The 72,089-nt window shown below is 37.3% G+C and overlaps 1 protein-coding gene across 13 annotated transcripts; it reads right to left on the bottom strand.

The window, feature by feature from the left end:
* Positions 1-14,635: 14,635 nt before the first annotated feature.
* Positions 14,636-63,746, bottom strand: LOC131072035 (uncharacterized). 13 transcript variants are annotated; one of them, XM_058008053.2, is made up of 8 exons: positions 63,507-63,741; positions 63,213-63,359; positions 59,164-59,361; positions 58,928-58,994; positions 57,872-58,723; positions 57,194-57,638; positions 56,777-56,858; positions 14,636-15,028 (listed from the first exon to the last, which is right to left on the bottom strand). In XM_058008053.2, exons 3-8 carry the CDS (start codon positions 59,191-59,193, stop codon positions 14,825-14,827), a joined length of 1,680 nt encoding a protein of 559 aa, XP_057864036.1. In that variant the 5' UTR covers positions 59,194-59,361; positions 63,213-63,359; positions 63,507-63,741; the 3' UTR covers positions 14,636-14,824. The 13 variants fall into 13 exon arrangements, with proteins under 13 accessions (XP_057864036.1, XP_057864046.1, XP_057864037.1 ...); XM_058008063.2 differs by having other exon boundaries at positions 58,928-58,982; XM_058008054.2 differs by having other exon boundaries at positions 63,263-63,359.
* Positions 63,747-72,089: the final 8,343 nt, after the last annotated feature.

Genomic DNA, 72,089 nt, shown 5'->3' with positions numbered 1-72,089 from the left:
GCATCCTTAAAGCACTGTGCAAACAAGGGGTAAACACTATTGTCCCTAAGAGCAACCAAACCTAGGGGTGTTAAAATCATTTAAAACCATGATCAAGACCTTCAAGCCATCAACTAGGCCTCCAACACCAGAGTTTGTAGGAAGGCAACCCCGACTAGTAGGTAGAGTTGTCGCCAAAAACATATTTGTGCAAACTAGAGCAACACAAGGGCAACCAACCTTTGAATCTCCTTACAAACCTCCAAAAGGTAGGATGCTAGTAGGTGCAAAAATGTCTTTCATAATCATGTTGACATTCAAGACCATGGACGGGATAACAAGAATAGAGGGTGAGAGCAACAAATAGAACCACATGTTGTAACAAACGGGAGAGAAAGGATAGAAAAATCAATAAATTCAAATATCATTTTGCTAACAAATGTTGATATAGATCCATATTCTTCTAAAGAATATATCTAAAGTTGGGGCTAATTGTGACAATTTGAATTTATGATTATACAATTATCTCCGCTCAAAAAAGTAAATGGATGATGCTTAAAAATTAAAACACTAAATCTAAAAAGAATGTACAATTAAAAATGGTGTTAAGATTGCATTTCAAACAAAAACTCTAGTTATTAGTGAAGTGTGGATTAGTAGCTAGTTAGAAGTTTTATTTGGTAGATGATGTTTATATTAGATTTATGGGACAAAAGGATGTGTTTATCTAATAATATTATTGTTGTGCATTGGTGTGTTGGTTGTAAAGTTTTCCTGTACTTATTATTTATTGTTCTAAGAACGAGTTTTTCGTAGGCAAGGATCAATAGATCCACTACTACTTAAACTGAATTTTTTTTTTATAGCTGAACATAAAATTGTTGCAAATACAAAGTACAAAAACTTGATAAAAATATCGAAGCAAAGGAAAAAATACATGATATTTTTTGTATGCATGTGTCACTAATTGAAGTTTTTTTGTTGATCCTTCTATGTAGATGGATTTAACTTTCTCTTAGTAATGCTTTTGGATTTGATTTTTGTTTATTTTTAATGCTAAAAATAAACACACAATCAAATCCAAAATGAATACTAAGAGATAACTTTTGGATTGTGAAAATCTGATAAAATGTATTTAATCTGTTGCCATTGATTTTTGTAGTTCCATTTGATTAGCTAATATTATGAAGTCAAGATCAATGTACTTATGATTGACAATCAATGAGTGATTTTGAATACATGAAATCTTACGTGCCTAAAATCTTCTTAAAATTGGGATAATTTCTACAATATGTGTTAAGTTGTGAAACTTACAATATATTTACATTATAAATGTTGGAACGCATTGTTCTTTTTATATGGTGACTAGGGTTCAAGAGAAGATACTTCAACAAAGTTACTTATAGAAACAAGAGTTGTGTTCCAAGTTATGATTTTTAGAAACTATAAAGAAGTTATAAAAGGAGTCCCTAGTTTCATGAAATGATTTGGAGACAACACCATATGACATATAGTTTGCAATAGACAATTTCAATGAAAAATTTTCCTTCTACATTGCTTTGAAATTGTGTTCTACCTAGTTTATTTTAAATAGTTAGTTTGTTATTTAAACACAATTCATCACAATACAAACACTAGTCTACCTAGGTGCAATCTTTAGAGGAATTTAATGAATAGAATTGCCATGCATGAGTGTGTCATCAAACACATAGATTCAAGTATCTAAATAGACATGGGCGAATATAATGCATGATAGGATCACTCAATTCATTTGATAGTAAAATTACTTACATGCAACACCTACAAGTAGATTGTACTAAGTGATGTAGAGACCAATTCAACCAACTTTGCAAGCAAAAGATACAAATTTGCATATTCAAGGCCCTATTGCCACAATTCTACAACATTGGGCTTCACCCAAGCATGCACCTCACAAGGGCTTTTTTGGGCTCCTCTCTTTACAAATATACTTTACTTCTCTACTACTCAATTTTTCTTTGAATGAAAATTGCAGGCTCATTAAATCAATAACCCCCCTCTATTAGTTTATCCTAAAATTCATACAAATTCTCTATACTTTTCCTCTCTACATTGTATTGGCATATTAACCCCTGGGAATATTCATTCTATATTTTCCCTTGCCAATGAAATTATTTCATTCCTTTATCCATCTAAGTCATGTGAACCCTATCATCACCTAATTGGCCTATCATTCAATAGTAAGATTAGGTAGATAACTTCACCATTTTGCACTCAAGTGTAAATCTTCTCCACACTAGGCTTATTTACCCCAAGCATATTATCCTCAAACACTATCTTGTTATTTCTTGAAACTAGATTATACATGCTCTCTTTGACTCATGACACCTAGCCACTTTGTTTTCCCTATATTGACGTACACGAACAACACCACCAAACACCAATGAACTCTTGTGAAGTTGACAATAATAATCCAATCTATTTCCATGCCAAATATCATTATGGAGATTGGTCATGCCCAAATTAAAACTATCTTGTCAAGCAATGTGTCAACTATATAGTCTTCTTATGCACTGAAATAGTCTTGATCTCTTCTAACAATTGCAAAGCCAAATGGAGGCCCAATTATAGCACAAAAAAATGATTTTCTAAAAATTTTACCATAAAAGCATGCAACTCAACCCCTAAACCAATTTTTACAACAATTCATGGCTCTCGTAGCGTCCCTCCTGCAATGTCCATTTCGAAGAATATTCCTACTCCCCCAACAATCTCTAGCCTAGGTTCTAAGCCTGTTAAGTCTCTACCCGAGGTGCCTCTTTCGGTTGGGTTTGGATCTAGGCCTAAGTCCTCTACGTCTCTTGTGATTTTGGTGGATGGTGATTCTTTTGCACTAGCTACTACAAATGGTAGTCATGCCAAGGCTTCTAATGATGGTGATCATGCTAGGGCTATTGTAGGAGTTGGGGTCCCTCCTGGACATTTTTCTACTATTGGTGGGCAGAGCTTTGCTCGTGTTGCCAGATTTGTTGCTACTCATCCTCCCATGGGGAAATCTTGCCCTCTTTTTTGAGCCAAGACCTCCCCTATTGTGGTTTGTGGCCAAGATGTGGTCAAAAATGTTCCTTTCTACCAACGTTGTAGGTTGGTGTGTAGATTTGCTAGGTTCTAGCCTTCTCTCCCTGATCTACATCATTGGATGAGTGATTCTCGGAAGCCTTTGGTTGCTGGTAACATTGAGTTTTTCCCGTGTGCTAAGGGCTTTTTCATTGCCTCATTTGCTTCTTCTAATCATTGTGACTTGGTGTTGGGCAAGCTATGGGCTTGGGGAGTTAACTCTCTCTCGGTGAAACCCTGGACAACTTCTTTTAACCCTCTTATTGAACCACTCAATTTGTGTCCAATGTGGGTTCACCTTCCCAATCTCTCTCTTCATTTTTGGGAGCATTCTTGTTACGAGGCCATTGGCAACTCTATCGACCGATTCTTGAAGGTCGATGATGCCACATCCTTCATGGGTCATTCTACCTTTGCTCGCATTTTAATCAGTATTGACATCTCTATGCCTCTCCCCGGGATGTGGTTCTTATGGTTGGGGATAAATCATGGACTCAATCGTTGGATTATGAGGATCTACCCTTTCACTATCATAAATGTTTCTCAACTAGTCACTTAGCTTCATATTGTTCTCTCTCGCATCGTAAAGGTGTTGCTACTTGGTGGAAAGGCGCTAGTGGTGATCATTTGACTATTGAGGCTCTCAATTCTAATGACTCTTCACATGCTAATATTGACTCCTCTCGAGATGAGGTTGTGCCTCCTGTTGTTGTTGTGGTCTATGTTGCCCCCCTTTGGATCCTACTGGTGTGGCCACCTCAGGCCTTGAGGTTTTGACTCATGTTGCTCCTATTCTGCAGCAACAATCTACTCTTGGTGGGTTTGTAAAGGCATCGTTTTGCAGCAACAACCTGCTCCAGGTGTTGACTAGCACTCCAAGGATATTTCCCCGCTTGATCCCAGTTGCAATGATGTTCCTAGTGATAGCATTGCTTGGACTATTGGTTGTCATAGGTGTAAAGGTAAGTCTTCCCCCCCCCTCCCAAACTCTTCTGTGTCCAGTTGTTGGTGTTTCTCCCCACTCAAGGTGGGTTCCCAACTTTCTTCTATTGTGTTGTTGTTGCTTTGGTAGGCCTTTTAATAGTGGTCTTCTGACCTCCTGTTAATGGTCTATTTGACCTAAGCTTGTATAGGGTCAGCACTTGTGTTTTATTGCCTTTTGTGCCACCTATGGGTTGTTTGTATACAAGGTCAGCACCCTTGTTTTGCTACTTTTAATAAAATAAAAAACATTACAATAGAAACAACTAAAACCAATCACAAAATCTATGGGCCAAAAATCCTATCAGTCAACATTTAAAAAAACGTTATAATATGCCCAATTGAAAACTAAAAAATAAATTAAAAATTAATGATATGGTTTAGTTTCTTGACAACATCAAAACATGAGACAATGACACTTTACATAATAAATAGTTTCATTTACAAAATAACCAATTGTCGTGTATTTGTTAGAATACAAATTGTTCATCAATGTCTTTTGACAAACATCTCTATGCATAGTTATATGATGAGTTTTTAATGTACTATATAAAATTAAACAATAAAGATGTAGTGTTGCTCTACTCAGGCTCGTTACTCTTGCAACTCATTATCTGAGTTTAGAGCTTCAATATATTGTAAAACAAATTTCTCATAACATTAAAAAATTATCATAATTTAGTAACCAACTCAACAAAAATATATATTTAGTGATTATAGCATGCCCATTGATACTAAGATACTCTCTAAAAAAGAAGGAAACACAATAAAATGTTAATTCAATTGACAAAAGTAAAAAAAAAAAAAAAAATTGATTATTGAAAATATTTTCAAGTACACGTGATAAACTTTGAGAGGGTTAATTAATTTTTAGTTTTAGCACATATTGACTTGTTTCTAAAAAAAATTACTAAAGAATAGAGTACTTCAAATAAAAATCCAAAAAAGCTTTTAGGAGCATCACAAAGATAGCAACCAAAAGTTTCTTTGCTTGTTGAAACCATCTTGCACTTTTCGTTTCTTTCAGACTGAAAATATGTGGTAAAAGAAAATTGAATTGGACAATGTTAAATAAATTTTGCATGTGAACATCTATGACAAAAAATAAGTATATACCAAAATAAAAATAACTAGCACTTCCATCAAATGAGGTGCAATGGTTACACCGATAATAAAATATACTTTGAATAATATATTGGTGGGTACAAAATCACATAATGTAACTACTACATTTATTAAACATTTTTTTCTAACTATATAATGACAGACAAAGTACTATAATTGATATATTCATTTTCAATCTAATTTAACCACAATCGGTCCTAATGATTACTTGATTAATTTATCTTGATCTTAGAATTTCCATTGAGTTTTTAAAGAATATATGGATCAATGATGTTTAGCATGGCTTATTGCACCAAACTCTCAAGAAATTTTGGTTTTTCAAAAGTCATGTTTTTTGCTACAATAAAACTTAATTTTTTTCTGTTTTCCCATAGTTTCAGTTGAGACTATTTTTTCTCTATTTTTGCTCTCTTTAGAACAAAATAACAATCATGTTATCTTCAACTGTAAATTTAGGATCATTATGCACCTGTAATTCCATTAGATTTAAACTACATTTGAATTGTGGCCTATTTTATTGATCAATCCTACTCTGCCATCCATGGATATACATTGCCAACAATAGATCAATTATATGTTAAACAAAACTTACGTAATTTCTAATGTGTTGGAACCAATTTGGACTGCAAAATGGTCACATAATCTGAATGTAAATTACGTCAATTGAATTGCTTTGTACAAATTGAACCAATGAAATAAGTCTGAGTTTCTTTGAATGGTTAAATTTGGAATAGGTCTAGTGTAATTTACTTAAAATAAGTGATTTTTTTTGTGGATCTTGAAAATCTAAACTGCTTATTTGAAATTGTTTCATTTGGACGTGATAGAAAAAATAGGATTAAATCATTGACTGTCATTTAGATATAGGAAAACAGCAATTTCTCAAAAGAATTCCTTTTACATTTGTTAATGTGCTTTTGATCCTTTACTATTGAGCTTTTATGTTTTTAATATTATATTGGAAACGTCTCTGTATCATTTCATATGGGAGCGAAAAGAGAGTTAGCTATTTTTTAGATAAAATCAAGCATTCATGTAACCTTGTTGTAGGGGATTGATTTTTCAGTTTCTATGGGTATTTGAGATTGATTATCTATATTTGTTCTTCTTGTAGTATTTTCACAAGATGAAATTTTTCTTGCCTACTTGGAAGCACACTGTGTCTTTCTTGGTGATGTATTTACAGGAAAAGTTTCATACAAATAGCCATTTTGCAGAGTGTTTCGAAGACTTGGAAATCAAACTTTATATTCTTCTTTCTCCTTTTTTAGAACAGGATTCTTCCTAACTCTTTCAAAAGATATGATTATATGGGAATGCAACAAATCTTGCAAGTCCAAAATCAATGTTCCAAAAGAAGCTGGTTTACTGAAAAATGATTTTGGGTTTCTATTTTTCTGGTATTGGTTTATGCTGGGGCCACTTTGGGTCTTTTATATTTTTGTTTCTTGGTCCTATGGAGAATTTTAGCACCAAATCTCAAGCCTGTACTTATCAGAGGGAAAAAATATTAAAGCCTGCTTTGGCAAATACTATATTCAGTGCTATAGCTTTTTAGCTTGGTGCTTTGACATCAATGCTATCTGGTTTTTTTGGATTGAAGGTTGCAACGTATGCAAATGCAAGAACTGCATTAGAGGCTAGGAAGAGTGTTGGAAAGGCTTTCATTACTGCATTTAGGTCTGGTGTTGTGATGGGGTTTTTGCTTGTGCAAATGGACTTCTTGTGATTTACATCAATAATATTATGGAGACGATTGGGAGGGTCTCTTTGAAGCTATCACTGGCTATTTGTCTTGGTGGGTCTGCAATGGCGCTTTTTGGATGAGTTGGTGGAATTCAAACCAAGGCTACTAATGTTGGTGCCAATCTTGTTGGTGAAGTTGAGCAGAACATTCGTTAGGATGGTAGTGGAAGTTGGTGGGGGAAAAAGACACAAAAATCATTCAACAGCCCAAAAAAAATCAGAAAAAAACAGCGAGAAGAAAAAAATGGCAATCAGAAAATGGGCATGAGATTTTCCAGCGTGAGACAATTTTTGGGTGCGGGCCCTCCCCATCTAAAATAGCCTATCGGTTGAAAATAATCTTAGATAATGTCATTAACTCATCGCCAAATATAAAATATAAACTTGATGACAATATAGAAACAAAGGAATCAAAACGTTAGGTTTTAGTTGGCATATGTAACTAGGAGATGTTTTAGTTGATCCTTTTGATGTATTGATTGGCTGACTTTGATTTTATAGTTCCATTTGATTGGGTTATATTATGCATTCAAGATCAACATACTCGTTATTGGAAATCAATGGATGATTTTGTGTACATACAACCTTCCATGCCTAGATTCTAGAATCTTCTTACATTAATGCTCTCATTGTCATTTCCATTGGGATAATTTATACAATCCAAAAGTTGAAGGTTGTAAACCTTACAAAGGTGTTTGTTGGAGATGCAGGTATTTACCACTAAACCAACCAGCATTGTGCATGCCAATATTAGAAATTGCTGCAACAATATCTCCCTTTCGACGGGGAGTTTAGGTTACAACTTTGTCATGCAATGTTTATGTTTTTAAAGGTTGTTATACGGAACACATTTTTTTCCCCATAAATATGGAGGACCATTTGTCATATCCTGTATGAACTGCATATCTATATATGGAACGTCCTTCTATACACCTCGAGTGGGCAGCTGTCATTTCAAACTTGTTTGCTAGATAAAAAACTCTTCATTTTGTTGTACATAGTTAGAAATATGTCTCCCTTTAACGTCATTTTTTGTTTGGGACCAATTGAACTCTCTTTACTCAAATTTCTAGAATGAACGTTATTTAAACTTATTTGCCAAGTCTAGGACAGAAATGTTGATGATATAAAAGTTGTGATAAATCTTCAGATATAGCTGTACAGAACATTACCATATCACTAAGTTCCAATATGCACACTAACTCTGTGGCTCTAATTTTAAAAATAGGTAGTACAATTTTTAAACAATTTTAAACTGAACGATGGTATATTTTACTTTAATAAAATGCAAGTACCATGCAACTCCATTTATCAGAGATACAAACTCAAATGCAGACAATTTAGCTAGGTTCAAGTTGTATAAACTATTAAGATCTAATGGTGAATGGTGAATACATTATAATATTTGTCTTAATGTCATTTGGAATCAAGCACCATCTTTCCTTCCTCAAAAATTTCCACTTCTGGAAAATTATTCAAATAACTGTCCATTACTCCTTACATAGACAAACAAGTCTTGTGAGAAAGGCCTACTATTTCTCATTCTTCATGCAGGCATGGACAAATCTCCGGCTGACCCCCTAGGTTTCCTGTGAGACATCACGAAGAGGACCATTCTTCTTGGACATGAGTTCAACTTCATATAAACTTACACTAAATTTATAATCCACTAGCACAAATTCTATCCACTGCCTTCTAGTTTATCAATGACAAGCTGAGGGAAAAGGTGAACAGTGAAAAGCATTCTGGAACAGATTACAATCACAGCCTGAATTATTAATGGATGCCTCTCCTCTCAGGGTACTCTTACTCAAAGAAAAAAGAAAGATGAAAGGCATTAGGCAGGAGGCCAGCAAAGGTGCAAACAAACTTGTGGCATTTGGGACAGATGGAATGCAAATGTTAATGATATCAACGCATAAATTTGGGACTCATGTGATTAGTCACGAAGAAATGCAGGGAAACCAACACATTTCCTTGGTGGAGAATGCTATTTTTGGTAGTGATTTCTTTTTCTGCATAATTTCTAGGTCCGCAGTTGCTATGATTTACATCATCAAAGACAATAGCTATTCTCAAGCCTGATGTTGTCTGTGCTACGCTGGCTTTGGCTATTTGGAGGTCTTTAGGTTGTAGCAGCAGTGACTGTCTACAAGAAATTCGTTTTAAGGAATGTGATTTTTGAAACTTGATAACAATCTCAACCCTGACATCCATTTTCAAAGAAAAATTGCAAAGATATAGTTTGAGTGTGAATGCATGGAATGCACGGGAGTGGGTAATTAATCATGCATTAGAAAGGGAACCAATTCTGCAATAGTTGTATATAATGTAAGGCAGCCTCTTCAAATTGCTTCCCAATATGCCATAGTTATTTTGTAAGGTAGATAGCCTATGACATGAGCACTGGCTTTTGAGCCTTGCAGACATAAAATTGGAAGAATAAGCAACAAGTTATTGACATGTTCTTTGAAATTTGTATGAAACGGTCTTTATATACTACATGTTTCAATTAGGGTGACTGCTGCCCTAGTATCTTTATGTTACAAAGAATTTCCCCATTCATAATATTGCTTAGCTTGACTACAAGAAGCTTAACGTACAATTTGCAGGATTTTTGTGATTTTACTGAACACAAGTAACCAAGATTTCAGACAATGCTGATAGGAGAGAAAATGTTTGACCAAAATTTCTGACTTGCATGATGAGATAAAGATAAAAACATGGCATGCACTTCAAGTTTATCCATTTGTTTTCAAAAAACAATAGAACCTTTTAATTATAAGCTCATTATGCCCTATCGCTTCCCTTTTCTGCTGCTTGTGTGCTGCTAGCATAATGAAGTCTCTTTAAAATGCGGATATATGAAACCTTAGCTGCAGCCACAAAGGATATTTGACATTTTATCTGGCATTCTGATGGTAAAAGTAGTCTTGGAATGTTTCTCTTTTATGAATTATCTGGGTGTTAGTTGCTTGAGAATGACATCATTGTGCCAGTCCTTTCAAGTAATAACAAAAATCTTCACCTAACAATGAGGCAACCAAACCAAATACAACTGAAATCAAGAAGGTACCACCAGAGGAGAATTTGTCAAACCAAACATGGACATAACCAACAAAAACCAATCAGGTCAAGATGATGCTCAATGCATTTGTCATGGCACCAATGGCACCCTATTTTCAGTTTCTATTGGAGGTTAGGATTGCCTTATAATATGAAGTAACCTTAGTTATATGGAGAAGAGTCACTATTGTGGCCACCATCAGCTTGTGAGAATCACCATCATAACTGACTCGAGTTTTGATTTCAACTCTCTTTTGAGGCCAACATCAAAAGGCGGCAACTAAAGCAAGGTTCTAGGTAACACTTGTTATCTCCTATCACAGTTAGAAAACTTTCAGGCCTGTACTATTCGAAGAGATGCCTACAAAGTTGCTGACTTCTTGACCATGCAAATCTCTTTTCTTCCTCTCACAAGAACATCTTTTCATCATAGTCAGGTTCTCCCAATCCTAGCTCAAATAAAGCCTTGTGACCATAATCAACAATGAAATGACTCTTGGTTTAATTGTGGTCATCTGAATGAGATCACCAATCCACACCTCCATGCATATCCCTATATGGTTTGTTAAAGGTCGATGAACCCATACAATTATCAAGCCTTTCTCATTTTGGCAGTGCACCTTTTCTCCATTTCATCCAATGCATTCATGATGACCTTTCATGTGAATGGTGCATGCCATTGTATTTATTGCAACATGGTTGTGCAAGGCAGATGTCTTTGAAGCTTTAATAAAGGCAGAGTTTGGATTCTCTTTTGTCTCATCATCATTCTTTCTCCTCTAGATTGTTCTGCATTCCCTTTGCTTGATTTGCTTGAGGCATCAAAGACACCACTTATAAATATCCAGGCCAATCAAACAACCCAGGATTCACTGTATGACAGTTTGATTTGATTTAAGCTTAGTTTATTCTAGTTTCCTGGTTCGTCTCTGTATTCTAATCGCAAATGTACATGCCCTCAGATTCCCTTGGTGTGTGTGGACTCTTGTTTAGCTTTCAATTTTTGGTGGTGGTATAGAGTCGTCACTATAGACCACTGCTTTTCTACAACTCTAGATATGCTTTTCTTAAAACAATATTTATTATTTTGATAGATTATAGAGGCCCATCAGACAGGTAGAATTCTGTCACAAGCTACCAGGTTTTCCCAGAAACTATACTCGTTATTCTCCAGGTACACCTGGAAATCTGTTGGTTTAGACTGCACAGGGCATGTGCATTAATTATAATTTCTTTCTGTTTTCGTTTTACTTGATATAACCCTCACTTTTTCCTGTTAAATAGCTCCCATCAATAGCATATGCTCTCTGAGGTTTGTTTATTTATCAAAAACCAGTTTTTCTTTCTTGTGTGAAAAAAATTGGAGACCACTTTTCTTCTGAAGATGTGCTCTAGTAAATGCAAGCATGCTTCTTTCTTGTTTCCTTGGCAGCTACTCTTGTAATTGCATGTGTACTTGTTTCTTGTTTCCTTGGCAGTTGCTCTAGTAACTGCACGCAAGTTTGTTTCTTGGTTCCTTGGCAGCTGCTCTTGTAATTGCATGTGTACTTGTTTCTTGTTTCTATTTGTGGCACTATACTTGCAATTTTAGCATCATCAGTCCATATAGAAGGTTTAGCTGCTCAAAGCCAATTGGTTTGTCATATGGTTGAGCCAACATATAGGCAAACGATATGAGTGCTTGAAACAACAGTCCCCTTATAAAAGAACAAACAATTTACCTACAAAATAGTCAAGTCCCAGTGTAATGTCCCCTTCAAAGTTCTAGACTGATGGATGGAGTCTTAGCCTATTTTGGAAACCCGTAAGATAACCAGAGACTACATTAGGGTTTGTCTTCAGGAAGGTTTTCGGAGAGGTATTTGCAGGAGTTCTACAGTTTGCTCTCTACATTCTTTATGGGTTTTTTGTGAGCTTCAGGATGGTATGACATGCATTCCAATTAGAGAAGATTTTTGAATTTACTATTTTTAGTAAATTGCGACAGGCCGACGACTGTTGCTTTATAGGGTTTTTCTGGTTTTTTTAAGAGCTCCAGCGTGGTTTGACATGCAAATTCTTCGGAGATGATTTACGGTCTTACTATTTTTAGTAAGTCATGATTGTTGCTCAGAATGTGATGAAAATGACTTTTGACATACTTTCTATTTTTAGTAGTATGCTATTTATAGTAAGTACTATTTTTAGCAGTGCTATTTTTGGCAGTGGTTCTGCAGCTCAGCTCAGTGGCTATGTTTGGCAATGTTATTTTTGGCAGGATCTTGTGTTCGAACTCAGATGACTATCTTTAGCAGTTCAGTTCAAAGCTCCAACTTAGTTCAATTCTGGTGATTTCCAGCACTTTAGTCTCCAGCTCAATTTGGCAATAATCAGTATTTGAGAAGATACTTTTAATGTATTAATACCTTAGGCATAAGGTTTTAATATTTGATTATTTTATGGATGGATGACTTACGAAAAGGAGAGAATAATAATTCTATCCTAAGTCTACTTGGGCGAATTATTTTACCCCCTTGTTGGACGCCAAAATACAATGCATTATTATTATTCTATATACTTTATGTTATCTCCAAAAGTTCGACTTAAGAGGGGTCATGTTTGGACACCATTTGCTAAAGGGGAAAATATGAAATGCAACGCCTAAGGGGTGAAATGAAATGTAATGGAATTTGAGCGCCATTTGAGTGGAATTTGAATTTGAATTTGGCTGGGGAAAAGTTATAAATACAGGCCTTGGTCTCGCATTTGGATATCCAATCTTGTTATGATAACGAAGTGTTGTCGAAATGCTGTCAGATTCTTACTTCGAGGGATGCATACCTCCTAGTGCCTCAGTTTCATGCTTGAAAGATAGTGCCTAGCTGAATGTATGACTGTTTCTCATCCAAAGGAGCAGATTGGGCTCAATGTGGTGAAGATTTGTGTGGATTTCTGAGTGTTCTTGTTGCTGGTTGCAAAGTGTGCTGAAGTGGATTTTTGGTTGCAAGTCTCAGAGTGTCATTCTCCTTGTTTTGCGTATTTCATCTATCTTTCTTTATGGTTTAGGCGATTCATTTTGCAAGTTTATAGAGCTTAAAATGGTGTTTTGGATATTATTTTTGCAAAATAGCTGGTCGTACCATGTGGCTGAGCGCTTTGGAATGCGTGCATAAATTATTGGGGTCGGTTTGCCATGTTTTGTTGTCCTAGGAATGATCGCCTACCTCCTAGTGATCATTTGCTTTCAATTTCGTGTCATTTGGTTAAGAATTGGGTGAGTTGTGAGTGTTTTAGTGGGATTTAGTGTTGCTGGTCTGTGTGTTTTCAGCGTGCTAGGAGTATATCAGAATTAGAGTTTTTGGTGTTTGGAGTTGGTTTTGGGGTGTGTGAGTTCATTGGTGTGAAGAGAAAGGACTTGGTTTCATTTGCAGCTGTTGGTCATGTTATTGCACTTGGTTCATCACTCTTATATGCTATGATTCATATTGTAATGTTGGTAGTAGTACCAACAGCAGTTTCTATTGTTCTTTCTTGTCCCACTGCATAAGTGGAAGAGGTTGGCCTTGCCACCTATCTTTGGAATAATGATTTCCCTTAAATTGTAATCCATATTGTGCATTGTAAAGTTGGTTAGTAGTATTAACAACTATCTAATTGGATTATTGCTCTTAGTTCCACTGCATAAGTGGAAGAAGTTGGCTTTGCTGCCTATTTTGAATATTGTAATATTGTCCTCCTGCTGCATAAGCGGTAGAGTTGATTGTAATTTCATTTCTAGTCCTCCCGCTGGATAAGCAGTTGAGTGATTGCTACTTCAATTTCTTGGTTTGTCCTGGGCTGGTTTACCAAGTGATCTTTCAGTATTCCAATTATCCCGCTGAAAAGTGGAAGGGGCTGGCTTGCCGCCCAAGTATTGTAATCAATTTCAGTTTCTTGCATCTAACGATCCCCTCAACACTATATGCTCTCACCCTCCCAATTGGGCTCTCGGTGATCAAAAGGTGGAAAGGGTTACTTTCAGCAGTATTGGGATTTCATTTTCTAACCCTAACAGGTGTTTGTGTTGATTGTAAACTGAAATAATTGAAAAAAATTATTGTTTCATGTTTCCTTGCAGCTACTCTTGTAATTGCATGTGTACTTGTTTCTTGTTTCCTTGGCAGTTGCTCTAGTAATTGCACACAAGTTTGTTTCTTGGTTACTTGGCAGCTGCTCTTGTAATTGCATGTGTACTTGTTTCTTGTTTCTATTTGTGGCACTATACTTGCAATTTTAGCATCATCAGTCCATATAGAAGGTTTAGCTGCTCAAATCCAGTTGGTTTGTCATGGTTGAGCCAACATATAGGCAAACGAAATGAGTACTTGAAACAACAGTCCCCTTAAAAAAGAACAAACAATTTACCTACAAAATAGTCAAGTCCTAGTAAGTCAGGATAAAGAGCATTACCACCACAAGCTTTATGGATTTCTTTTTAAATTCTTTGTTTTCAACCTAGTTTATGGGCAGCTTTGTAAATGCACAATTTTTTCTTAGTTGGCACGTATAGTTTCTTCTCTTTGAAAAAAGTTGCTGCCTAATACAGACAAACACAGATATCTCCTTTAAGGATCTAGCTTTTCAACTGCTTTGCACGATATACAAACCTGAAGTTTTTAACAAATACAGAAACTGAGATAATATTAATAAGTCATATTAGGCCTCGCAAATATGCATATGCTAGGTGTATATTACAATCAAATTGAAGGCATGAAAACAGGGAGGGAATGCCATTAATGTTTGACAGCAAATCTTGCTTGGATCTATAGGGGTTAAAATGATTTTAAAATAAAAAGATGCAAAAAAATGTCTTCTAGAAACAAAAGGTACAACAAAAGAAAGGGATAGGCATCCGTCCTGTTCTACGGATGTAATCCGCTCGCTCTGTGATTTTAGCTGCCTGCCCATCTTGTCTGGCCTTTGCAGTTGCACGTTTCTGTTCTGCATGTTGTTGTGATGCTGCCAACTTGTATAATAGTTTCTCATGGGCATGAGATTTCATCCTTTCCACTTTTACCTGACCAATGAGAAGCCAAACAAATTTGATCAGCACACTCTTGTTGTTAAAACTTAAACATGATATAACAATTAATTAGAGAATACTGCTGTCAAAAGCTGCCAATGATACAGAAACAATTTCCACACTTTGCATTACCATTAAATTTTGTCAAATTGAACACTAAGTATAGTAGGCAAGAGTTTTTCACAGTCCATGAAGATGAGTGCTTTTGGATTCACCAGTGAATTTTTAGCATCAACATTTTGGATCACACTCAGTGATTCAACATCAAGATGAGTTAAAATTGATGTAAAATATCTCACAGTTGAATCCAAAATAACTCACTCAATACTAAGTATATTTTCTACAAATGGTACACTCAAATATAAAGAAAACATGTTTGCTAATGTATGAAATTCATTTGTCTATGGCATGACCCTCTGATGCATCAAAAGATACTACAGAAGAGACAACAATCAAATGATTTTACGGAGTGGATTAAGGCATATTTCTTATGCATACCCATGACCTTGACTGAGTTCATCAAATCTTAAATTCTTCTCTTGTTCTGTATGTGCAACAGAAAGATTTTAACCTGCATTGTTGACAGGTACCTCTTAACTCAACATTATGAACCCCTGACCAGTAACTTCCAATAATTACTCTTTTGTTATTTACTGTTTGTCAAATCAAATTCATGAAGTCAATTGATCCATCTCTTGACAACCAATGGCCATCAGCAATAAATTTTTTACCAAATACAACTTATTATATTCCCATATACCATGTTCTGCTGCTAATACCATCCGGCCCCAAAATTCTAAGCATTACTATTAGACAGTTGTACTGTGCATTCCATCCTGCTGGATCTGCTCTGATTCAACTAGACAGATTTGGAATCTGGCCCCAACTGACCATTTTGTAAGCGGTTTCCCCTATATTATAGTACCTGCAGTCCAGTGTTCTGGTAACTTCAAGTGAAAACACTCCTGAAAATCCAGCAATTACTTTATGCTCAATAACGAAAAAGCCTGTTTGTAAACTTATTAAATTTTCAAGTCTGTTAAAATAACCTATTGTTTCTTCCTTTTTTGTAAAACAAATGCTTTTCATTTTTCCTAAAGCAAGGAAAATATACAGTGGGAAGTGTAGGATATTTATACTAACAAAATAATTGCATTGATTTCAGCACAGTGGAGAACTGATGAGCAAGATCATAGCAGCCATGTTTGTATAAAAAAAAAGTACTAGGGATTTAATAAACGTGAAATCTGCTCAGGCAAAATACTTTGGGGAAATACAAGGAAAAGACAGATACAAATTTATTTCCAAGCAAATATCCCAAATTATGTAAAACTTGATATGGAAATTTCAATCTAGGTTCAATCAAGGATAAAGAGAGCTGACTTAATGGATATTTGCACTAAGTACTTACAAAATGGTAAAGTATTGATAAATGTTACATAAGAGATAACTGATATATATATATATATCAAAAGGGCAATGCTCATCTCACTTGGATGATTGTCGCTTGTCCAACAACATGCCTAACAATCATAAAATTGTAGTTAAAATGTAATTATCACTCAAGATACAACTTGGAACAAAATAAAATTAGTTAAAACAGAAACGCCCACTCCTTTCTTCAATAGAGAGCATGTGCAAGCAAATGTTCAAAATCATTTGCACTAGAAGATGCCCACCCACTTACTTGTACAAGGATCGAGTTACCATTTTTTGGTTGGTCTCTTCAGCAGCTTGTAAATTTCTTCCATGCATTACTGCAACCATTCTTCTGTGATAACTTTGTTTGCACCATATTCAGTACAGCTCTTGATTTCTTCTGTGTTCCTTTCAATGATCTTCAAATGACAAGAAAGCTCATCAAGAGCTCTTCCCATTCTATCGAACCCACTTCTTAAAGAAGTATCTACATGAAGGTTTGCTGAATCCCCCCTGATCATCTAAATATCTCTCTTGATCTCTACAAGATTAGACTGTTTGCTCCAATGAAAACCAAAAGAGCTTTGCTCCACATTGTGTCCTAATAATTTGTCAAAACTTCCTCCAATAGCTCAAAGCTTGAAAATTTTGTAATGCAAAGTTCTTGTTGAAATCATGCATGCTTAATTTCTCTTTCAAAGGTCCAGATGCATGATAGACTATTAATTTTAAATTTATGAAGACACCTGTCTCACAATGTTTTATCATTCTACAAACATCCTCTCTATATTGTCAAATCAAAACCTTTTGCAAACTCCTCAAACTAACTATACAACAATAGAGGAACTCTTGGAAGCTTGCATAAAAATCCACAATGCTCATGACTTCATTTTTTGATCTTACCCTTGAGTGTCGTCTCTTAAAAGGAGATTTCTGGAAGCTAAATTTTAGATTTGAGTATATACCTTCTTCTAGTTTTGTGCTTCTTGTAGGTGATCCTTAAGTGATCCCAATATGTCATGACTTTGATTTACCAATTACCAAATCAACTGCGAGTACTTTGCGATTTGAAATTAATATATCAGCAAAAGAAAGAGCATCATATCAGTATAACACTTCAAATGATGACATGCCAATAGACATGTGGAAGGAAGTGTTGTAGCAATGCTCTTCCAAATGCAACCACTTATGAAAATCACTAATCTAAAACATAATTTCTCAAGTATCCCTCAATCCACTTGTTCACTCTTTCTATTTGTCCATTTGCTTGTGGATGATAGCTAGTATTTGGAGTAGTTTTTGTCCCTGTCAAACAAAAAAATTCTTACCAAAAAAAGTAAGGAACCTGCTATCGTTGTCACCAACAAAGTTCTTGGGCAAGCCATGCAATCTAAATATTTCTCAGAAAAACAATTCTGCCACTTTTGGTGCCTTAAATTCTGCAGTTGTAGCAAAGAAGTGGGCATACTTAGTCAATCCATCAACAGCAACAAAAATATAACCTTTGTTGTGTACCTTGAGCAATCATGTGATGAAATCAATAGATATACTTTCTCATTTCTAGTTAGAAATTGTTAATGGCTAGAGTAAACCTACTAGATAAATTTGCTCCCTTTGTTCTATTGGCATATCTTGCATTCTCTAATATGCTTATGAACATCCTCTTTAAGCCCTTCCCAAGAAAATATTTCATGGATTTGCTTGTAAGTCTTGTAATATCCTTGATGACCTACTAAAGGAGTGCCATGAAAAGCCTTCAAAATCTTCTCCTAAACTTTTTTATTTAGGTACTTAAAAGACTCTATTTTTGTGAAGGATGAGTCCCTCCACCACTATGTACCTATCATCTGTCACCAGCTCATCAAGAAGATTAGAGGTAAATGTACTTTTTGTATATTAGGACATGATAGAAACTTTCCAAACTTTCCAATTGGCAGAAATAATGGAAAAAGAACATAGAGTAAGTTTCCTTGAAAGGGCATCAACCACAACATTTTTCTTTCCTTTCATATACTTCGTCAAAATCATATGCTTGTAACTTACCCATTTATGTTGGCAATCGTTCAAATCTCTTTGACTCAAAACAACTTTCAAACTATTATGATCAGTTTTTACAACAAATCAGCCACAACCTAAAGATTGTCTAAATTTTTTCAATACATGCATAATGGCCAACATTTCTTTGTCATAAATAGAGTAACCTCTTTAAAAATCATTCAATTTTTTTCTTTCAAATGCTATGGGATGTCCCCCTTTCACTTAGAACAGTCCCAATACCTTGTCTTGATGCATCACATTCTATAACAAATGGTAATGGAAAATCAAGGATTGCAAGTAAAGGACACGAGTTCATTACCTTTCAAAAATTACTTGAGCAGATTCCATCCATTCAAAGGCTCCCTTCTTTGTCAAATCTGTTAAAGGTGCAGCAAGTTGAGAAACCTTTCTCAAACCTCCCATAATAACTACATAACCAAGCAAATCATCTCAACTATGTTGATGCGGTAGGATGTGGTGGTGGTCAATCTAGAATAGCTTGGATCTTTTGTAGATCTGCTTTTACACCTTTGGCATTTATAATATGTCCCAAACACAAAATTTCTATTAATCTACACTCAAGTTTGGACTCTTTGGCTTAAAAATATTATTGTTCTAAAATGCTCAAAACTATATCCAAGTGCTTCAAATGTTCTTCCCATGATTTACTATGAATTAGAATGTCATCAAAGAAAACTAACACAAATTATCTCACATGCTTGCTAAATACTTAATTCATACATGACTAACATATAGTTGGAGCATTTGTAAATATGAAGGACATGACCAAAAACTCAGTGTCCAAAATGACACCTAAAAGTTGTTCTGTGAGCATCTTCATCTCTCACACAAATCTAGTCATAGCTTGAGTTCAAGTCAATGTTTGAAGTTAATTGCTCCATCTAATTCATCTATCAGCTCATCTATCATGGGTATGGGATACTATTCTTGAGGTTCTTCTTATTCGATGCCATCTAATAAATACGCATCTACATAGTACTATCCTTTTTCATAGGAACCATTGAAGATGTAAAAGGAGTTGAACTAAGCCTATTGCAACCATTGAACACCTGATACCATGTCAATTTATGCTAAACCAGCATTAAAGTCATCACCTACTTTATGGTTCCCAAGAGTGAGATTAAGATACCAACTTATACTAGTGCAAGGAATGGTAAATCAATCAGCAGTAGTGACATTAAAACCTTCAAATCTTTTGTTTTCAATCCTCTCTTAACAGCAAGGCCTTCATCAATAAAGTTGTGAGTATCCCCACTATCAATAAGCACTCAAATTCTTTGACCGGTTAATACTCAATGCCCCTAAAGGGATGATATTTGGGTGATCCTGAAAGAGCTACAAATCTGCCTCCACTCGTTTCTTTTCTTCTTAAAGTACAAAGTCTTCTAGGCCCATAAATACTTTAGGCTCATCTAAACCTAAGTCCCTATCTAAATTACCTTAATGTAGTGTACTTTTCCCTTGCCAAGGCACCTGTGACCTAGGGCTCATGCTTCTTTGCAAGAAAACAAAGCTTCTTCCTCCTGAGCTCATTCTTGATTTCCTCATCTATAATGTTTGTAATAACTAGAGGTATGGTCTTCTAAGGGGGTGAATGATATCTCTTCTTATGCAAGACATCCTTTGATATCCTCCAAAATGGTGTCTTCGAAAAAGATTTATATTTCGGTACTATTCATCCTAGTGTTGGATCATGAAGCACGATCCAAAACATTGATGTAAAAATATCAAGCAATTATATCCAAAAATGTTACATTGGCCTCTTGTTAATATGAATAACTAAAAGCCTTTACAAAACCTTTGAGATGTTTAGATAGTCCTTCAATAAAAAGCACAATTAGTCTTCTCTCGAAAACATCAAGTACCATCACCAACTTCTGAAATTCAACTACATATTTCTCCATAGTTCTTTATTGCTTAAGATGTGCTAGATCCCTAAGTGAACCTCAAGATCCTTTCAATCAAATCTCTCAATTAGCCTCCTATAGATGTCACCATAGGTGTTGATAAAATTGTGGCCTTTTGTAACCAGGCCATGATACCACCATTCATATGCAATATCTTCCAAGTGCAAAGTGACAAACTTGATAGCTTCATCTTCAACCATAGGCTTGAGAGATAATCATGTATCTAGATGTATCCACACATGAACAATACATTGGTTGAATCCATCAAAAGTGGAAAGTGTCACTTTCCCCAGTACATGCCAATGATTGTATTTCTTTTGTTGAGTTCTTGGCTCTCGTCTAGTTGTACCTCTATCTTTTATCATATTCATGAAATTTGTGAGAGACACTCCTCCTTGGATCTCTTTTGGAAGTCTTTTATATTCAACATAATAGGCAATGATGTTTTCCTCTATTGAAATTTGAGTCCTTGCATTAGGATTTTCTTCCTCTCCCTACAAAGAAAAGTGTGTAAAAGAGGTCTATCATTACTTATGTTCTTGATGATATCGGCTCCTAAAAAGCTCATTTCACCATTCTAGATAATGCAATTGTTCACGTTATTATCCATCTTATGAAGCATTTGGCCAACAAATTAAGCATCATGTCAAACTTCTTTTCTTCCCTATCTATAGAGCTATCTTCCATATTAGTTATCCTATCTCTACTTGCCATGACCTCCTTTTCAATGTCTAAGCCTTTTGTGCTTAATACTTCTATTTGCAATTTCAATTGTTCCCATCTAAGATATCTAATTCTTCGAGCATTAGGCAACATCAATCATCACAATACCTTACAAGCTACCAAGATTATTAGCTCCAATATCATTGTAGAGACTTGTGAAGAATTCTAATTGATAAATTTTAGATTTGGATATGTTAACAAGATTGCCCCGTTGTAACAAATGGAGCCTTTTTTTCTTCTTATGAAATCTAAAATACCCAAAAATATGCTACAACATGCAAAACCAATGAATTGAATCTATTGTTCTTACATCCACAACAATAACCATAAATTACATAATCTTGAAGCAACTAAACCAACTATTTGGAAGCTCAATCACAACCTCTAAGTGAGATTGTCCTACAAGGCCGAATGGGTTTTGTCCTCCAAACTCTTGAAACAAAAGGGTTTGTGTCCTCTAGTCTCCAACAAACCTAACCATTTTTGTCCTCTAATTTGATTGCTTAAACACAAGTACTCAAAACAAATTTTGTCAAGAGTTGTGAAAGGTTTGCCTCCCTCCCTTAGAAATCTAAGAAATGAACAATTTAGATGAAGTGTGAGGAACATTGTGAGTCAAGATATAACCACTACATTAATGAAAGCATGGTCGTCTTCATCCCCAACACCACAAGTACATTTGAATATATGCCTTGAAATTAAATAATGTTTTTTGGGCAAGAGAATTAGACTAGGTAGTCATAGGGCCAAATCAAATCATTAATGGCAATCTGAGTCATGCAAGGAGCTTCGTGGGAGTTTTCAATGCGAAAGGCAGGAATTTGAAAAGTTCGAGGGTCAGGGATACCTCGTGACTCTACCCCTTGTTGGGGTTCGAGGTTTAGGAGTGAGGCATACAAGGAACCTAGGAAAAGGTACCTAGGTAAGGGGATGGCTAAAACTCTATCTATAAAAATAACTCAATGTAGGATTAAGGAGTCAAGGTTTTCACAAAAAGCATGCAAGCAAGATAAAATGAGTAACTCTGACATACCAAGTCAACTAATTCCTATTTTCATACCTTAGCCCCATGGAAATAAGGAATGGGTTAATATTACCTTTGATTGGATATAATTAGAAAGGAGACAACACAAAAAAAATGTCAAAACCGTATGTACATCCATAAATATCAACCCAGTGATCCCACTTTTGATCATCTAGGAGATCAAGATTTACTATAATATTTGTCATCTTCACATTGTTCTCCCATTTGGCATCGAATACCTTACAACTTTCCTTGATGAATAAATCTACAGTTGCCTCCAAAGATTATATCTTTTCAAGGGTTGCACTGAATATGTCAAATATTAGTTGTTCATTTTAGACCAAGGGATTTGTGAGAAAGGAAGTTAATGCCCCAATTATTCTTTTCATGTTGTTGTTACCTTGAGATTACTCTCGCAATCCTTTAAATTTAGGATTTTTAATTCTACTAAAAGCCTAGACCCCATCAAACTTATTCTTTATGTAAATCTTCATTTTATAAATGTAATCAGAGGTGTCAACACGAATCCTATATATACCATTACTTGTCTCAATCTTCTCAAAACCTTCAAGGCCCGATTTATATTGTGCAAGTAGAAAAATATTTTATTTGAAAGAACCTTGGAGTCCACTTGTCCCTTAATTTTGTAAGCCTAGCATCCACCCTATTTTTCCTCATGGCGACATTATTAACATTATTCAAGGATTTCCACAAATCTTCGCTCAAGTCAATAATGCTTCGAGTCTTTAGTAAAAGAGTCCATAAAAAATATGTCATCTTTGTCTTGGCTGCTTTTACTTCTCCTTGAGCTCTTTCCATATTTTCTTTCGACTACTTCAATAAAATTTCCACCCTGCATAATAATTGTCAGTTGAGAAAACATCAATGCCTTCTGTTGGTAGAGTTGTATTTGTGCAAGGAGTTTATAATTTAATGATTGGGCATTCTTTAATGCTTCCTTCAAATCCATTTTTTTGTGATGGCTTTTGTTGAAATCTATAAGCAACTTCTTTATGCTAGCCTTGCTGAATTGTGCAATGTGAACAGCCAATACTACTACATCAGAGGGCTGCCACATCACCAACTCTTTTTAAAATTAACTAGCCAGTGAGTTCCTCAGGTTCACAATCATTTGTGTCCTGGCATGCATCAAAGCCATATCCCATATACCCATCTATAGGTCTAGGTTAAAAACAGACCCAAAATCAAACTTGCTTCCATCACCAGCAATGTTACATATGTCACTCTCCACTTCTCCTTATGGTGTCAAATGTAATTGTCTATAGTGTGTCCCATCCTCATGACAATAAGCACACACTTTCTTTCACTAGTTTACTTCTTTCTTTGGAAGTCATTTTTTCAACATTATAATAAAAAATAGGGATTCACTCTCAAATGTGCCTTATTCTTCTTCCATCAAGATTGTCTTTTAATTTTTTTATTTCTATGCAATACTTTCTCTAATTTCTATCATCAAGGCAAATCTTTTAACTTCTCAGTTTGAATGAAGTTATCATTTGTCAAGAACTCATCACAAACCCTTTCTGTAACATTTTTGGCATCGTCATCTTTTTCAAATTTGTCCAACATTGTGGATGAACTAGGAACAATTTCTGATGTGGTGGAGAGGCAATTGTGGCAAGCAAAGGGTCATTTGGAGGTATAAATTATCAAACTTTTGTGCATCAATGTCAACCAAATGATAGGTTTCAGCCTGAATTCCTTCAAGGACACTTGTTTGTGCATGGACAAAACAAAAAAGGTGATGATACTTTAAAAGGTCCCTCTTTCAGCACTTCTTGTTCCATTGTTGTAATTGACAATGAAGCTGCTCTAACAAGTCTCTCTTCTAAAATTTGCATTGAAGCTTCTCGCTTTGCTTCCTCCCTTCTTGGTTTTGCACTTTGAGGTTTTGCAAGCACTTGCTTCTTTGGTAATTTTTCAATTATCTCATCATTGTCCAAAAGTTTCTGCATACTCCCAATTGGATCAGCGATATCTGAAAATATTCTAGGATAATTTGGATTCTATTAAATTCTCATTCTCTCTCCCAAACCAATCTTCAACCATCTATCCCTTCTCGTCTTCTTGTCGAAGTCACTAACACAATTTCTGATCAAGCCCTCAAGTTCACTAAAATCATGTTTTATAACCTGACCTATTTTGCTCCATCTTCATATTGTCAATGAACTTCTTTGGGTCACATGCTTTGTATGAATCTCTACACAACCCTAAGCAATTGATAGATTGCTATAACTTTTTGAAGCATTCCATTTCTAATATCATGAAATCACCAATTTTGATTTGAGTGGGATGGAAGTTGCCCATCTAAGGATCTTTGAAATGGTATTATCTAATGAGTGCATTTATCTAATTGCTTCTAGGCAGGCAATAATGTTTGGCATTGTGTATGAAACTTTGTAAGGGATAACCATTGTCCCATACATTCATAGCATAGTATAGCCCTCATGAAAAAATCAATCCCCCAAATTGTGTTTGATATTCCCCTCTAAAGGGAAAGTTGGAGGTCTAATGAACTCTTTAACATCTTGTGATAATGTACGTCTCAACACCCTAACTTACTTGACAAAGAATTTGCAAAGTGGGTTTCAAAGATGTTAAACAAACGATGATCTTATCCATATGGATAGACCACAAGTTTACAAGCTTGACTTTTATCTTTTGGGAATTTAGTGGATATATACTTGATTCCCAACGTGCTAATCTCGTTAGGATTAAGGTGCCATCAACCTTGTAAACCCTTTGTATTTAATTAATCCAAATATTGTTTGTAAATCATTCATAAGAGATGAGAAATTCACTATCAATTGTACTTTTTTTATGATTAGAGTTTTACTAGTAAGGTAATTAATTTTATTGGGGGATAGGTAACTAATTATTTATCGACATGAAGTTACCATTTATTGGAAGAAACTCTTGAAGGTTAAGGTTGTTTTGGTTACCCAACTCCCAATGAGGTTGTTTTGGACACTTGTAATGTTGTTTTGGATAGTTATAACACCTCCAAATGAAGATAGTAATTGCCTTGCCAAATAGGACAAATTAGGTGTCCATAAGGACAAATTAGTTGTTCGTAAAAAGCGAATAATGGAGCTACAACCAATATTGTTGTATGCTTAAATGCTTGGATTTATCCAAGGGAGGCATTCAAGCATTCAAATATAATAACCAACTCAGTTGCCTCATTTAGAGAGTGATAATGCTATATAAACAAGGGTAATGGTGGTAGAAATGGAACATTATGGGCTAGAGTGAAAACTTTGTTTGCAAAAACTAAAGGAGTGGAGATTGAAGACGAGAAAGTAAGGATTGTATGTAATCTATATTTTTTAAGATAATATATACTTGACCTCTCATCTTCGTGGAGTTTTTTCCCAAAAGGGTTTCTCTATGTAGATCTTGTGTTGTCAAATGAACTTATGGAGTATCTTGCATTCCTATATTGTTGATTCGAGCCTCTTTGCCACTACTAACTCATGGTGATGTTATCTTCCTTTTATTGCTGCTTTAAGTTCATCTAAGGTAATTGTATTGGGCATATTAAAGTGGCTAATTTTAGCATCATAAAGAAGTCGAATCTCTACATGGTAATTCCATATTAAGGTAGCTTAATTTCAGATTTTCATATTGTAGTAGTCTAAGCATTGTATCTCGCTGATTAAAATCATAGCATGAATCTCTTGATGATTAACAATTGGACTAGAGACTATTCTTTTATCCACAATTTGGTATAGAGTTTGATATGTATATGCAAGAGTTGTTGGAGGTTTGTGGTCTGGGATGTTCTCTGTTTTAAAATTATTTTGCAGATCTATGAGATTGTAAGCCATGACATTCAACTCTTGAACAGAAATTGTCAATGGGATCTATGGTGAGCAGTGGAAGCTCAAGGTAGAGGATCTTGTTTTTTGTGGAGTTGGTCATGTGTTTTCTCCCTGCATGGTGGGGACCTAGAACTCCTATTTGGCAATATGTGACTCTCCTCTTGTGTGGTGGTTATGTTCCTCTTTCTTGTGGTCATTTGCAGTGAAAGAGTGTTCATGTTGGGTGGGTGCTTTAGACCCCTTGGTCACATGGGAAAACACCTACTATTTGGACTATAATATGGATTGCTTATGTTGGGTTCATGGTTTCAATCTGTGGTTACATGAAAGCACTAGATGATTAACCACTAGTTTCTTGTGGGTTGTGAAGCTGGTATATTATGTATTTGGTAAACTTCTAGATGACCTGTTTCCTCTGTTTCATTGTGAGTAGGTCATACTATGACCTAAATGCTCATGGAAAACTTGGTTCCTTTGTTGGTTTTGCAATTTTCATGTTTCTAAAAAACTAAGAGATTGTAGATCTATGGTATTCCATTGTTTCAGATGACATTTTTCCATGATGTGAATGTTGGATGTTTAAGTAGATTTAGATTTACAAAGAGATTGTTTTGCAAGTTTTTTATCTTAACCAAAATCTATGGTTTGTAGATCTATGGAAGATTGTGTTTAGACTCTTAGAGTTTTCTAGATGGAAACAATTACAAATTTGCAAGGCTGCTTGGTGGGTTCTTATTGATCTATGGGCACTCTTATGTGGATTAATTTGGCAAATCAGATCTAGCATTGATCCTAGTGTTTGAGTCTAGGAAATCTACATGTTATACTTGGTTACCTCTATTCTACATGATACTAATATGGTGTTGAACCTTTTTATTCAATTATTGGATATTGGAGCATTGATTATGTAATACTTCTTTGAAATGTTGCATATGTGCAAATCTTGTAAATTGTCTGATTTGGATTCTATTTGGTAGGCCTAATTTTTGGTCAACTTGGTTACGTTGGTATGTTTATTGTAGTGAGACAAAGAAAAGGTTTTGGAGTATTGTTGTCATTTTATGACACCCTTGGCCAATCAGTGAGAACCAATCAAAGATATGTTCCATCGACCAGCACTGCCCCAGTTAATCAAAGAGAAAAGCAGTGGAATTATGAAATGTGAAGTGTTGTCTTGTCTGGAGGAAGTTCCCTGAAACTCCGGAACCCCGAGGTTCCGAAGTTCCTTCCTTTGCTTCCTTTTCTCTCTAGTTCCCCGGAACTCCGAAACCCCGAGGTTTCGAAGTCCCTTCCTTTGCTTCCTTTTCTCTCTAGTTCCTCGGAACTCTGGACCCCTGAGGTTCCGAAGTTCTTTCTTTTGCTTCCTTTTCTCTCTAGTTCCCCGGAACTCCGCAACCCCGAGCTTCCGAAGTTCCTTCCTTTGCTTCCTTTTCTCTCTAGTTCCCCAGAACTCCGGAACCCCGAGGTTCCGAAGTTCCTTCCTTGCTGCCTTTTCCCTCTTCCCCAGAACTCCGGAACCCCGAGGTTCCGAAGTTCCTTCCTTAGCCCCTTTTCCCAGTCCCCTGGAACTTCGGAACCCCGAGGTTCCGAAGTTCTTTTCCCTTGCCCTTTTCTTTTCCCGAAACTCCGGAACCCCGAGGTTCCGAAGTCCCTTGCTGCCTCTCCTTTCTCCTTCCCGGAACTCCGAAACCCCGAGGTTCCGAAGTTTCTTCCTTGTCCCCTCAACTTCAGCAACCCACGCTTCCGAAGTCTTCCCAACTTCCTTTCGCCTTGCAACACTTCTAGATGGTGTGATCGACACTCAAGGTTTTTAATGCTCCAACAACTCTTGCAACCATTTTTTCTATATAAGGTTGTTATGCCTCATTGTAAAGGGTTCTCTCCCTGTTGGCTTGAGCTATTCTATGCTCTTTCACTTCTCTTAAAGACTTGTATATTTTTTGCATTTTTGCAACTATAAGATTGGCCATTGGCCTTTGAATGAATTGAAATTACCATTCTTGCCTTCCTTCAACTTATGCATGTTGTGTATGTTTCCTTACCTTCATCATAGGTGTATGTTTGTGGCTTTCTTTCACATATATGTTGTGTTCACCTATTTCTCAGTGTGACTTGTGGGAAACCTTCTCCCCTCTTGACATTCAACAAGTTATAACCTCCATACGTGCATTGAGGTCATTAATGCAATTGAAGTTTGTGCATCTCTTGGGTATTTCAATTGATTCTTTCTGCCATTTCGGGTGGGGAGAGAAACATCTCTTATCTTGGTGCATCACCTCCTTTCATTTTAAGCATTTATCTATTCCCTTTTCCTCTGCAAGCTGTTAGGATAGGCTTAGAAGTAAGATTTGAAGTGTTGAGTTGGTTCAACACAGAGTTCCCAAACTCGCCGCGAGTCAGGCGAGTTCGCCGAGTCGAGCCAAGCTCGGCGAGTTTTGCTGACTCGGGACTCGCGAGTCAGGCGAGTTATGACGAAACTCGCTGAGTCCGAGCTCCAAGACTCGGCCATGACAGGTCAATGTTTTGACTTGTTTGACAAGTTAGTCTCTCCGCCAGGATTCATATATGGAATATAACATTTAAGTATAAGTGACATTTCCTTATGTCTTTTCTCTTTCTTATACTTTAAGTTATATTCCATATATATTGTCAGGATGTTTGAGAGTGGTTTCGGACCTCCATGAGTTATAATGCAAAATCTAGTTTTTGGAGGATCCTTCAAGTTTCCAGACTTAGTCAAATTTCAAGCCAATTCAGGATCAAGATGACATTCCAGACTTTTAAGGCAAGTTCACTCTGACCTTGATGTAAGGGATGGGACCTAGGAGGACACTATGCATTCAACCAAGGTTTGATTTAGCAACATGAAGCGTGACCAAATAGTACACAAAAACCCTAGGAATGATCTAAATAACCCCTAATCACTCAACTGACCTAACCTCCTTCACTCCACCTTGAGGAGATCCACCTGATTTGATGACCTTTGAGAAACTTAATCCCTTCAATGCAAAGGCTAAGACACTAAAACGACCAACAACAAAACTAAAAGAGCTAACCCTAGAAAGCAAAAAGTGGGGGTCTTCATTTGCAATGGGCGATGTGTGAGTACCACACAACAGGGATGTTTCTTAAAATTTTGAAAAAAGGGGGTGAGTTGGGGACATTTCCTACCTGTCCCCACATCCCAAAAAATCTTGCCATGGGGCACAAGGTTATTTTGGCAAGGGACATGTCTCTGAGGAGCATATTTTCAAACCCTTCTAGACTCACAATTCTCCATTCCATCCAACATATATATAGCCTAAAAACTAAGAGGTCCAAGAAAGACCAAGGTCAACTATAGTCCCAAGGTAAAACCTAAGTTCAACAAGCACACTATTTAATGCTACCATACACAAGCACTCCTTACAGTTTCCAAGTGAAGATGTTCATGATGTCTCATGTTGGTGCTCCCAAAATTTCAATTTGGCCAAAGAAAATACTAAACAGAAGCCCCAAACAAGTAGATACTCTACCAGCATGCCTTTCATGGCATAACAAGCTAGCACACATTATAATTGGGCTTTATTCAATAATGGGTGCATGAAACAAGTTTTAAATTGTTAAAAATCTCTTGATTTCAAGGGTTTTTTAATTTTGCTGAGTCATTACCAAGTCGTTGCCGAGTCACGAGTCGAGTCAGCCTTGCCGAGTCCGAGTCTGGGAACTTTGGTTCAACACCTGCACTTGGATTGAGAAGTCAGTCGACCATCTCCGGAGATTCAACCCCCTTGTGCAAAGTCCCACACTTCAGGGTTGTTTCCATGTTTCACAAGGTTGCTGAGTTGATAGCTCGGCAAGGGTGCAAACTTTTGTGATAACAAGTACCTAATAGAGTTATTCATTAGAATATGTACCAGTAGTAAATGGTGAATGAGAAGCTCTGATTATTTTTAGTAGAGTTTTGGCAATAATGTTGGTCATGATGCCATGTATAGCTCGATATCATTTTTAGTGGGAGTGTTGTGCAGTGGTATTGTGTGATCTATCTTCTTTGTTTCAAGATGTTGATTTTAAGTTGTTGTCGTTGCAATGTATAGTGAGTCATAGATAATCTTTGATTAAAGATGGATGATCTTTTGCAATGGTTGATTGGTATCATATGGAGGCTCTTTGATTTTGCCCTTAAGTTGCAGTGAATGGTCACTAACATTGTTGGTTCTATTGATAAAGGATGCTCGATCTTCATGTTATTTGATGAGAAGTTGGCATATTGGTTTGCCATGGACTCTTGGAGTCTTTGGTGACATGTGAGATTTATGACTTGGCAATTTTGACTAGAGTTCTAAAACTCGCTAGAACTCACCAAGACTCAACGAGTCTCGAGCTAGGTGACCTTGGGTCAGTCCTAGGGGCTTGAACTCAGGCTTGTTCAAATCTTGAGACTCGCAAACTCAATCAAACTCAAAAAAAAAAAAAAAAATCTCACAAAATGACAAAAGTGGACTTTTTAGAGAAAAACACCCCTTCTATCATTGGGTTTTCTCACATATAACACCTTGTGCAGCTTATCATTGCTACCCTTCAAACCCATTAGTACTTCCACTCTCAAACCCCCACTACTTAGTGGGACCTCAGATGCCTTCATGGGAGGATGCAGACTCCTTTGAGTCATCGACTTCTAGATATTGTTTTGATATTTGTTTGGAACATTTGATGTCATGGATTTCATATTCATGAGTATTGTATACATATGACAATATTTTTATATCTAAGTGTGCTATCTACTTCAACTATAATTTACACTTATAATTATGTGATAGATGCATACTTGTGTATGTGATCAAATTAGCTTCTACTTGATGATGTTATTGTGTCTTTAAGGTTTATTTAATAAAGGGTGCATGAAACAAGTTTCAAATCCTTAAAAATCTCTAAATTTCTTGGGTCTCTCACTTGTTGAGTCTTCATCGAGCTTTCTTGTTGAGTCCCGAGTTGAGTCACCCTTGCCGAGTCCACACCAAGTCCGAGTCTCATTTCTATGGTTTTGACAAATGATCCTTGGTTTAGAGGATGGATGGTATTATGTCATAGCATACTCTTAATCATGAGTTAGAGTTTTGGCATAATACAACTGCTCTTGGGAGCAAAATATGTTAATTGGATCATATCATCTTCTTTGAAGAAGATGTTAGGTCATGATGTCATGATATGTTCCTAATTTTATAGTTGGAGTTTTAACAACAGTCTAGTTAGTTCTCTTTGGTTTTTAGTATCAATCATTTACTTGGAGCTTCATGATTTTGCAGGTTGCATTCAAAGTCAACATGGATTGAGTGGTAGATGCTCGTAGATACTAGAGAGACTTGGTTGAGGTTGGACATCTCTTGTACTTTGAATATGTTGGACAAAATGATTAAGGAGGCTACACCTAGATATGGATGTGAGTCCATTATGGACTTGATGAGAAGGTTGCCCTTTTATGTAAGCTTTTGTTTCTTGTGTTATATGCACAGGTCTTGTATCCACTTGTTGTGACCTTTTCACACATCGCCCCATTGCAAACAGGGACCCCCTCTTTTCCTGCTTTCCGCGTTGGTTAGTTTAGGGTTTTGGCAGCATAGTGGGCAATTTTGAGTTTCTTGTGCCCGAGTCTCAAAATTTTGATCATGCCTATTGTCGTTTAGGGTTTTTGAAATTATAGAATCAAGCGCGTAAAGTTAAGAGTTTGAATGATCCTAATTTTGTCTAAGTATAGACCTTTTGAGCGTTAACGTGTTTTTGAACGTCTTCGTCAGTGATTTTAAAGTGCTAAGGTGTTTCGGGACCTTTTGGAGTTGTTTTCTCGCTCCTAGGAAGTTATTCAAGTTGATTTGCACTTTATCCCGATAGGTTTCCTTGTGTTTCGCTCAATTTTTTGGTGAATTTGCCCAAGTCCAGATGAGTTTTATTGAGTTTCGAAGTTTCCTAGTGATTTTGAGTGGAAAAATCATCATTTTCCGTATGAAAATCCATATTCTAAGGGTTAAAAGGTCAAAATTCCACACTAGAGGTGTTTTTCCCCTCATATTCCTGACTACCCATGATTTTCCCCAACTCAAAATCTAGACTGGACATGAATTTCCCCTAGAATCCAGACGTGCCCTATTTTTTCCCCCATTCAAAATCCATACTAGGATCGATTTTCCACCAGATGACTGAGAATTTGACTAAGTGTTGGGATTTTTCCTTACTACCTTTGTTTTTCCACAAGGAGTGTGGATAAGGTTGCGGATGACTTTTATGATGATTCCTGACATGGATCGATTTTCCACCAAGTTCTTTTGTGACAAGATTTTGTGGATTTTTATGCAGATATTCATTCCAGACCCTAGGCGAATTTCCACTGGGGATGATTTTGATGAATTTTGTGTCCGGATGAATGTCTAGACAGGGGTCGATTTTCCCCTAGGAGGATTTTTGTGCTAAGTGAAGAAGTTTGAGTTGGAATTTTGATTCCAAACCCAAATCAATTTTCCCCTAGACCCATTTTTGTGCAAGCCAATGAATTTTTTATAGGGATTTTTATCCCTACTTGGGGCGATTTCCCCCCAAAGGGGATGTCTAATGATTTTTAATGAATTTTGTTGGGATTTTTATCCCAATTAAAATCAATTTTCCCCAATTGATCATTTTTTATATAAATTTTAAAATCTTTCAATAAAGTGACCCACATTTAATTGTGTTTTTTTTAAAGTGCAACGATTATTTAAAAATTAAAAAAACAATTAATAAATGATTTGCAATGAACATTTAATAATTTACACCTTCTAGAAGCAAATCGGTTTTTTGCTAGGAAAGTATAAGTACAAGTTTTTTTATCCCATATTGCTTGTGTGGTGAAAGTTCAAGGTGAAAACAAGTTTAAAGGGGGAAGCCAGCATTATAATATTATTATATTTGCCAAGTGTGTGCTTGCTAAAGCGATTTTTTCTCCAACTGACGAATTTTGGTGAAGTGTCAAGTTGACACATTGGATTGAAGATTGTTTTGTTGCTCATTTTTCCTCATTTCCAGCCCAAGGCGATTTTTAATGGCTGCCATTGGAGTGGGTTAAAGCTTTATTTTTCAGACTTTGGCGATTTTGGCAAGGTGGCGCTATTTTGGAGGAAGGCGATTTTTATTTTGGGGAGGTTTTACCTCCATTTTTGGTGATTTCTTCCTTCTTGGGTGGTGGCGCCATTATTGGGAGTTGCTGGTAATTGTTTTCAGACCTGATATATCCACCATTGCTGAAGATTTTCGACCTCCATTGTTGGCTGGAAGTTCGATTTTCAGACTTCACACTTTGTACCCAGCTAAGTTCCACCTAAGGCGATCTTGCCTAGAGGCTGATTGGGGGCATTTTCAGTGCATTTTTCAGAGTTTTTTAAGTTGTTACGGGTCTGAGACTCCATTGATAGGTGGCTGTCCTCTGAAAAACTCCATTTCCAGCCACTTGTCATTTTTGGCGATCTTGTTTGGAAGGCATTTTTTGATCATTTTTAGGGATTTTTACTACTTTGCAAGGTGCTGGTAAGTCTGAAACAATTCATTTTCAGACTTGTCCTTAGAAAATATTCTTTTTACCAGCCATACTTACATTCCCGGGATTGATTGTTTTCACCATTGAAGTTGATTTTCATCAAGTTTGTGCACATTTGGGTGATTGCAACATGTTTTAGAGATTAATTTGTGAAGTTGCGGGTTGTCTTCAGTTTTGCTGGCAGCCATTGTTGACCTTGGAAGGTGTCTTCAGACATAGTTTTGTGTGAAAACACAACCTTTCACACCTTTCCTTAGTCATTGTTTGATCCGATATACTCCTTTGCACTATAATTTGAATATAATTTCTAGGTATAAGGAGGTGTTTTCAGACTTTGGTCTGAAAATTATTGATTGTAATGAACTTCATGAGGGTTTTATGCCCTAACCTTGTCATATTTTGCATTCTATTGTTGAAATCTATTGAGTGTGGATTATTTTCCTGATTTCCATACCCAAATTTGTCTAAATCATTAGGAAATCAGATTTTTTGTCAGGAATATTTTCCGAAGTTCTAACTTCTAGCTTCGTACAGGTACGATGTCGAAGTCCAAACTCAAGGAAAGGAGAGAACAATAGAGGATTGTTGAGACTGGATACTATCCGGAATCCAAGATGTCATCCAGATGGAAGGAGATTACAGACACGAACATGCATTTCTTGAACATGAGTCAGATGCAACAGCATATGTTCGGAATTGGAAGCCAGATTCCTTCCCCAGCCTATGTGAACATTATGAAGAGTGGCATTTATCAGGCCGCTGGATTTCCGCAATCCATACAATGCAATGAGCTTATCCTGGAGTGTGCAAGATGTTATGATCCTCGCTCCCGAATGATCAAGACTCCTAAGGGTGCCATCATTGCCTACCTTGTTGAGGATGCAATTGCTAAGGTGTTTGGAATTCCACGTGGAGCAAACATGAAAGATATAACTAAGGATGAATATGAAGACCAATATAAGAAGATGGATGCATGCAAAACTGTAGTAAACAAGGAATGGATGATCGAGCCTAGGACTCGTCATTCCAAGGCTCCCAAGACACTCATGTGCACAGACTTCAAAGATGAATATAGTGATTTAGTAATCCTGCTTAACCCAGTGATACGGATGTCGCAGGGTGAAATATACGATGAATGGATGTTCTATTTTATCCAAGATTGTCTAAAAGGAACATTGATAAATTGGTCTAGAATCATAAGTGACAATCTGGATTTTCCGTTGAGGAATGTGGAGCGATCCAAGTCATTCGCCATGACTTACTATTTGGTGTACCTGCTTGCACGATTTGTTACATACAAGGGATCGATATGCAGAGGTGAAGTCGGGAATGGACAAGGACAATTCAGGAGTTATGAGTGTTATTCACAGCTGAACATGTACGAATTGAAGATTATAAGAGAGTGAATGATGTATTCACAATGTACATAATGTGAATGTGGCAAGGTGGAGTCCACAGGAGGTTGTCCAAGGAGGCAACGGAGCTGATAGAGAAATATGGATCGTGGTATATACAGTTTCTCACTTTCACATACCTTAGGATTCATGGGTTTCAATTTGAACCCTATAGGCTTCCTAGGTATCCTTCTAACAGAGTGATCTTGTTGGAAGTGGTGAGACAGCTTCTGGAGTTTGATTCCATACAAAAGGAAAAGCACAAAATGGGCATGTCATTTCATATTTCAGTTGGGAAGCCATTGGAGGTTTGCCAATCCACCTTAGCAGCCAACACGGCAAGTGAGGAACTTGCATTCTATCAATTTGCAACATACAAGAGAAGATAAAGGCTCGATCCAGATAAGAAAGTTGGAAGGATATGGGGAGAAAAGTTCATCCACAAGGTAGATAGAAGATTATTGGGCCAACCTGATGGACAAGCAGTCAGTAAAGAGAAGAATGTTGTCCAAAATGTCAGTGGATTTCATGAGGAAGTGTGGATTTTTACTCATTCCTAACCAAGTGTTAGATGACAGGGATCATACGCATCCACAATATGAAAATGAAATGAAGAAGGCGATTCCATTGCCTAATTGGTTAGAACCAGAAGAAATAGATTTGAATGTATTGATGAGAGAGGTCTTGAGTTTCTCCCAAGCATGGGTGGATATTCAGATGATCAGATTAGTTGATATGGGTGTTACCTTCACTTATGAAAAGATGAAACTGAAGGAATCCTCTTCTGAAGATGATCAGAGGACTATCAGTGATATCGGGATTCATGCGGATGAGGAGAGTCAAGCTCCCAAGAGAAGGAAGAACACACCAGGAGAAGTCAAGGCTAGAGGGAAGAAGATTGAGGAGGTTAAGAAGAAGCAAAAGACTATCATTCCTTCGCCTATCATTCCTTCACCACCCTTCAGTGTCTCATCAATCAAGGAAGTTGAAGTGCCAAAAACAAAACAAGGCGACTAAACAATGTTCCAACACAGTGATACTACCAGAGAATATTCAGGATTTACATGCCACGACGACATCTGCTCTACCTAATGAGGATGATGATCAGTCGGGATCCCCTACTATCCTTTTGGAGGTTAGTTTGGGAAAGAATGTATACGATTTGACCAGGGATAATCCTGATGATGATGATGATGATGATGATGTTATCTCGGCATTGAGAGGGCTTGATCGAGAGATGCGTCTCGATGATGGTATGGAGATAGCCGCTATTCCTGATTGGCTGATGAAGAGTATGGAGAAAAGTAAGAAGATGATAGAGGCACAGCCTATTGATGACATTGATGACTACTTATCTAGGAGCAATAAGGAGAGAGAACCTAAGAGAGCTAAGATTTTGTCACACATAGCTAGAGATGAGACAGGAATGCGGATTGCGCAGGTGGTTGTTCCTATTGGAGGTGTGAAGGCGGGCATTGCTACTCCCATAGATTTCCAAATTACTTCAGTTGCCCTTGGCCATACTACAAGAGAGCAGGAATTTCAAGAGGTTGGTGATAACCTCAAGGCAACCAGTGCGAGATTGGATAGAGAGATAGAGAAAAGAGAGAAGTACAAAGAAGAGAATATCAGACTTAGAGAGTACATTGCAGGGATAAGGCGTTAGAATCCCACCCTTATTTCCCCTATTGCAATTGATCGTGGACTACATTCACATTATGAGGCAGCGAGAGATACACTCTCGGAGGCGGAGAAATGGATTGAAAATACAAAGAGACAAGCGGATGATTTCCTTAATCAGTTTGTCCAGGCATTTGACAGGACAACAGGGCTCATATTCAGAATACAGTATTTGGAGGGAGTTTGGGAAGAATTCCGACCTATTCAGGAGAAGACTATTCCACGCCTCAAAGCTTTGAAGAAGATTCCTAAGTCCACATTGGTCAGGGAGAATGTTGTGCACAATGGAGATAGATACGATTTCCATGGCCGGTATTGTTCATTAGCCATGAAGAAATCAACTTACGAGAGCACACAACTAAGTTGTTGTTGTGACGTATTCACACATCGCCCCATTACAAATGGGGACCCCTACTTTTTTTGCTTTCTAAGTGTTTAGGGTTTGTCTGTTAGCCTTTGCATTTTGAGTGTCGCCAAGGGATCAATAGGATGGTAGGCTTTGCTTGAGCCAGGGGAGTCAACAGGTGCCCCAGAATTAGGGTTTCTTTGAGAGTCTTCTTTAGGGCCTGGTTTTGCTCTTGTTGCTAATTGTGTCTTGCTTTGTGAGTGGGTATCATCCTTGAAGGTCTGAGTTAGGTCGAGTTGGTGAGTGATGAAGTCTGAAATGTCATCCTGATCTTCAAATGCCCTGAAATTTGGCTAAGTCTGGAATACCCTGATCCTGAAATTTGGCTAAGTCTGGAATGTCCTGATCCTGAAATTTGACTAAGTCTGGAAAACTGAAGAATCTTCCAAAAACTAGATTTTGCAATATAACTCCTGGAGGTCCGAAACCACTCTCAAACATCTTGAAAGTATATATGGAATATAACTTAAAGTATAAGAACTTATACTTAAATGTTATATTCCATAAAATGATCCTGACGAAGAGTTCAAAAAGTCAAATTTCGCTCCTGACCCTTCCAAAGGGTCCAGAGCGAAATTCTCCATAAGACATTCTACTTTGACCAAAACCTAGAACTAATGCATTCCCAGGCTTGAATGAAGGTAAAAACGCTTGTTTGAATGAAGAAATGTGAAAATGAAGTCAGGATCTTGGCCAAGATTAGGAATTTCGCTCCTGACCCTTCCAAAGGGTCCAGAGCGAAAATCTTTATAACTCTTGTTTTCTTCCTTATTTTGGCTAGGCGTTGGCTTGATGGGAGATGAATGGGTATGTTTTGCCTTGAGAGGGAGTTTGATTGATTTTGAAGAACAAGATTTTGGCCTAAAGGAGAATTTCGCTCCTGACCCTTTCAAAGGGTCCAGAGCGAAATTCATCATAAACCCTATTTCTTGCCTTGGATAGACTTGCAACCTTGTTCCTAGCTTGGAAAATGACCTAACTTTGCCCTGTGAGATGGTTTGAAGCTTGAAAAATGAGCAATTTAGCTAGGAATGAGATTTTTGCTCCTGACCCTTCCAAAGGGTCCAGAGCGAAAATCTTCTTAAAGCTCATTTCTCCCTAACTTTGGCTAAATTTTGATGTGCAGGGTATCTTGGAAGGAAGGTTGGACATTCTTGTCACCTTTGAAGATTTGAAAGCATGAGAAAATGAAGAATTTTGGACAAGAAGGGAAATTTCACTCCTGACCCTTCCAAAGGGTCCAGAGCGAAATTCCCAAAAGCTCTTATTTTGCATTAAAGAAGGTCAAGTTTTTGACATGGATGGAAGAAGAATGACTTGCTTTTGCCTCTTGAGGTTGTTTTGAACTGAAAAAATGAAGGATTTAGCCCAAATGGAGAATTTCACTCCTGACCCTTCCAAAGGCTCCAGAGTGAAAATCTCTATAAGAGACATTTCTTGCTTGGTTTGGTCAAATTGAGGTGTCCAAGAGATGATGAAAGGAAGAATGAACATATTGAAATCCTTGGGCATGTTTAGAAGTTGTGAAAATGAAGGAAAGGAAATTTCGCTCCTGACCCTTCCAAAGGGTCCAAAGCGAAATTCCTTGCAAACCTATTTTAAGCCTTTCTTGGACATGAAACTTTATTCCTAGCACAATGAAACATGAAATCCTACCTTGCAAAGAAGTTTCAAGTTGAAAAAATGAAAATTTTTGGTCAAGATTGAGAATTTCGCTCCTGACCCTTCCAAAGGGTCCAGAGCAAATTTTCTCAAAACTTCTTTTGCTATCAAAGTTTTGCTAAGTCAAGTGTGGGATAAGGTAAAATCAAGAAGGAATTGCCCCTGGGAGTGACTTGAAGTTGCAAGAAATCATGAAAGATGAAGGAATTGAGCCTAGAAGAGATTTTCGCTCCTGACCCTTCCAAAGGGTCCAGAGCGAAAATCCTCAAAGTCATCTTTTCTTCCAAATTTTGGACAAAACTAAACTTAGACAAGGGTGTGGGAAGGCATTTGGTTTGCCTTAAAGTGGATTTTGGTTGCTAAGAAGGAAAGTTTTGAAGCCTAATGAAAATTTCGCTCCTGACCCTTCCAAAGGGTCCAGAGCGAAATTTCTAAATTCTCCTTTTTTCCTTGCAATTTAAGACAAGATTTTGGTTTTCATGACTTGGAGAGGAGTGAGGCAAGATGTTCTATGCCTTGGAGGTGATTTGAAGATGAAAGGATGTGAAAATTGCCCTAAAACCTTATTTTCGCTCCTGACCCTTCCAAAGGGTCTAGAGCGAAAATCCTAAAATCCCCTATTTTGCCTTGCAAAAACAAATCAAACTTGGATTGGGTGAAAGAAGAGGACTATTTCCTAGCCTTGAGTGGTGGATTTAAGATAAAATGATGGAGTAAGCCCAAGCAAAGAAAATCGCTCCTGACCCTTCCAAAGGGTCCAGAGCGAAATTCTCCAAATCAACCATTTTTCCCTTGAGTGAAGCTAAAATGTTGATACCTATGGCATGGTTGAGGCTGGGGTGATTTATTCTTGCCTTGTAGGCTGAATTGAAGTAAAGGAAGTGTAAAATAAAGCCTAAAGAAGGAATTTCGCTCCTAACCCTTCCAAAGGGTCCAGAGCAAAATTCTCATTATCACCTAATTTACTCATGTGAAATGCTAAAATTTGAAATGCAAGACTTTGATTAGGTCAAAACAAACATGAGCTCGCCTTCCGGAAGATTTTGGAGTCAAGAAAACAAAGTACTCAAGTCCTAATTAGAAAAATCACTCCTGACCCTTCCAAAGGGTCCAGGGCGAAATCATCAAAAGGCCTATCATTCAACCTTGTTAGATTGAGTCAAAGGCAAGTCACAAGATTGTGAAGACAAGGACATCGGAATTTGCAAACCTAGGTTGTGAAGATTTTGATTTATGAAGTGAGCAAGTCGAGATAAGGGGTTCAAACCATCACTACGGATATTTTGATGCCTAAGGAGGAAAGAAGCTTTATTAAGCCTTGATGAAACCTTGACATTCCTAAGCTAGCCCATAATTTTCATTAAATTCGCCAATTTCAAGACATTTGGGAAGCTAAATCAAGTTCACATGAATTAAGGCATTTGCAATTTAATTAATTAATTTTTAAGCCTTAAAATAAATGAAAAATTCACCTTTCAAGCCTTGAAATTAATTGTAAAAATAAAAAATTAAGGTGAGCGCTCAAGCCTATTATTTTGTGTTTTTTAAGCAAGTCGGCCATCCTTTGAAAGGGATTTTGATTTATTTTATTGCTAATTTGCTAAGTCGGCCTCATGGAGAATTAGGGTGAGAGCCCTATATAAGGGAGATGTATTGTAGCAAATGTAAATCATTCATTCAATTCTTCTGATGCGAATTTGAAGAGCAGATTAGAGGAGCGAATTCTACCTGATTTGGAGGCGAATTTCTTGCTAAGTTGGAGGATAATTTCCAGAATTTGCTAAGTGTTTGGAGGTTAGTGGAAGGTGAAGTTTTTTGAAGGCTGATTGAAGCATAGTTCATCCAAAGGAAGACCAGAAATTCAGTCCTTATCCAGCAAATTCTGATCTCCTTTTATTCATTTTCCAAGGTTGATAGTTAAGCATTCAAAGAGGAGGTATGAAGAATCAGATTTTTGAAGTTTTTATTCAAGGTTTATTTTGATTTCCATAGCAATCTTTAAAAATCTAAGTCTTGTAAAATCTGATTTCCATTCATAATTAATTTGAAAATTCATAATTCTTAGATTTATCATCATTTTCAAATTAATATTTAGTTATTTCCTTGAAAGGTCTTGAATCCTATACCTTAAGATATTATGCTCAAACCCTAACTTTAAGCTTTTGTGTAGGTATCAAATAACGACCTCCACAGGACCAGACCAAGACAAGGACGACCTTCTCTAGCCCAGCATCATCAAGGACGGCCTTCTCCAATCCAGCATCATCAAGGACGGCCTTCTCCTGTCCAACATCATCAGGGACAACCTCTTCCAGTCCAGCATTCGAAGGAAAGGTACACCATCCATCCTGCACATCGAAGACAAAGGAAGTTAAAGCAAGGGTTCGTTGAAGAAGCAGACAGTTTCAAAAGAGTTAATTAAAGCTAGTTTCTCAGCAACATCAAATTGAATATCTACCAAGTTACAAGTGTCAAATAAGGTGGCATCCCAGTCATCACTCCTCCAGTCGGATTGGTCCACCTCAGCGTGTCCAGATTCAATGTACCTGACTCATGGGAGATGGCACAAACTTCGATGTACCTACCCCGGCTATCCATTGGTCGAATATTCCAGAGAAGACATGCGTCCAAATAATGCAATTATTTCATTGGTCAGAATTAAGTTTGTTGTAACAAACCCTAATTAGGGTTTTCATTGTAAAATCTCGGCCATTGATCTCAAATTGATCTAAGCCATTGAATTGTATTGTGGGCACTATATAAGCCTTGGCTCCTAATTTGTAAAGGCTATTAGTTAGTCAATAATAGCTAATAGTTAATAGTTAGTAACAGAGGCCAGAATAGTAGAATAGCAATTAGAGTAGATTAAGAAGAGAAGGCAAGACATTGTTGCCTTAATTGTAAAGACCTCTTTTCATTGAAGATATGGTGGAATATGTTGTTTCTTTGCAATGTGCATGGTCTCTTGTTGAATCTTCATTTTTGATGATAGATGATTAGATTGAGTGAAGAAAATTGTTGAATGCACCTGTGTGGAATCTGTCTAGTCCATACCACTAGCCTCTTATTGATGGTAAGTGCGCCCTGCGTGGTCAACTGGCATAAAATGAGCTTAATCTTAAGTCGTTACACGTCTATTGTTAATGCATTATCTTGAATGGTGATCATTGTCAGATGGTGTACGATTTGAACGTATTGGAAGCATCCCTTAGAAGATCGCACTGAGTTGGTGTTGAATTGTTCAACCTGATGGTGAGACCCAGCCCAGTAGGACTCCACCTAGTCATTCATCCATCTTCTCGCATCCTAGATAGTAGAGTAGACTTCCTGAACCCTGCATCTTTTGCCATTTGTTTGTCTTCCAATTAGTGAATAGGATTTGTGATTCCAGCAAATTAGACGTTCAGGTCATCAAGTGTAAGTCCCCTTGTGATTCCAGCAAAATCACATCATACCATAAAGAGCTTATCCACGAGTAGAGATCCTACATAACAAGAACCTTGAAGCTTCTTCAATTGATCCTTCTGCGATATCTTCAACATTCGAGAGCTTTATTCAAGAGAGGATAAGGTACCTTTAGGTATTTTATTCTGTGTTTGGTCGTGTACAAAATACACATCAACAGTTGTGCAAAGATGGAAGGATCAATTCAGGATATACAGTTGAAGATCCTTGCCTCAATGTGGAGTTATTGGGGGTTGATGTCAATGAGGCCAGTGGTTTACACTTAGCAGAATTAAAAGACAAAATGAAACTCATGTATTTCAATCAGTTGGACTCTTTGAAGAAGAGTCAGATAGATGATTTGGTCTCTTTGTTGATTCATGTTCATAATTCGCAGAAGCTTATGCCGGATTGGGAGAACACTTTGGATGCTTGCTCGGATGCATTCGACGTGATTGATTTACAGTAAGATACCTTACCCAACATTTCCATGGCGGAGTTCGATTTTGTATTCGCTAGATTCTTAGAGTATGCTAGGAGAGAGAGAGAGAGAGAGATGCAGGGAGGAATCTTCTAGAAGATTCCCTATTTGATGAATAGGTGTCTTTCTATTGGGCCATATGTTGGTGGCTCCATTTTTTATGTAAACCCTAATTAGGGCAACACTAGGGTTTTGTTGGCATGATCTTGGCCCTTGATTTAGTTTTAATCTTGGCCATCCATTTTGTATGAGACTCTATATATACCTCATTGTCTCTCATTTGTAAGGGAGAGATTTTGTAGAATTGTTAATATATGCTGCAGCTTTTTGAATATAAATCATTGCTTGATGGTGATTTTTTTTTTCAAGTGTTGTCTTGCATTCAAGGTTCTCAATTCCTCCAAGTTAGATTAGAATTTTAGATTTAGAATTTGCTTTCATGTTTGTTAGATTGAAGGAAAGAATTGTTGAGAATATTTGTGTCGAATCTATTAATCCATACCACTAGCCTCTTGCTGATTGTAAGTGTGCCTTGCGTGGTCAACTGGAAATTTATGCAAACTTAACTTCGATTATCACATATCCATTGTTATGCATCAACTTGGATGGTCTCAATGCTTGGTGGTAATAGTTTGAAAAATCTATGAAGTATACCCTAGATGATTGCACTAAGCTCGTGTCAAAATCTATTCGATTTGATGGTGAGACCTTGCCTAGTTTGATTCCACTAGATTTGTTCATCATTTCCTACATTCCTAGGCTTAGAATAGATTTCCTTAACCCTATTTCTTTTTGCCATTTTTTTAGTAAGTCTTGAGTCCAGAACTACATTGCCATATCCTAAGTTATCAGCCCACCAATTCCATATCATGATAAATGAAGTTAATTCGAACAATTGTGTAAGTCCCCCAAGTGAAAACAGCAATTCACATCAACCATTGCGTTACCTACTCGTCAAGACCTGATTGTAGAAACCTTGGAATCATTTTAGTTGATTTTATCCTTAGCATCTGAGGTGATTTTGTTCAAGAGGGGGTAAAGTGCTTTGGTATTTTATTCTGAATGTTATGTGCATAAAACAAACATCAACACCACTCTTGGTCTACTCCATAAGTGAATGGTTTGAGAGGTGCTGCCATCCCGAATATTAGATGCATTATTCAGATTCTTGTCTTCTCATGTGAATTAAGTCTTGAATGATAAAGTTTTAAGGACTTGTTGAGAAGTACATGCATGGTTTTACGGATTTCCATTGTTCTCCTTGTTTTGGTCTTGATCTATGGAACTACTTCTGGAGACTTATTTGTATAGGTATAGGAAATGGTGTGTGGCTTTAGGCATATTAACTTTATTGTGGGAATGATCAAATTATTTGATCTACCTTCAATTTGGAAGGTTTATGTGATGTCCCTATTTTGTAATAGGTAATAATAATAAATCTAACAATTAATTAAATATAAAAGACCAAAAATAAAATTAAAATTAAAATAATTAAAATTTAGTTAAGTTTAATGAATGGTCACAAGGCATGAAATGAAAAGTTGTGACTCCCTCAAACATGAGGTATAAAAGGGAGAAGAGAACTTCCTTTGAAGGGGCATTTTAATCCATAATCAGAAGTGCAGATCTGATTTAAATAAGAAGTGCAGCCCTGATTTAAATAAGAAGTGCAGATCTGATTTGAATAAGGGGAGATCTGATTTCGATAAGAGGTGCAGATCTGATTGGAATAATAAGACAGCAATGAGTAGTCACGACCCTTTAAATTGTTGTCTCTTTCCAAAGAGATGTGTCTCCTCAATAAAACAGGACAGTATAAAAGGATATGACATGATGGAATAGAAGTAAGAATAGCATTCAAAGCAAGAAGATAACTTCCAGATCAAGCATAGGAAGACAGCAGACCTCTGATTATTTCAGGACTGTTATAACCTCTTGTTGCATCTCATCTTAAATCTATCTGCCATCATAACATGGAATCTTGCAAAATCCTCCAATGGCAATCCTCCCCTTGCCACCAAGCAATCACTCACAAAATTATGAGTTGCACTGCTATCTACCAAGCATGTCACTTGTTGTCCATTAACAACCCCTCTTACTTTAAATGGTAGATATTTAGTACCTGGGAGTAAAGATGCAGCACCATGTAGTAAGGTTGTAGTATCTTGTTCCTCATTGTCACTCTTTGAAGTATAATCAATTGTGTCATCAACATCGGATGTAACCTCAATAAAATGCAATTTACCTTTTCCTTGACAACTATGACCGGGCTCCCATGGCTCTTTACAAGTGAAGCACAACTTCTTACACAGCTCATTCTTGCTCTCAAAATCCAACTTCTTATCATCTTCCTTACTTGGCTTGGCTGCAACTTTTGACTCCTTTTGAGGCGACTTCTTTTGCTTGGTATTGGAATCCTCATGATTGTGCTTTCCCTTAGGGGTAGGAAACTCCATGTGGCGAGCTCTCTTGATGGCACTAGTAAGAGGAGGGTCAAAGACTTTAACCCAACCATGAAGTGGCTCAATCAACCCTTCCACAAAAAGTACGACCCATCTATGCTCTAAAATGTTGGTGACCATAATTGAAAACTTCTGAAATTTAGGCATGTACAAGCATCCACTGAACCTACTTGCTTCAAATTAGCCAACTCAAAAAAATGCAATTTGGGATCTTTCTTGTCAAACCTACAAATCAATCATTGTGTGAAGTTGGCATATGAAGTGATGTGAGCATGTCCTAAGGTGACCAATCCATGGTACCACCACTCATGTGCTTCGCCATCCAAGTGAAGAGTAGCATACTTGATTGCCTCCGACTTCGCCATCAGATTCAACTGGAAGTATGCATCCAACTTTTCCACCCACAAACGAACAGTGCAACAGCTAGATCCATCAAAGTTTAAATTGGACAACTTGACCACCTTCCACTGCAAATCTTTCCTGCTCATGTTCCTATATTTGATGGTGCAAAAATCTGCTAAAGACATCATTGTGTGAAACTTCTCGCTAATTGCTTCATACTCCCTTCGATAGTCTTCAAAGGTCTCACCACCTTATTACTGCTACGTTGCTCCCCTAGGTGATTCTGCCAAAAATGTGGGCATTAATGGCCTAGTAGTTGTTCTACTTGCTGCCCTGAAAGTTTGATTTCCTTCTCCTTACTCATTTTAGCCACTTGCTCACTGATCACTTTGGCTATCTATTCGCTGCTCACTTTGCCTCCCTTGGTTATTGTTGTTCGTTGTCTCCATGAGGCAAGTGAGCATTTGAACCAATTGCTACTGACCCCTAGCCAGATCATTTAGCATCACCATCACACTAAGATCCTTCTGTGGACGTTTGTCTCCCATTTCCTCTTCTGAATCTGAATTGAATAATTGTGCTCACTGCCTTCTTCTTTGATAAGTGATGTATGCAGCCTCTTTCCAACTCATAAATCCTTAACCCAGCAGGCTGGCAGGGTCAAAGCTCTGATACCACTCTGAGAACCCCAAATAGGAAGGCTAGGGAAATGACAATATCTCCACTATTTTCACCATTAAACACCTATTTCTAAACTACTTGAATTCCCAATACTGCTGCTTATTGTTCCAGAAATTTCAAATTTGATATGTATGTTTATTTGATGCATGCAATAACCAACAGAAACTCATTGTTGGTTGTAAAATGGGCTTTGTACTACTTGTTAAGCTACGTTGGTTAAGTATGTTAGTGTCGTCGAGGGTAGTTGTCCATTGCACGACGGTTCCCCACGGGTGGTAACCGCAACCCTCGACCGTGTCTTTATATATGCTCTTGTACTTGTTGGAGACACGGAGGCAGAGAATGATTATTGTACTAGACATTTTGGCATTAATGAAAGCATTGCTCTGAGTTTCTGGTTACTATTCTATCCTACGGTTATCATCTGACTGTTGATATGCAATATTAATAACACACCCCAGGGGGGTAAACATCTGGCGCCATTGTTGTCTGAATCTGGGTAGCCACGGAGCATGAATGGCCTACGGAGGATAATGGGCCAGCCCATTGGCAATAGCATCGAGGGGGATGATAGCCAACTGAGAGAACTTTACGAAGGGGAGAACACATTGACAGGCGACTTCGTGATCTGGTTCCAGACGGCTATAGAGACTTTCGTACGAGGGGAGGCTACACAGGAAGAGGTACCCGAGGGTGTAGTCTGGGATGCTCACAACGTCAGTCCGGCGGCAAATAGGTTGTTGAACCAACTCCCGCGTCTCCTAGCCCAAGCAACCCTTGCCCACCAGCACCGAAGGGAGGAAACCCAACGTGAGGAGCAACGCCAATAGGTCCTCCGGGAGTACGAAGAAAACAACCGTCATGGGAAGAGGAGCGTAATGGCAAGCGACGACGGGAAACTTGAACCTTGAGCCTTAGGGGCAGAATAAATAACACTCCTACATTATGTAAGGGAATTAATGCCCAACTTATTAAATAAGGATAGAAATAAGAAGGCACAAAGTGAGGAGTGGGGAGACCGTACAGAGAGCCCTGATTCTAGAACAAGTAGAACGTAGACAGAGGCTAAGGCAACTTGCCGAAGGACGACCTACCGAAGGGTTGCCCAAAGGGAACCAAGTAGGTGTCACAGAGGGTGCAAGAGCAAAAGCCAAAGGAGATTTCTACGTGTTGCCAGAACAACGTAGGGTGAGAAGCTACGAAGAATTTTTGGAGGAAACAAGGGTACGAAGAAATTTGGTCGAAGAGACCCGAGAATCAGTTCAGGAATTTATCCCTTACACCACGCACGGAGAACCACTGAAGGGAGCGAACAGACGACGAGGGTGAGAACAGAGGGGAGGGCAACTGTACGACCGTAGGTGCGAAGGAGGCATAGGCACACGGCAAGCAAGACCCTCTTGGGACCCATCACACCAAGCACGCGGGTACAAACTACCGTACCCCTAGTCACTCAAACAGCAAACACCACCAGCGCGAGTGGGAGTGGTGCAGGTGCACGACAGGCGACTCGACCCCCATCAATGGCCAGTAAACAGAAGCTGCCGAAGTTCAACGGCGACAGGAAGGAAGATCCCGTCCGCCATTGCCGCACTTGCGAAACCATATGGTCAGCGAACGGTGTTACCGACTAGGACGAATGGGTAACACAATTTCCAGCAACCTTAAGGGGAGCGGCCATCGACTGGTACTCCGATACGAATAAGGCCAAAGTTGGCACATGGCCCAACCTGAAGAAGGAGTTCGAGATAGAGTTCCGCCTCCTAAGAGACGACAATGAAATAGTAGCCGAAATCTATGGCACAAAGCAGAACAAGAACGAGACGGTCCGAGCCTATAGTCGACGACTCAAGGAACTGTTGGGGAAAATGGAGAGTCAACCAGCAGATGGGTTGAAAAAGAGATGGTTCGTGGAGGGACTGAAACACTCCCTCCTGGAGAAGATGAAAATTGTTCCACCAACCTCGTACGAAGATGCATATAATAGAGCGATGGATCTTGAGAGCGAGACCTAGACTCCAAGAAGAAAAAGAAGAAGGATAGCTTGTTTGAGGATGATGATTCTACCGAGGGAAGCAGCAGCGATGGCGAGTCCGGCATAAAGGTGGCGAGTCCGACATAAAGGTGGCGAGTCCAGCATAAAGGTGCAAGCCCTGTAGAAGGACATGCTGAGGATGATGAAAGAGCTAAAGGTTATGAAGGGAGGTCTAAGCAAGATCGACGAAGGGGAGCTTTGGTGCACGGAATGTAAGACGGACGGCCACACGAAAGGCTCCTGCCCAAAGAAGGCCTATTGTGATATATGCCAGTTGATGGAGCATCCCACCAGGGAATGCCCCTACAACATGAAAACATGAAACCAACAAGTATTGCTTACGCAGGAACAAACAACTACATCGAGTGGTACCGACAAGTCCCAGGCGAACAACAATGCAACATCGAGAGGCTACCGAGATAACCGATGGGGAGGACAAAACAACAATAACAACAATAACAATACAAGGAGTCAAATCCAATACGACTCCAAAGGCCGACCGATGATACAATGCAGAGCGTGCAGCCAGTGGGGGCACTTCGCCCGAGACTGTTCAAAGGGAGAGGCCACACTATTTGTGCAAATGGTGCGGACCGGGAGACCACAAAGATGCCACCTACCCGAAGTCCGGCGTCAACTTGCTCAATATCGAGGAAACCAAAGAAGAGGAAGTGTTGGCCGTAACCCGCGCTCAAGCCAGACAAGCAACATGCCTAGACCCGGAGACGGAGAAGCGAAGGGTACCGGAAGCACGAGAAGAAATTGAGAAAGAGATACGAGAGAGGGCGAAGGCGAAGGGTGCGACGGGTACTTCCAGCAGACCGGAGGCGGAGGAGGCTATACTAAATCAAATTTTAAAACTGGAGGTGCCTGTGAAGGTACACGATCTCCTCCAGACGATGCCTCAATTACGAACAGCGTTGCCAAATAATCTCTCCCAACCACACACCAATACCAACCACCGCACAGATGTTCCTGGGGGGTCTACAATAGACCCCATGCTGCTGGCAGTTAACACTAGAAGGAACCCGGCCATTGTGGAGATGGGTATCCTTGGCACCATTCTAACCGATACCATCGTCGATGGTGGATCGAGAGTGAATGTTCTTCTAGAAGAAACCTAGCGGAAGCTGGGGAAGCCAACGTTGTGGCCATCTACATTCAATCTGTTGGGAGCAGATCAGCATGGAATCAAACCCATCGGGACACTGATGGGCCAGCAAGTTACCATCGAGGCGCAACCCTTCATACTGAACTTCGTGGTAATCCCACTAAAGAAAAAAAGGGTATGATGCCATCTTAGGGAGAGGGTGGTTGGTGGCAGCCAAGGCCACCCACAACTGGTGTTGGCATTTTGATGATGTTTTGATTGTCATTGACGGACACACACTTTCTTGATGTATGAGTTATGCTCAACTGGTATTGTGTATTATTGAATGAATAGTCTTTAGACTATCGGTATTTTGCAGAAGATGGTTTACCGGTCACAGATTGGCTGAAGATCCCAAGCGGTATGAAGACCCCAAGCGGTTCGAGGATCTCAAGCGGTACGAAGGACCTAAGCGGTAGTTAACTTTTGATCAAAACACTACGATCTTCCAGTCTTCATTTTTGACAACCAGTAATCGGTATATTGTATTAACCGGTATATCTGTGATGAGTTACCAACCGGTATTACTGTAATGTGTGATGAGTTATCATCCACCGACACTTTGGCGGTGTGTTTGTGTCGCGTTACCAAATGTGTCTAGATGCACTGTACCTAGGAACTTGTAGTCTAATTCTATTGGACTGACATGAAATCAGATTCCTTTATAAGGACATCATGTCTAGGGTTTGCATGTGTGAGATATAGAATAGAAAAGGTTATGTGCGATCATTGAAGAGAAGATTAGGTTTGCGTGAAGAGATAGAGTGTGGAGATATTGAAGACTGAAGTAATGCTGAAATGCATTAACAATGCGCTGTCAAGGATCTAATTAAGCATATTGTGCTATTATCTAGATCATTCACTTGTTGATTACTAATATCTTCGACAAGTTTGAAACCCTTAACCGGGTAGGCCCAGCAAAGCCTTTGTAAATCCTCTAACAAGGTGGTTCACAACTGTGGATCTGAAATCCTTTAACAAGGTAGTCTTTAATAGGACTTATCTCCTAACAGAGATCTAGATTCCTAACAGGATCTGTTCTGGTGAAGAACATTGTATGACCTTAACCGGTCTGGTTACTATTCTGCAGATAGTTACTTGTGAGTTTCTGCTCACCGTGGTTTTTCCCATTTGGGTTTCCACGCCAAATATCTTGTGTTATGGTGATTGTGCTTTTGTGGGTGAATGCTTTGTTTGCTATTTGGTTTGCACTTATCTTAACCAGATTATTAGTGAATATGTTACACCAGTTATCTGCTAAACTGTTTAAAAGATTAATTACAGTACTTTTTGGTATACTAATTCACCCCCCCCCTCTTAGTATTCATCAACTGGAAGAAGAACACTGTGTCTATGGAGAATGGAGGAAGGAAGTTTATCATAGACCTTGGGACGCAGTTGGTTAGTGAGGAATTGGCATCATCTTCGGAATCGGAGGGTGAAGGAGAAGGCGACTTGAGGGACGAAGGACGGGGCTGCATGGAGCCCAACGACGAAGGGATTCTCAAACTAGGAGAGTGCTCCGAGGATGAGACGGGGTCATTGAACGGGTTCTTCCACTGGCAGATGGAGGATTACGAAATGTTCCAGAGCTACAGGCTCGAAGTAAAGGAACTAGAGCAATTAACAGAGGAGGTGTACCAGCCGGAATACAGAGAATATTGGAAGGGAGACGCCCATGTGAGTGACACCACCGCACACCAGTTCCCGAAGGAAGAACCCATCAAGTATCAAGAGGTAAAATTGAAGGAGACAAACCTCGGTGACGTAGATAATCCCAAGATCATTCATGTCGACAATGATTGGAACCATGTGTGGAAGACCGCAGCCTTCAAAATCTTTATTGTTCTTCTTCTTCTTATGTACGGGAAGGAGACCGTGGTCCCTGTAGAATTTATGGTTCCAGGTCTTCGGATGGCCATTGAAAATAGACTTGCCATCAACAGGTCCAAATTGAAACCCTACCACGAGAAGCGCACAGGGGACCCGAGAGGCTAGAAGGACACCTAAGAGTCTGGAGGGGGACCCGAGAGGATGGAAGGGGACCCGAGAGGTCGGGCAAGCGACTCGAGTGGCACGGGACCAAAGCGGGAGACTCTCGGGCGAGGCAAACCAAGAAGGATGAAGGGCGATCCCAGAGGCACGAGACCTAAGCCAAAGACTCTCTGGACAATTAGATTAGGAAATTAAATCAAAAATAAATAAAAAAATAAAATTAATTAAATTAAGTGGCTACAGTGGAACGCGGTGGAACCACCGTCGACAGAGGTCACCGGCGGTGGAATACCACCATAGGCCTGAAGGAGCATGGCAACGGCAGCGGCGGTTTAAAAAAGGGTTAAAGGAAAAATACCACGGCACGGCAGGGATAAAAGGTGGTGATGGCACGTGAAAAGAAAACTGCGTCGACATTCAAACAAGCATGCATTTAATTTAACAAAAAACGACGACCAGATTGAAAAATCATTCGATGGAGTCTGGAGCCAAGACACTGAAAAAATTAGAGTGGAGAAGAAGGTTTTGGCATCTTAAAATATCACAAAAATGATGTACACCATGGACTTTCGTGTGGTTCCGAAGATTTTATATTGGTGTTGGCAGCGGGAGCGCTGCCCCTCAACCCCGCCCTGTACTGCGAAAGGGAGCGCACCTGGGTCACTGCCCCAGACCCCGCGAGGGCGCTGCCCCTTGACCCCGCTAGGGGCACTGCCCCCAGATCCCCAGTTTATTTTTGAGCTACAATACACTTTTGAGTTGGGCGAAGGGCATCAGAGAAGTCACGGTAAGTGTTGGGGTTGTTCCGTACTATGAGAAAGAAGCCTGAAGCTAAGCATTGGCGGGGAAGCCATAAGCCGTAGAGGGAGACGGATTTGGAGGTTGTGAACAAACAGAGTTTGAGGGAAGGCATTGCAAGCACGCGAATTTGTACGGAACCAGGTAATTATTCAGTTCAGTTATCAGCCTTTGGGGAGTGTGATGGAGGATTTGAGGTGTCTCCTAGCCTTTGTGCCAGAGGGTTGTGGCCACTTCCAAGCATGAATAGTACGCTTTGAGGAACTCGGAGTATGTCTCGGCTGGACATGAGGTTGCCTTGGTGGATGCACAAAGGGCTCGGGAGGAGCTAACCACCAAGGTGGAGGCAGTAGTAGCGTGAGACTTAGCTCAGCGCACCCATGAGTTGGATGCCGAGATGGCAGCGCGAGTGGCTATCGAGGACAAATTGGCTAGGGAGACAGTATCATTTGAGTAGCAGTTGGTGGAGGCTGAGACTGAAAAGCGTGTTTTGCAGACAAGTTTGGTTTAGGCATAGGAGGACTGTGATGTCAAGGAAAAAAAGAACTCCTTGCGGAAGCAATAATGGTGAAATCCACACTTGAGCATCGTATGGTAGCAAAAAAGGGTTTTCAGGCGAGGACGTAGCAGGTGTATGAGTTCCGGGCTCGACTGGCGTCAGCAGTTCCTACATCTTCTTCATCGGCGGTGCAACTACCTCCTTCAGGGAAGCCCCCTCAGCCCCTTCTTCTCAATGATTTTCTTATTGTATACAGTATACTTCATCCCCATTTTGTTGTGTTAGTCTTGGATTTTTGTCCTTGTCATCCGGAGACGACTTTTCTTAGGGGGGGGTGATGTTGGTCGTAAAATGGGCTTTGTACTACTTGTTAAGCTACATCGGTTAAGTATGTTAGTGTCGTCGAGGTTAGTTGTCTGTTGCACGACGGTTCCCCACGGGTGGTAACCGCAACCCTCGACCATGTCTTTATATATGATCTTGTACTTGTTGTTGGAGAGATGGAGGCAGAGAATGATTATTGTACTAGACATTTTGGCATTAACGAAAGCATTGCTCTGAGTTTCTGGTTATTATTCTATCCTATGGTTATCATCTGACTGTTGATATGCAATATTAATAACACACCCCAGGGGGGTAAACACTCGTAACAATGCAATTTGAACTAATTTATACTCTTGAGGGGCTGCAATGCAATATTAGAAGTCTAAGCATGATTCTGATATAAATCTAAGCACAAAAAGGTCTAAATCTGCTGATCTCAAAATACATAAAACAGTCTAAAATCACTGGTTCTACACTCAGACATTTACACAGCAACTCTTTTATACGACTGCAAATGTGATGACAGTAGACACTTGAACAAGTCTAAGCAAACATCCTTATATCAGAGACCTACGGACTTGCTAGCCACATTTAAAATCACAGAACTGCCATACAATAAAGTCACCCATATCTGCAACTTAAACTTGGAAATTCTGACTTGAAGCCAGCAAAAGTTCAGTCCTTTATAACATCGAAAATACTCAGAATAAAATATTCTTATTTTCCATACGAATACAAATTACCTCAGAACTGTAATTAACCTTACTACTGCCTTTTTTCTTCTAATGAAAACTACACAAATTTGGCTCGGCTGTGAACTAAGTCACAAATTCACTCTCAGGAAGAGTCAGGTTTTCGTCCAACCCTCTTTAATCTACTGAAGGTTTCTGTCCTCGGAGATTAGCTTATAAAACATACCCATAATCAGCATATCACAAACCATAAACATAAGCATATTTGACCCAGACAGCGTCCTTATAAAGAACTCCAGGAAACATCTCGATTAGGAAACATCTAGAAGAATAGGAAGATTAGGAACCATTCCATTTACATTCCATATTTTTGTGACAGCTGGAGAAATTTAAATACTTTTCATATTTGTCAAATTTAAGTAAAGGGACTTATTTTTAATTTTATTATTTTCAGTTTATTTTTTATCAAATTAATTAATTAAAGTCATCCTTCAGAAATAAAATTAATTATTTGGACAACTTAATCAATTAATTTAATCAAGTCACTTTATAAAAATTTAGGGACATTGCATCCTTTAAAAAACTCAAAATATGATGTTCTTTTTTCAAACTGCTGAATCTGTGCATGTATTTTTGCCAAGTATGAGTCTGGTAACTACCCTATGTATCACAGTATCATTGTGGAATGCTTCTAAGGATGTCTAGAATTACATTCATTGCAAAACCAAAATCAGTTAGTTTCTCTATATGCTTGCTGGTGGGTTGCCATTTAGGTGCCTACCTGAAGCAGTGGAAATTGACTGGAGGATGTTGGATACAGATAATACATCTAATCAAAGTTAAAAATCTTGGGCACAAATGCAATGCATGATGTGATATTTTGTAGGAAAATTAGGTTGGGTTCTACTGCTACTGCAAAAGAGACTGTGATATGGGCAGGCATGCACAGCACAAAACTATGCAGAGATGTGAATGGTGAACAAAGGCAAAGCTGGTAAGGCTTTAAAGCATTATCAAGCCAAAGTTTATTAAAAAAAATCACTACTCAAACTGTAAGAATGGCATGTCAATGGTGATAATCCTGTAGCTAATCCTTCCAAGAAAATGTCCTAATATTCTTCCAAGGAGATCTTCACTTCTGCTAATTTTTTTGCTAAACTGCAATCTTCTCTTGTGTGGGAATCAAGGCATAACAAACCTTTGGCATTCTAATTTCTCCCACGAACTCCTTTTGCTGAAATCAACATTATTTTATTGCCTTCTCCTTCTTTTCCTTTTTCAGCAGCAATTCCAACTTCTTCCCATCAATCGAGAAGTGAAGGTGCTCTTTTTCCCATCATATACAGTTAGACTACACTTATATCAAATTGCCAAGGTCTTCACAAGGATACATTGCATGCCTTCATGAGCATTGCATCAGATATTACCTCACCATGGTAAACAATAAAAATGGCATTGTTTACTCACTACAACTCTAAACTTCTATAACCATAAAACCTTATCCAGATTTTAATGTGGTGAAAACTTGAGACCCAATTTTTCAACTATTTTATCATAATGTAAACCAAAGTTCAAACTATCTATGATGCCTACATAAATATTCATGACAATCCCCTTCCACTTGAAAGTTAGTTCCCGAATTCTCTTCCTTTGCCACAGACCTTCCTCCTTTTTGGTTACAACAAAACTCTGCAGAGTGCTGAAATTCTCTTCATGCTCCAGTTTAAGTACAACACTGCTTCTGCTAGTGCTTTCCCATTAGCTTTAGACACGTGGACTCTTTGCTGATACTCATTCATCATTTCACCAACTGAGAAGCCTTTATACAGAGAGAACCAATAAAATAACTACACTTTTTTTGGCTGCATTGATTGGAATAATGAAACTACAAGTCTACAACATTTGGTTAACATTACTGAAAATTTCCAAAAGTCAAATTCTCAATTTAAGGAAATAAGTGAACTTTAGGTGTGCTTGAATCCAATCCAAATTTACGACCAGAATGGCAACAAGCTGAATTCTATCTGTGATACTTTTTATTACTTGCAGGTCAACCATTGGACTTTATTATTTATTTCAATTATTTACAAGCTGAACATGGTGTGAAAGTCGAAGGAAAGATAATACAAAAATTTGTAGAAACTAAATATCTGGTGTTTTTCTGGTGCAATAATGGCATGATGGGCAACATAATGATGCAATTTTACCAGATCATTAGTTTTTATATGATAATTGCTATCAAGAAGCTCTTAAAGGAATGCTTTTGCTGAATTTCATGTCCATACTTTGATTCACAGTCATAAGATGCAATTAATTGCACCTGAATTTACGAATGTTATGGACTTGGGATTTAAGTCAATCAAACATTAGTTTCTCTAGTTGTGCTAGCAGTAAACTAAGCTATTAAGATACAAGATGTTATGTGAAGTGATATATTGTGCGAGAATTATAATAGAATCCCTCAAAGAAACTGAGTCTCAGCCTCAACAGTTGCTTGAATTAAAAATAATAACTATTCCTGCAAAAACTTGTTGAGTTAACTTGGCTTGGCCCCTAGCTACGAAACTCAACAAGGTTCAGTCAAACTTGTAATGGCCCTGTTAAACTGGATTTAACTCTACAAACTTGACTCACCTGCATGAAAACTAAGAAGAGTCAAACATTTTATAAATGCATGTATTCACAAATTTCCGATTGCAAATGTTTCAAACTTATGTATTTTCTAATATTGTGGGATCTGTTTCCAAGTTTAGCTGGCTGCATACCAAGATCACTCTAATTCTTTAACTTACCAACCAGTTTCCAAGCATGTGTTGTACAAATTTAGAATGAAAATAATGTGTGCATACCAAGCCACTTAAAGTGAATAACATATATGCAATGTGAAAATGATATCTAATAATAGTGGATATGGTTGTCATGTAATAGTGCACAATGGAATTCTTAGTTTCCATCATGTCCTATAAAATTATAAATACCAACTTGCAAGGCTATCTAACTATTACAAGGCAGCCGACAGTGTTTGAATACAATTTTACCCTTCTAAAGACATACGAGCAAGTTCTATTAAACTCTAACCTTATTAGCAATTTAATGATTGCATACTTAAAAAGAGCATCATACCATTAATAATGGCACATCAAGCAAATAAACTATGGTTTAAAGAAGTGGAAAGTACCTCTACTCTCATCATTTCAGATTCAGCTTTTGCTTTCTGATGATTTTCCCAGGCTTGAATTTTAGCTGCTTCTTCTTTGTACCTGGCAATAAATAAAGCCATAACCATGCTTCTAGTGAAAAAAGTGGTGGAAGAACAACACAGAAATCTAGTAAAAGTGATATTTTTTCCTTTGATAAAAAGGAACTAAACTGCACCATATGGAATAAATCATAGTGAAAGCATAACCTAGGTTTGGTAAACAGCCACTTATATAATAAAAAATAAACAGACACAATGGCAAAAACTTGTCCTAAACCCAAATGGTTAACAATCACTCTGGGCTGATAATACAGGAGGAGTTCGACAGAAAATTCTGAAAGAATCACTTGCATCTAAACTTAAAAAGACACCAAAATGGTTTACAAACAAGAGAACCTGGCTGTATATTTTGCTTGTTCGGCCTCTTGCCATGCTGTTGCTCGAGTTTCCCATATGTACCTCTTAGCTTGTTCCAAATCTATATTCTTAAGTGATTTTGATGCATCACTCTCCTCTTCCTCTTTACTAGCCCAGTCTACAACATCAGCTTTCTCCAGATGTGCTCCAGGGAGCATAATTTCCTGCCCGTCCTTTGTTTGGAAGTCTATACCCATAAACATGGTTCTTCCTTTCTCTCTATGCCCGAGTTCACTTTCTGCCACTTCCATTAGTAGAGTCTCCGATGCACCTCTTCCTGGAGTAGATGGTTGAGAAGTAAGAGGACTCTGTATCACGGGTGTAGTGGCTCTTATAGGAGTTCCAGTTCTTGAGGGATCTTGACTAGCAATTGGGGTCATCTCCGTTCCCATGTCTCTCATAGAAACATGCTTGCTAGAAACAACTGCACCAGAGAAAGTTCATGTTTTCATAATACCTTACACATTACCAGACAAATCAAGGACTCTATAAGCACATTATTTGCATCAGTCATCCAAATCTGTGATGGAGAGGACAGAGAAAAACTACCGATATCAACTTATTAATCATAATTCAATTAGCAAAAATAATGGAGGGAAAGTTTAATCTAGCAAACAAAATATTTGATTTTCCCATTTATTAAAGTTCCATACTTACTAGCTGGATCCGCAATAGGTTTTAGACTTTGAAGTGAAGTCTTTAAAAATGCTTCATCATCCTTGACTTCTTTCTGATAATGTGGATTTCGACTGAAAGCATCCTCTGAAGGATGGCAATCTAAAAAATCCTTTGAATTTACTGACTTAGTGTGTGAGGTTGTGTGCATAAAGTCAAACTCTGAATCAATCTTCTTTGTTTCCCCTTCATCCTGATACAAACCCTCCTCAACAGTCACATGGTCTGCCAACACCACTGAAGCATTTGATGATACACCCTTTGTAATACTCATTCGGTGCCCCAGTTGATTGGCAGCAAACCCTTTTCTTGAAGACTGTGTGGAAATAGCTTGGAACAGACCTGCTGCAGGAGGTTTTGACTTCTTTTTGTCATGATCATTTGCACAAGAATGACTTACCAGCCACTTCTCTGCATCATCCCATTTAGAAGGGACTGATTTTGAAAATGATCCCAAAACTGACCTGTGAAACGCCCTATTCCCTTTGTGAAACTCAAAACTAGAGCTACTGCCACTGTCATGACCACTCTCATAACCAAAACCATCATCATCAAAGGGTCGTATTGCTTGTACAAAACTATAATTACCTGGGTATTGTGCAATAATGGACTTTGATAAATTCTGCAATTTGAGATTGATAAGTTGGTTTCCTTTAGATTGAGAACCTTTTTGAGCTGCCAAACTTTGAGTTGCCATTTCCAAATCTGTAACTTTCTCATTGCATGCAAAGTCCATCAAGGACCTATCTTCACAAAAAGGTTTCTCCAATGAACAAATAGATACAGACATCATAGAATGATCATTTTCATTGCTTCCATGCAAATCTTCTAAACCTGCAACCAATAGTGTAACAATAGAAACCCAAAAAATTTCTATAAAACTTCTCCAGCAGGTTTGCAAAAAAATAAAAGGAACAAGTCATCCATTCAATTACAAATTTTAGTATGAATAAGTTCAAATGGAGTACAAGATCGTAAATGCAAACCCAAGCAATACAAACAAGAAAACCGAACATGAAATTGGAAAACCAAATTTACCTTCATGTCTGAGGTCCGCAACAAGTTCTAGTTTATCTACTTCTATATTTTTGCTCTTCTTTTGCACCTCAAGACAAAAAAACATCATTTCATTAGTGGATGCCATTTTTAACCTACAAAAATAATGTAATACGAAATTCTGCACTCACCTATGAAACAGATACAGAAAATAAACATGCATTAAGCTATTAACCTCAAATTGTTTAAGTTCTTTTCAGTAAAATTAAGGTAGCTACCAGAACATCCTCCACTTGCTTGTATTCCATTACTGATAAGAGCTTCTCTTTAAAGAAGACGACGAGACTGAACCTTTTTGGCTGTATTCTCACTGTTCAGTTTGTTTATTAAGCAGTTCCTTTCTCCACCTTACATAAAAATTTCCAACTTCACTGACATGTCAGCTCAAAACATATCCACGTCCAGATGAGCACAATCTGCCACAACATAGAAAGCATCGACCTCAAATTAAGATCCAAACCAAAGAGGCATTGACTAGGAACTAAAGCTCATTACTATCAAAGAATACCAGACCATGGTTTGCAGTGAATTCAGCATGAGAATTATTATAAATATTCTAATAATTATAATTATTAGAATAATAAAAACTCAACAGGTTTGGGGCAAGTGGTAAGGAATGATGAGTTTCAAATTATGGATCCAAGTTCCCTTCCCACATGCAAGGCACCTTGTAGTTGCTATAGAAACACCAGGAGGCAGGAGTTGAACTTATGGCAGTGCTTGGACCTAAGCCTGCCCTTATGTGTTGCCAAAGAGGCACCTTGAGGCACAGTTGAGAGTAAACATATTAAGAACCCAAGCCCACCTCCATGTTCTCTACAAGTTCCACCCCAATGTTTAACCTAACATTTAGTCAAATGGGATGAGCTTAACTAGTGAATCGCCGGGGGAATTCATAATGGAGACATGTTCAAACCCTCAAGAGACATGTTGCATGCTTAAAATGTAAAAACGTTTAATATTAAATGAGGTAAACCGCCACATCCAATCTCTGTGATGGTTGCACCACAAAAAATAAGGCAAACTGCAAGTCCTATATGAATTTGAAAGGAGATACGCCTCAGTCACCGCATCTAAGCCAAAACACCCCACAATGGGATATTAACTGATCAAATGATAATAAAATAAGGGCATTAAGGAAATACAATGAATCAATCTCAAAAGGAAAGTTTTATTGCTGGATCAAACTCTCAAAGCACATGTCAGAACTTAAAACAGCATTCATTAAAAAGACAACAAACATAGGGAAAGAAAACACTAGATCAGAGATCACTATAATTGCAACACCATGCAAGCCCATAATCTGAATCAAATTACAACAAAGGAGAGAGAAAAAAATTCAAAATATTTAACACCACAAAATAAATCAGTCAAAACAGAAATTTTACACGATCTTTAAAAAGGACAAGAAAATGGATGCTTACAAATTGCTTGGAAGGTAAGATAAGTCAACTTGATTAATGAGTTGCTTAAACTAGATTGAACAGCAACCTTTGGATTTTATTGATTTCTGAAAATAGCAGATGCTTAAAATAATCAAATACTCTAGAGCCATATTTAGTCCAAAGTGGCTTTGAGATTCAAATAATAACAAAAGCACTCATCAAAAATAATACTCTCTAGCAAAAGTGGCCTAACTTGCAGTTGGCAATGACTGGACAAATCTGAAGATTAAGAGCGCCAGCAGTACTCTGCAGTTATTTGGAGAAGCCATAGAAAAGAGCAGCAAACAAAATGTTCAAATTTTCAACACAACGAAGCTCTTTATCGTTTCCATGAAAATAGACACCAAATGACCACAAAAAATTGGTATCAAACAGAAAAGTTGGCAACAATCATTGAAAGAGAATGCATAAATCATCAGTACAAAGGTGTTAACATATTTAATACGTGTTAACATGCTTATTTTGTATGTCTGTTGAGCAGAATCATAAAGCTTTGACTTGAGAAGAACACAACAAGAAAAAGAGTAACAATAGTAAGATCCATCCTAACATGAATCCGTTATGTGTACCAGGAGGTAACCAAAAGAGTCGAGGTGCCAATCCCTATGTTCTTACAGTTATGCTGTAGTGAGATTGTTTACCTCAAGTCTTTTGGCTACCTCTCTGGCTATGAGATCATGGAACGCTGTTGTAACATGGATCTGATACGTGTACGAAGAGGTAACCGAAAGATTTCAGGTGCTCCCTTTGTTGTTGTTTTTGCTGCTGTGTTGTTGACTTTCCCTAGCTCCATAGAAACTTTTGATTTAATATGCTCAATGCATGTTTTATATCCTCTCTCTTTAATTATTATTAAGAGTTACATATATATCAAAATTTCTGGCATCAACGTTCCCTACACATCCACCTACACACAATAAAAGTTGTTGTTGCTGCCAATGATGATTTTCCTAGCTCTATGGACAACTTTGATTTAATATGCTCAGTGCATGTGTTATATTTCTCTCTATTTAATTACTATTTATTTTTAAGAGCTACATATATATCAAAATATACAGCATCAATGCTCCCCACACATTCACCTACATATACAAAAAGTCGAAGTTGATGTGGACACAACATAGACCACGCACTTCACAAAAAGCCAGTAATAAGTTGGGGAAGGAATTGTTAGAAGGCAGGTAATGTATTTAAGGACATATGGAGCATTAAGGTGCCTTGAACAGCTCAACCTAGTAAATACAGAGGAACAAGCTATGAATTATACGTGAACTCTGGTAGAGCATATTCGTGCAAAAACCAAAAACAGAAATTCATGCACTACAAAAACCTAAAGATTAAGAAAGAATTCAAGTAAATGTCGTAAACGCATTAAGGCAATCTAGTAGAAGATTCGGAACAAAGTTTACAACAAGAAAAGAAGAATTATTTACAAAAACCCTGCATGTTAGAAACATAACTTGGAGCATCCGACAGTCAAATAAAAAATAATGAAAATATAACTTCTGGAAGCAAGCTGAAACGTCCAAAGATGACCCAGAGGCATATCCAGTAAACCAAGCAGTCCATGACATGAATATTTTCTACAACACAACTATCAGAACTCAAACCTAGAAAGCTAAATATATACTAAAAAATACTACACCAGAATGTTGCATTCCACTTGACGCATCACATATTTTGTCCATGCTCTTCAGCATAGTCAGCACAAAAGTTTCCGAACTTTTGACTCTTGAATAAGCTACCTCACTCAATATCAATGAACCAATTTTTTAATAAACTAACCGAAATAAAAAGAACATAGTAACATATACTAGTACAACTAACCCACTTCAGAGCTGTCAAAATACAAAAGCTTGAGATAAAGTCCTTAGGAAACTACCTTTACCAAATTGTGATGTTTTCATGGTACTTTTTCTGAAAAGAAACGATCTCAAACAATCAAAATTACACAAGAATTTCAGAGCATTATATGTAAACTGCGAAGTACTGCATTAACCATTCTGAGAAAGAAATGACAAAACAAAGAATCATATACTAAAATATTGGAATTGCATGTTGCAACTAAGTTCTCAAAAATCATACACTTTCAAGCAAAATTGAAGAAAAACATCTCGTATCCTAAAATAATTAAATAGCAGTAGCTATCAAAGGCCCCAGGCGGAAAAAATTACACTAATATTACAGAAAATTACATTGAACCTCGCATATTTAACATTTTCATGAGCTTTTCTCAAAAAATGCATGTAAATTTTATCCACTGAGAGAGCTGCCTCTGCACTCATCTGAGGGAAACTAATTTAGTTGAAATAGAACTCTCAGCCAACGACTTTCAAAACAAAATTAATTAAAATAATGAGCATTTTTCTTCTGATAGATTTAATAAACTCTTACAATGCAGGATGACCTTCGGTTTAGATGCTATGAGCAAGAGGTCTCTCTTCCATAAAATTCACCTGGAACTTCCACCTGGTCTAATCTATACTGCTACTTCAAAATATACCACACATAAACAAAATTGGACGTAACAGTCTACCTAATACAGCATTCAACATTTATACATTTTAAACATACAACATATCTAAACAAAGCTCTCCTTCATAAAATCCCCGAAGATTTAGAAAACTCGTCTCATTTAACAAATAAAGAACATTTTTAATTTCAAATAATGATTAAAAACCTTTAAAAACAAGAAAATCCTAAGCAAATATAACAAAATACAGCAAAAGCCTTACACAACATGACACAAATAAAAAAGAGCTCAGAAAGATCCTTAAAAGCTAATAAATTTACTTCAAAGTTCACGATTAAGAAATCCTTACTGAGTAAATATCAGTAAAAGCTTAAATAAAACTTCAAAGTTTCATCTCACAATGAAAACAGAACTTGTTCCTTTTTTTGAATGCAATAAAGAAAATCTACCTGAAACTGAAGCTCTGCGCAGGTTACCATGTGCAAAGCCCTCAACCCTTCAATAAATGCCAAAGTTGATACCGCAAAACATGCAAATCAATACAAAAGTAGACAAAAAAGGTTAGAAACAGTAGACGGCAATGTACATTGCAGGGATTGATAAATGTGACTTGACAAGCTCGCGATGATTATGATTAGCATACCTACAGACAGTGGGGGCAATCAGCTCTGAAGACTGCATAGGATCCTTACTGTAGATGCTTAATTCTCGTGCACTATTGCTTTGTTTTGATGTGCAATGCCGCTCGTCTCTTCTTCCAACAAATATATTGCCAAAGCAAATGCGGTGGCCTGGCCTTTATGCAGAAATCTCTGATTTTAACTGGTTATTGGGATTCGCGAGTGCAGTTGACGGGACTTTGCCGTCAAAAATGTCTTCGGGCCATGGGTAAGATAAGACGGAAAAGAGCCGTCAAAGCAGCGGCTATTTGTCGTCAATAATGCAATTCGACAAGACTTGTATAATTTTTAAATTTTTACCTTGAAATAATTACGACCACTCCTATGTCCTGGGAGGGATTTTAACCGTGCTATCCTTCAGCAAACGAAGTTTTTATTGATTTAACTACTGACAGTACTTGAGAGGTACTATCAAATGGTACCTAGGCTAGATATCTATTGTTTATATTTATTTTTTTAATTAATTTATGTATTTGTTTAGTTAAAAAGGTTTTAAATAATTATATGGAAGAAGTCATTTGAAAGATATTTCTTTAAAAGTGTTATAATGAGTATTAATTATAAGAACTTGAATAAATTTATAATTATATATCAATATTAATATCAATCATTATGTTTAAAGATATATAAAAGTGTTATAATGAGTATTAATTATAAGAACATGAATAAATTTATAATTATATATCAATATTAATATCAATCATTATGTTTAAAGATATCTAAAAGTGTTATAATGAGTATTCATTATAAGAACTTGAATAAATTTATAATTATATATCAATATTAATATCAATCATTGTGTTTAAAGATATCTAAAAGTGTTATAATGAGTATTAATTATAAGAATTTGAATAAATTTATTATTATTATTATTATTATTATTATTATTATTATTATTATTATTATATATCAAGTTATCAAGAATACTAAAGTCTTTTATGATACATTATTTAATAATAATAACAAGAGATGTATTGCATTTCTCATTGTTTAGTTTGTGTTTGAGTCGAGATAAAAAGTTTGAAATTAAAATAATTTTGTAGTAGCTTGATGTGTGTTACTGAAACTACTATCGTTATGGTTGTCGTTGTTGTTGTAATAGGATACCAAGTTTGTGAAGCCTTTGTAGGAAGTGTGATTGTCTTGCCAAAATCTAATCAGTGTTTCAACTAGTTATTTTTATAGAACAAATATGAGATTGCAAACCTAAACCAGACTTAAATTAGCAAAGATGGAGTTTGATATGAGTTGATAGATCCTAATCAAATTGACATCATAAATGTTTTGATTTGGAGGTCATGTAGAATTATTCTCGGTATGTAAGCCATGTAAAATTAAATTATGTGAAGTCTTTTTTACAAGAAATCATAAAGTAGGTGGAGCTATACATAACATGTTTTTGGAAATAAATATTTATTGAGAAAAGGAAATACAATGTTGAAATAGTATAATATTTGTCTTAAGTTAGAAGAGGATGTATTTTTTGACAAATTTCACATGCATATTTTTAGATTTGTATTGATTTTTTTTCAAATCATTTTATTAGGGAAACCAAAGCACTTTCACTCAAGTTTATAAATCCATTTTCTTCTTGTTTACATATGTGTTGCTTAATTTTTCAAATAGATTTTTTTTATATTATTGTTCTTTTTATTATCTATACGACAGTTGTTGTGACCTTCATTGATGTTTCTCATAAATTCTTTCAATTTTGGAATAATTAGTGATAGTTGTGCAATGTAGGTGTTGACTTTTTTTGCAAATGAGTGGTTCAATGTATCCATAAATAAGATTTGCATCACAACCTAGTTAAGGGCTAGGCTAATAGTTTGTATTTCCTTAAGTGGTAATGGTGTAAAGGTAATCCTATGGGTAAAAAGTGACATTAGAGTACACAAGGGTGGGAATAAAACATCATTGTAAGATTTGTCTTCTGATACCACCATCTCATACAAGTACACCCAAATGTTAGGTTATGATGATAATACATCATAATTAATGATGATAATTGCAAGATCATTCCAATATAATATGTTGGAATAACAAGAAAAAGAGTTTATCCCTACTTTGCCACCTAATTTATCCTAGCTAGTATCATGGCATGAAATAATGATTACACTAGGAAATATGTTTGGGAATGCAAAAAAGATTAGGAAGGATAAGAAATAATTAAAAGCATAAGTGGATAAATAAACATCATATATTTTGAATGCTAGTAGACTCTATGCAATAAGGTTGGGGAAGAAATGGATGGATAGAACTATGTTACAATTCAAGGGGCCATGATCAAGATGATGTTGGACCCTAAATAGTTCATTGATTGTTGTAACATTTTCATGTGGTTCTTAAGTAGTGCAACTTTGTTTTACATGGTAACAAGTAAATTCATTCTTCAAGGGGATGTAGATAGTGTAAAGTCTTGGGTAGACATGCCTCTAGACTACCTCGTGGACCATCTCCACGCTATCATGAGGAACTAAGGTACTACTTTTACATATCTTAATGAAAGAAAACAAGTTACATGGAAATTATTCCTACACTAATCTTTGAGGAGAGTATTATGCAAATTTATGATCTTTATAGTTACAAGAAGTAAAAATGCATATAAAATAATATACCACAACATGAGGTTTTAAATGGGGTAAACCCTTTCGATAGAAAAACACCAACTCCAAAAGTAGAACCACTTATATTGATCAACAACAATCATGATTAAAATGCAATCAATAAGCTATACCTCTTACAAGAGTATCACCAATATACAATTCAAGTAAATTTGGCAACATTATTCCAAAAGCCAAGTACAAGTACAAGTACAAGCACTAATTTATAGATGAAGAACAAACTAGAAAACATGAATGCTTTTGGAAAGCCATTAACAAGGCCAAGAGAGTCATGTCACCTTTTTCATAATAATCTATGTTATGGACCAAATTGCCTATTTCCCATTACCTGCATCTCCCTTGGTCTAAGTTTTTGTATGTGTTCTTCTTCTTCGTTCCCTTATGTTTGTATAAGGTCCATGAAGTCTCTAATTTTGAAGGCATGCTCAATCTTATAAGTATTTGTTAGTGATTAGAGTTTCAAGTTTCCTTATCCAAGCATGATTTGTCATCTAAGTCAAACCTTTTCTTAGACCCTGTCAAACTTATCCATCCAACCGTACCTCACATTCATCCCCCATCTTCATTCCCTTCTCTTATTAATATATTGGAGTTGTCCTATCATCTCTTTGCTCTGAATACCACTCTTTACATTACCTTATTAGAGTATTTAACTTGTCCTTATTGTCATGCATCCTTCCTAAGATTTGGTCTCTAACTGGTGGTAAGATTTATAAAGTATCTACAACTCATGAGCTTTGATACTCTTGTAATTTATCACTTCTTGTCTCACCTATCTCTGGGAATGTCATAGAGTGTCATTAAAATTTGTGAAATTAAAATAATTTTGTAGTAGCTTGGCGTGTGTTATTGAAACTTGTATCGTTGTGGTTGTGGTTGTTGTTGTAATAGGATACCAGGTTTGTGAAGCCTTTGTAGGAAGTGTGATTGTCTTACCAACTTCTAATCAATGTTTCAACTAGTTATTTTTATAGAATAAATATGAGATTTATAACCTAAACCGAACTTAAACTAGCAAAGATGGAGTTTGATATGAGTTAATAGATCCTAATCAAATTGACATCATAAATATTTTGATTTGGAGGTCACTGAAGAAATTATTCACGATATGTAAGCCATGTAGAATTAAATTAAATGTGAAGCCTTTTTTACAAGAAATAATAAAGTAGGTGGAGCTATAGATAACATGTTTTTGGACATAAATATTTACTGAGAATGGAAAATACAGATGTTGGTATAGTATAATATTTGGAAACTAGTTAAAAGAGGATGTATTTTTTGACAAATTGCACTTACATATATTTAGATGTGTATTGCTTTTTTTTTCAAATAATTTTACTAGAGAAGCCAAACTACTTTTTTCTCAAGTTTATAAATTCATTTCTTCCTTGTATACGTATGTGTTGCTTAATTTTGCAAATAGATTTATTTCTATATTATTATTCTTTTTATTATCTATAAAATAGTTGTTGTGACCTTCATTGATATTTATCATAAATTCTTTCAATTATGGAATAATTATTGATGGTTGTGTAAAGTAGATGTTGACTTTTTTGCAAATAAGTGGTTTAGTGTTTCCATAAATAAGAGTTGCATCAAAACCTAGTGAGGGTTTGGGCTAATAGTTTGTATTTCCTTGGGTGGTAATGGTGTCGGGGAAATCCCATAGGTGGAAAGTGTCATTAGAGTACACAAGGGTGGGAATGGAACATCATTGTAATATTTGTCTAGTTATACCACCTTCTCATACAAGTACACCCAATGTTAGGTTATGATGATAATACATCATAATTAATAATGACAATTGCAAGATCATGCCAATATAATATGCTAAAATAACAAGAAAAAGAGTTGATCCCTACTTTGCCACCTAATTTATCCTAGCTAATATCGCATGGCATGAAATAATAATTACATTGGGAAATATGTTTGTTAATGCAAAAAAGAATATGAAGGGTAAGAAACAATTAAAAGCATAGATGGAGAAGTAAACATTAGATATCTTGAATGCTAGTAGATTCGATGCAATAAGGTTGGGGAAGAAATGGATGGATAGAACTATGTTACAATTCAAAAGGCCATGATCAAGATGATGTTGGACCCTAAATAGTTCATTGATTGTTGTGACATTTTCACATAGTTCTTAAGTAGTGTAACTTTTTTTTACATGGTAACAAGTAAATTCATTCTTCAACGGGATGTAGATGGTGTAAATTCTTAGGTAGACATGCCTTTAGACTACCTCGCAGGCCATCTCCATGCTATCATTAGGAACTAAGATACTATTTTAACATATCTTAATGAAATAAACAAAGGTACATGGAAATTATTCCTACACCAATATTTGAGGAGAATATTATGCAAATTTATGATCTTTATAGTTACAAGAAGTAGAATTGCATCTAAAATAATATACCACAACATGAGGTTTTAAATGGGGTTAATCCCTTTCAATAGAAAAATACCAACTCCAAAAGTAGAACCACTTAAATTAATCAACAACAACCATGATTAAAATACAATCAATAAGCTATACCTCTTACAAGAGTATCACCATGTGTGGGGGAAAAAGTGACACTAAGCAAACATGCCCTAATCTCACTTTCAATCACACACTTATGGAATACGAAAGAGCCTAGAGGTATCACACAATTGGCTACTTCTTTTTGTGGAAGAGAGAGCCACGGGCTACCTATTAGGATTTCTATTCCTTTGTTGTAATTGAAAGATAAAATGATACAAGTTCAATTCCTAATCCCAAAGTGCAAGTATGAACTAATAACAAGATTGCAGAATTAAGATTAAACAATGGAAAGCTGTAAACACAAGGACAAGACAAGAATGCAAATGCGTACCCGGAGTTAAAATCTGAGCGAAAATGTTCGGGACGGGGGCGCAGGCGCCACTGTCCTGATTCTGCACCTGAAACTGTTGTTTTGCAACCTGAAAAGCTGTTAGAAAAATGTTGAAACTGCTGTCTGACAGAAGGACTAGGGCGCCCAGCGCCCCTGTCCTGGTAGGACTAGGGCGCCCCACGCCCTTGTCCTGGTCTTTTTCTCTGCAATTTGGTGTGAAGTTCAGTCTCCGTCTGCTTCCGTCGGATCTGCAACTTGCGGCGTCGTCTGAATCCCGAAACCTGCACTTATATCTGAAAAGGTATGGTGGGCGGCTATATAGGGTTTTGCCTTAGTCAAACCCCCGCTTTGGTGATTTCCACCTCCACGAATAGCCAAGTTGTATTGTAAAAGTAGTGTGTGCAGACCTTGTGTGTGTGCAAGATCCTAAAATGCAAGTAAGCAAACTAGAGCAACCTAGAAAGTAAACCCTAATTGCTTGTACATGATAATGTAAATGCTCCAAATCAAGATGCAAAGTGATCTAAAGCATGAATACAAATGATATAATGAGGCTTATGCAAAGACATGAAAACAACATGAAATCATACCCAACCCCAAGGGAGGGGTACAAGCCAATCTTCAGTCGGTGATCCCTTATTGCTCTTCAATGTCTTCAAAGCCCTAAATTGATGAATGCTTGATGGGTGGATGTTGAATGTTGTTGAAGTCTCCAAAGATCTGCTCTTTCGCTGCATAGAAGGTCCCTGAAGCCAAAAATTCTCTGATCCTTTCAAATGAAGAAAGAGAGCTCTTATATATGAAACCCTAGGTCTTAATTTCAACTTTTGGCCGACCTAGAGATTGAATCTCCCACCAATTTCTTGGGGTTAAGCTTTATTTTATGATTGGATTGCGCTCCTAAAATTTCAGGAAAAATGTCTGCGACCATGTGCACTCTGGGCGCCATGGTCCTCTTCGGGCGCCATGGTCCTGACAACTTTTCACCAAATTTTCAGGGCCGTCGGATATGATGATTTTAGAGAGAATCTCGAAGTTACAGCTGATTTCGAGATGTTTTGACCCCTGAAATTAAGCCCCCAAGTTCAAAATAGGACCTAATTAGGGTTTTTGATTAAATGATGTATTGGAAGAATAAAATGAAAGGGGCACACTTTAATGAAAGGGCCCAACTTTATAATGTGGAAGATGATGAAATAAGACCTTAGACCTAATTAATTTAATTAATTAAGTGCTAAAGGGGAAATGCAATGCAAAATACAAAATGCGCCAAGGCGGGTGCTAAACTAGGTGTGAAATTGTACCACCCTAGCAAGTGCGTACAATTTACGACGCTACACACCAATATACAATTTAAGTAATTTTGGCAACATTGTTCCAAACTCCAAGTACAAGCACAAGCACCAATATATAGGCACGAAGAACAAGCTGGAAAACATGAATGCTTTTGGAAAACAATTAACGAGGCCAAGAGATTCACGTCACCTTTTTATAACAATCTATGTCTGTTAGGAGTGATGATAGTCCCAAAGATACTGAGAGGGGGGAGTGAATCAGTATCTAACCAATTTACAAAATTTCTGACCTTATTAAGTATTTTGCATTCCAAAACAATGTACCGATAAGCAAGAATTAATGCAGTAAATAAGAATAGTAAAGACAAAATAGAAAGCACACCATAACACAAGATGTTTAACGAGGAAACCCGGTGTGGGAAAAACCTCGGTGGGATTTGTGACCCACAATATTCACTCACTGGCCAATGAATGGATATTACTTACAAGAGGGGCCTGCACATGCAGGAAGGCCAACTGCATAGAGCTCACTGCTCAATTACAAAAGGAAGTCTCGCTGACTTACAAAATGGATTATGAAAATCCAATATAATGTACTGCTACAAAACAATATCTGCTATGCTAGGTTCAGTACTGGTTTAAGCTCATACAATAACCATAAACCCTTCTACAAAATCTACCTTAATATTTGCTCTACATATCCATCATATCTATCCTCTATCATATCTCTTTTTTTTAAATGATGTACGAGATCTCATACTTATATATAAGTCTTATTACAACATGACATGTCGGCTTACAAAAAGATATTACAATTAAATACAAAATACAATAATCAAAATCTTGTTGGCTAGGGTGCCGGTAAACATTATTGTCGCTGTCGGTGAACTATCTGTCAGTGTAGAGTATGTTGGTTCCGGTGCCATAATATTGCAAGGTTGTCATCAATGACACACCTTCAATCACCTTTAACTACCATTAGAGTGTGCAATGCCAACAATCTCCCCCTTTGGCATTGATGGCAACATTCATGAGAAAAATCCCAAAAGTGTCCCCAAAATTGAAGTCCAAAAATCTTACCAAAACTGTGTGCTCCCCCTAAGTAGATGATCTCTTCTACAAGTCATTTTTCTTAGTTCTACTACTCCCCCTTTGACATCAATGACAAAGGTTGTCAAAATTTGTCAAATAAGTGTAGTTTTCAGCTAGAACTTTGTAACCAGTTGGTTACAATCTGGAATAAATATGCTAACACCAAGTTCAAACTCTGAGTAAACTTGTTGCTATCCTTCAATGCTACTTTCGTTCTCTGAATAGTACCGGTGAGATGATGCATTTGCTCTTCCGGTGTCTTCTGCCCTTGAATAAGTGCCTCAAAGATCTCTTTTCGTAGAGAGATGAGGTTATCCAATTTTGGACTGAGTCTGCATTTAAGCTCTTTTGCTTTGCCCTTTAACCTTTCTTTTTCCTTCTCTAACTTCTCCAGTTTCTCCTCAAATCCAATAATTTCTTGCTCAATAACTGATATCGGTTCAGATGAGCCAATGATATTGTCAGCTATGTCATTAATTTCCTTTTGCACTTTGTTGATTTCCTTATCGATATCCACTGTCAAAAGATTAGTCTTACAAGTGTCCCTGTACAGTTCCTTGAACTTCGTAATTGTTTTGTTTAGTGCCGATAAGAGGGTATCAATATGTTCCATGCACTTCTTTATTATTTCTCCAAAGAATTTCTCTTTTTCCTTAAATGTCTCTTCATTTATTTGGTCC

Source organism: Cryptomeria japonica, chromosome 9, assembly GCF_030272615.1.
Source record: "Cryptomeria japonica chromosome 9, Sugi_1.0, whole genome shotgun sequence".
Taxonomy (NCBI): domain Eukaryota; kingdom Viridiplantae; phylum Streptophyta; class Pinopsida; order Cupressales; family Cupressaceae; genus Cryptomeria; species Cryptomeria japonica.
Note: the sequence above shows the minus strand (reverse complement) of the source record. Positions and strands in the feature narration are given on the sequence as shown.

Coding starts and splice junctions, on each gene's coding strand:
- LOC131072035 (XM_058008053.2), bottom strand. CDS start 59,193: ATGGAATACAAGCAAGTGGAGGATGTTCTG. Junction 57,639..57,871: donor ACCTATTGCGGATCCAGCTA/GTAAGTATGGAA, acceptor TCTCTGGTGCAG/TTGTTTCTAGCAAGCATGTT. Junction 15,029..56,776: donor CTGAAATGATGAGAGTAGAG/GTACTTTCCACT, acceptor CTCATTGGTCAG/GTAAAAGTGGAAAGGATGAA.